The sequence below is a fragment of the Phodopus roborovskii genome, unplaced genomic scaffold (assembly GCF_943737965.1).
Source record: "Phodopus roborovskii unplaced genomic scaffold, PHOROB, whole genome shotgun sequence".
Classification (NCBI taxonomy): domain Eukaryota; kingdom Metazoa; phylum Chordata; class Mammalia; order Rodentia; family Cricetidae; genus Phodopus; species Phodopus roborovskii.
Window position 1 is genome coordinate 2,829,511 of NW_026126459.1, and position 71,017 is coordinate 2,900,527.

Below are 71,017 nucleotides of genomic sequence, written 5' to 3' on the forward strand. Positions count from 1 at the left end.
AGGACACCCCTGGTTAGTGCTGTAGGTGTGACACTCTCCCAAAATATACAGGTGACAAAGCCCATGGGCCAGGGAGGGTCACTGAGGAGGCAGGGGCCTCCAGGGAAGAGTGACAGTCGGGGGAAGAAAAGGGTGAAGTGGTGTTTCAGAAGGATTGGTCTGATGGCAGTGGCAGCATGGAAAGTGGTCCAGCTCAACGCAAAGGGAGACACAGCTGCCCAGCTTCTGAGTGGAGAGGCGGCCATTACAGGAAGTGGCTATCTCTCAGCTGTCTGTGCATTCAGGATTCCCAGCAGCATGGCTGGGAGGGGCTGGCTGAATACCAAGCTGAGCAGTGAGCATGGGCAGGGGTCACAGTTTTCCTTGGAACAGTAGTTCCCTCGAGGAAGAGAGGTACCTGGAGATCCTCCAGTCAGGGGTACTTCTATGTGCTGGTGCTGTGCAGCTCACAGGTACTTCCAAACCAGCCTGGGGTTTGCTGGATCTACAAAAGGCCTACAGGGGACCTGCAGAGCAGGCAGGCCCTATACACGGAGGGTGGAAACGGGGCCAGATGTACCCTGTGACTGGCCAGTGCAGCAGTGGTTAAAGGCAGAGGCACAGCCCCAGCTAGGAACGGAGGCAGCGCTATTCATTTCCTCATTTTATTGAAAGCTGTAGTGATATCTGACAAGTACCAGGCAATTCCATCTTCTGTCTTCTGGAGAGATGAAGGTCTGCTGGACTCCCAGCAGCCCAGAAACAGCCTGCGGACAGACCACCATACCCTCACACCAGAGTATGGAACATGTCCACCTTTTCCCGGTACAGCTGGTGGAACTGTTTGGCCAGACAGTGGAACGGGGCCTCGTAATTGTCCATCTCCTTCTGTAAGAAGTGAGAAAGGTGTGAGAGTTTATAGTTTGTGGAAGCTGGCCTCTACTAGAGGCGTCTCTCCCTTCTGGCCCCTGACACTTGGTGTCGGGGCATCTTCATGCTGTTTGGGCAGCTGCTGCCACAGAGGAGATTTTAGAAGGAAACAGCGATACAAAGAACACACTGACGGTTGCATGGCATGAGAATACTGGAGCCAGGGTCTGGGCTGAGGTCCATCTCTAAAGCCATCCTTGTGACCTCTAGGGTTCTGTGTGGAGGACATGAAGATGAATCCCCTTACTTAGCTTTGACAGAGGTCCAAAGGTCATAGCTGGCCTCCAGGTAGGAAGAGGAGGAGGACTACAAAGGCAGCCGGGTACAGCCCAGCCAGGAGATGCACAGCACATACAATCCCCTTCCCCCTATCCAAGATGCCAGGGTGCAGCAGGGACCTTCTACTTCAGGGACCAGTAGGGCCATGGGGAGGGGGGACACAATGGGGACACAGGACCAAGTAGTAACAGGCTTATCTTTGAAGAATACATTGGGACTTCAGGGATGGCTTCTCCCTGGGGATGCAGAGGGCATCTCTGGCACCACAGGTGCAGGGATGGCTTTTGGTTGGAGGGTTAACAGTCTTCCTTATCCCTGCTCCCTGGGTTAGCGCCGACTGAGCTGGAATTAATGCTCGCTTTTCATGACTAAAGGTGTCCAGATGTTTCTATTTTCCAGAGGATTGATCTAAGAGTGGCCAATGGTGGGCCTTCCAGTGTGAGGCACACACACAGCATCCCCCTGATACCACAGCCACCATTCACCTGCAGCATAGGTGCCTGTTTTGTTTTTATCTGGGTTCCTGTCTCTCAAGTTTTTTGTTTTTGTTTTAAATTGGGGCTAATGTTGCAACACCAGGGGACCCAAAATAAGAACCTGTCTCTCAGACAACTATAACCAAGGCTGACCTTGGATTTCTGATCTCCTTGCCTCTACCTCTGGAGTTCTGGAATTACAGGTATGTTTCACGGTGCTGGTGATCAAATTCAGAAAGCCCTGCACTAGACAAGCACTTTCCTACCTGAGTTATACCCCTAGCCGCCATCATTACCACCACCATCACCAACACCATCACCTCCACCATCATCACCACCATCACCAACACAGCAATCATCAATTTAAGACAGGGACTTGCCCTGAATTCTTTATCTTCCCACTTCAGTCTTCCTACTGGTAGATCACAGGTACACACCACCACGCCATCTGGGCATTTTTAAAACAAAGTGGCACAGAGAACCTGCCACACTGCAGATGGGAGGTACAGCTAAGAGTATACAAGGGCCTGTCTGAAAGCTTTTCAGTGGCTGGCAAAAGTGCAGCAGAAGTCGACATGAGACACTGAAGTGTCGCTGATGAAATGGTAGGAATATCACAGAAGTCAGTGTGTCTGCACTTTACAGAGGAGTGGATGAAGCCCAGAGAGCTGGACACTATATCCCGATCCCAGACTAGACAGAAGTACACCAGGCCCAGGGAGAAAGCAGCCTGGACCCCACAGCAAGGGAAAAGCAAGCGTGATCAGGAGGAGCTGTTGGCCAAGAAAACATAGGGCTCAATGCCAAGAGTGTGCTGGGAAAGGAGGGCAGTGTGCAGCCCAGAGAGCACCTACTAAGGTCTCCATAGGCATGAGTGCCTAGCCAGCCTCACTTCAGCCTGTGTGGCCATCATGTTCCAGGCAGTCAATATCACTGAATAAGCTCCCACCATCCCCCACCACCACCACAACCAAAGTGTCCTTAAGTGCCGAGTGGAGGGAAGGAGGCCTATGAAGTCTTATGGGAGGGTTTCTAGACAAAGTCAAAAGCTCTCCAGAGTACTAGCTGGGAGAACCCATGTTAAAATGAAAAGAATTCAATGCCTAGGATCCCCAACAGACACCATGGAGTACTTGGAAATAGATGGGAATTGAACCACTTTGCAAACACATTAAGGGCAACAGAAGCCCTTTTAGCTGATGACTAATCATCTTGTGCAGTTTGGACACTGACAGAGCAGGCTGTTGAGAGGTGGCATTTGGAGTGGGCTCAGACTAGCCCTTGGTTTGACTTAGAATTCTGTCACCAAGAGCCCCCAAGCAGATCTCATGGGGAGGTCAAGGGTGTGTACTCCTGGAAGACCTGAAGCGTTCAGGTCTTTCTGGGCAGGGCTGTGTCCTTCCTTAGCTGTGCAACAGGGAGAAATATACAACCTCTCTGGTTCTATCTGAACAACAGAGATAGGAGCAGCTGCCTTGCCAGGCTGTGCTGAGCTCAAAAGGTAATTTACACAATCAAACGGCAGGCCTCAGCTGCTTTGGAGAGTGGCCCTCCCCACGGAGGCGTGAACTTAGCTTCACTGGCATTCTATACTTAATTTCGCCTTAGTGGTAAACAATGGGTTTGGGTTTAGAAAATTCTTTAAACTTTGTTCAAAGAAATCCTTTTTGACATTTTGGGGGCCCAGAAATGTCAGCCACGGAAGGGTGTTTAAGAGCCAAAGAACCATGGAGGTCTCTCCCGGAGGCTGCTGAACTTTGGAAGAAGTGAAGAGGAGCTCGGCAGCATCACAAACCACATTGGGTTATGTTCTCTTTTTAATTACAGCTTTCTTAACTGAGCCGCCAGTGGCACTCCTGTTAACAGCAACTCAGGGGGGACTAGTTAACTCGCACAGTTAATACGGAGTGCTCAACCGCAGCCTCTTCAAGCAGGATTTATGTGCACCTGGCCTGACACCTAAATGGAGCTGACCAGTACTTGGGTGACTCATGTGTGGGGCCAGGTTTTAATTTCTGGGAGATATGGGGTGTTGGGGAAGGGGATGGAGTGGCAGCCAAATGTAGAGGAGGAGGAAATGGGGAGCTATGGGTATACAGCTCACTGTTTACTCAAAGGTGGCTAGCACGGCACAGCCAGGGAGCCCAGTGCAGAGCAAGTTCTCTCATCTGAACTTCATTAATATAGCTTTGTGATAATTGGGCCTCAAGACAGGGGTGATACCCATCTCTGTATCAGCCATAGGTTCTGGGGTTTAGTAAGCAGTAATGGTAAAAACACCACACCACATTAAGGGATCATGTTGAGTGTTTACTCTGCTAGACTAGACATTGTGCTAAATGTTTTACATTCCCGGGTGTGACGTGATAATCAGCAGAGGGAAGTTTCCTATCCTTGTATTTATAGGCAAGGAGCCTGAGGCCCCATGGTATACATCCCATTCCCAGGGTTCCAGAGCCAGTTCAGCTCCTTGCTGTTGGAAGGCATAGCCTTGTTGCCCTGAAGGCTATGCCTTATCTGTGGAAGTGTGCCAGTGGGGGACATGAGAGATGTCTACATCTACACAGCAACAGGCTATTCTATGGGTGTGATAGGACTTGTAGCTGGAGGAAGTGACACCCAGGGTATGCACTACCCTTGTTGACTCTTTTTGGAAAGCCAAAGAATTGGGCCTACAGAACTTAAAGCTAGACCTCATACAACATAGCCACTGCAGGCCTAACAGGCAATGCTCCTGAGTGAGGGCTGTGGCTTCTTATGAGACACAGCATCTGGGACATCTGCATGCCTGTGGTAGTAGGCTCAGAACAGGTATGTGGCATGGTCAGAATCATGTGCCTGGAAGCCACAAGTAAGAAGGCGTGTCACTGTGCTGGCCAGCCCTGATGATGACAGTGACCCATCACTCGGAGTCTCTCACTACAGGAGAGCTCTCATATCAAAGATGACACTAGATGCTCCAATGGGATGAGAAGCTGGGGGGGGGTCTTAGGGCTGGGTGCACTCTGATCATGTGGGCCTGGGCTAGTCAGTTTTTCACTTTGATGCTGAATTGTGGACAGGACACACTGTGTCCTGTCTATCTGGGAGGCTCCACTGAAATCAAGAGCCAATAGTATTGTGTTCTTTAGCAACTCTCACAGAATTCAAGGGTCAGGGAAATGGACCACCTTCCACTTCAAAGTCTTCCTGAGATTCATACAGCTTTGCCTAGACAGGCCGTTTGCCCTGCTTGTCAGTGCCACACAGAATTCTCATGACACACACTGAGCATTCTGGGTAGAATGTCAACATCGGTTCTAATTTAGATTTTGCATCTGGGAGCATCTATTAGAGGCATCTGGGGTCATGAACAAACCTCCATTGCAGAGCTCCCCCAGCTCAGTGGCTCAGAGGGTGGGGGTACTCACCACAGATGTTTCAAAGAATTCCAGGCCTTGGCCCAGAGCCCATGCTTGGGCCTGCGTAGAATCCACGGTTCGTCTGCCAGAGAGGTCTGTCTTAGTTCCCACTAAAACACCTACTCAAAAGAAATAACCACAATATTGTGTTTTGAGGTGGCATGATGGGAGGTCAGCAGAGAGAGGGCCTGGGATGTATCAGGTGACAGAAGCTGCCCATTTGAGGTGATATGTCAGCAGGGAAGGTCCCCAAGGGCCACAGAGGACAAGCTAGCTTTGCTGTGCTCATGCAGCTCAGTTCAGTTCCTGGCTTCAAATGTATCTATGTTTCTTGTCTCTTTAGGGCTAGAAGCGCCAGGCAGGCCTGGACCAAGTTTAGAAGAGCATTTGTAATAATTCCCAGCACATGGAACCAGCATCAGACATGGTCATTAATGCTAATCTTGGGCCTGGGCTCAGAGTCAGGGACTCAGGTAATTGAGCTCCGTTCCCAGCTGCCTCGGCTGCGTTAATTTCTCAGCCCGTCTCTGGAGGCTGCTTTCCCTGGCCTCTAATGAGAATTTGTTGATCTCACACAGGGATGAGAGAGAAACTGATTTAAAGCATTCAGAAGTGACAACAGGGCTGGAATGTGACTTGTGCCCTGTGTACTGAGGAAAATGAGGAGTTCCTCCCTGGAGCGAGCTTTCTTGAAACATCAATTCAGAATGCAGCATCTTACTATCCAAACTCTCACAACACTTCCTGGTGGGTGGCACTGTCTTCCCACCTCAGGCTTGGGGAGGTTTCCAAGATCATTAAGGGGCAGAGCAAGGGCCCAGTATGGGATGCTGAAGTCAAAGAGTCAGGGATTCAGGGCCCTGCTCTACTCCCACAGAGGCATGTGCAGTGACCTGAGGCCCTGGAGCTGAAGGACAGAGGCACTATTGGGCAAAGGGTTATTCATAGTTCCTACCTGGGAGGGAGGTACCCGGAGTCTGGGCCCGGACCTTCTCCAGCCACTTGGTGCAGCTGATGAAAGACTGCTCATTGGTCACATCATAGACGAGACACAGGACGTTGGGACTCTCCCACTAAGCAGGGGACAGGAGAACATTTCAGGGATGTAACAGGGACTCTTGGATGGGAGAAGCCCAGCTGTTAGGGAGGTGGGTGAGGGAAGGATGTGAGCTGGGAAACTGTTACACTCACAGATAACCATCATTCTCCACAGAATGAATGGAGGCCAGGCTCAGTGGCACTCACATGGAACAGGCATTACCATCTGGGAAAGGTGACCCTGAACCTGGGTGGGGGGAATTGCTATCCAGAAGGGAGCAGTGGCCGCCAGGCACCTCTCATCAGGGGCTGCCTGTGCGTCACTTCGGTGCCCCACTTGGTAGGGTTGGCTGGGGAGAGTCTCACTTTGTAGCTGAAGAAAACAGCTTAGAGGATGTTGACTGGCCTTGGCTGACAGGCTCCAGAGGCACCCACCTCCCTATACAATTAGGCCCTGATCTGACCTTGTGGGGCATGCAGAGTCCTATGTTCTAGTATCCTCGGAAGGCCATCTCAGGATGGGCTCTGGAGAAGTTGGCAAAACAAGGCCAATGCAATGACCCTTCTTGGTGTGGGAGAGAAGGCAGAGCCTCACTTCTCGCTGTAGGCCTTCCAAGAGGAGAAGGGATCAGTGGTCCTGTCCTGAGAGGTGGGGCTTCGAGGACAGATCAGTTTCAGGCTTCCTTGTACATTCCAGAGTTGGGGGTAGCCATAATGGGCAAGTGGGAACACATACTTGCCAAGGCCCCAAGGCTCCAGCTGGGAGGGACAGCCCTGAAAGGCTACTTCTGATGGCCTCAGTGTATGCCTTTGGGGAGTGCCACTGGAGAAGGGGTTGGGCAGAAGTGGGTGTAAAGGTGGGTAGGATAAAAACAACATACTACTTGCCAATTTATCCAGCATTTCGGAGAACAGCTCTTTGCCTGCTGAGTCAAAAATGAAGAGTTCCTGGAACCAGAAAAGTGCATCTCAGAAGTGAGCACTCAGAAGTTTCCCATTCAGCTCTCTGTGGACATGGCTTGAGGGTAGATAGAGTATACATGCACATGTGCATGGGTGCTTTCACACATGCTCTACCTTCTCTGAGGCCCCAGAGAGATGGCGAGGACAGTTCAGAGGCACAGGTACAGCGTCCATCCACCTGACATCATGACCTGGCTCACCTTTCCCAAATTCAAGCACAAAAGTCGAGGGAACAAGCTGACTGCCCACCTGGCGGGTCAGAACGCTAAGCAGGCTGACAAGTGTTCTTGTGTCCAAAAAGCCACTCTGCTTTGTTAACCAAATGGATTCTCAGATCTTAAAGGATTTTTGGTAAAGGAGGTCACTGAGGAGGTCTGGGGATGGTGTTTAAAGTAGGACAGCCTGTCACGACTCTGAATGGTGGCAGTGTACTCTGTACACAAGGCCTCCAGCCTTCCCAGCCCCGGAGGAAACCTGCAATGCTCCTTCTTTCTCAGGGTTCCCCGAGACCCTTGAGGCCCCTCCTAGTGCAGTATCCCCTGCCTGGCTCTGAACCCTGGCAGGCAACACTGTCTATCCCATGTCCTGCCCTGTACTGTGGCTCCTGTCTTAGACTTTCTTGCAGTATCACGGGACATCTATGTCTTTTGTTTTGCTTATGGGTCAGTCTCCTTAAGGACCTGGTGAATGCTACAGACCCTCTTGCTGGGAGCAGCCACACAAACATGACATTGTGCCATTTACCCTCAAGATTTGTGGGGCCTCTGGGGAGATCCTGTTAAAAACTCAGATAAAAGATACTAAGTTCTTTTGGTAAGACCTGCCTCCCAATCCTCCCCTCCTTTCTCAGGCCCTCTCTGAAAGACTTCCTGTGTCATTGTTCTATGTCCCTTTCAGGGAGGGCACCCCAGCCCAAGGGAGCAGCCCCGAGTGCCTAGGCTTCAGGGCATCACTCACCACACTGTCATTTGTGTCAAGAACTGGCACTGTCTTCACCACCAAATCCACACCTGTAGTCTGCAGGGGACACCAAGATGATGGGCATTAGAGAACCCCACAGTGGGGTGCAGTCCAGAACAAGGCAAGACTCCACCTCCCTGCAGAGGTATCCCAGCCAAGTAGAAGTCAGAGTCCCCAATGGCCTCCCAACTCCCTGCCCTCCACTATTCCTCGCATGGTGGTGTTCTGGCCAGTCCCCAGTAAAGGACTCAGGAAACAGCCCTTTACTGGTGGCCAGTGGAAACTGGATCTCCATGTGGCCATTTCCCCATCTTTTCTCAGGCTTCTTAGGACATTATCTGGGGATTGTGCTAAGTCACTCTTGCGGTTAATGGTCATGTTTCTTTACAATGTGACCAGGCAGAAACTCTACAGCCCCACTTACCAGAGTATAGTTCTTCTGAAAATGGGTCCCGTCACTTCGGAACATCTGTACCAAGGCTGTCTTGCCTACGGCTGGGTCTCCTGAAGCCAGAGCAGAGGCAAAGGTCTCATTAGGCATGAAAACCTCCTCCTGCTCAGCAGGGCTTGACTCAAAACCAGAAACTTCACTGAGTTTTCAGAGAAAATGTCTGCTGCTCTTGTGGGAAGCAGTGAGGTTGCCAGCTGGGTAACCGATCCAGGAGACCCAACACTTACCAGGGACAGAACACATCTCTATACACCTCACAGAATGACCTAGAAGGTAACAGGTTAAGGAGGGCTCCAGAGCCCTGGCAACAGAAGTGACACTCTTACACCAAAGCACATCCTGTGGGGAGAGCTGTCACTTTCAAACTCCAATTTGCTGTAGAGTCTAGCCAGCAAAAAGGAGTGAGCAGCCAACTCATGACCCCACCTGGCTAAGCCACTGCCTGCATTTTCATCTGTACTGAGAGGCTGCATTCACTGTGCAAAAACTCATTGCCAAGAGACATGCTCCATTTCCACAGGCCAGGTGAACGCTGAGCTTCAGACTTAGGAGCGAGAACCCCCCCCACACACACCCCACACCTGCTGTCATATGCTACAGTCACCTGGCCCAGCTGGGCTGAGTCCTTCCCTCTCTTTGTTCAATGAAAAGCTACAGGAACCCACATATCAGAGAGCCTGTCAGTTTTCAGGCCCAGACCTCTGAGTCTTTTGCAAGGTAAGAGGGAGTGGTTTCATATCGAGTTCTTCTGGGGCTGTTGTGGGGACAGCTCAGGGTGCCTTGCCCTCTCCACTGTCCCACCTGTAGCCTTGACCCCTGCTGACCTGGTTGTTCTACATATGCAGTGTATCTTTCCTACCTTGAGAGAATACCAATTCTTATTCCACCACCCTGGGTACCCTCAGGGACATCACCACCACCCATCCCAGCATTTGGGACAATCTCCATCTTCATTCTGTTTCACAGTGATTCCCTTTGCCTGACTTCTCCAATCTGCTGCTCCAGACTCTGCTCAGTTTTGACTTTTCCAACCTTTTTTTCTTTCTTTCTTTCTTTCTTTCTTTCTTTCTTTCTTTCTTTCTTTCTTTCTTTTTTTTTCTGTGAGACAATTACATGACAACTATGGTATCTTGATGTAGGAACCTCTGCTAGGGCCAAGTGAGCCATTCAGGACTCAATTTCCTGTCAGTGCTTCTTAGAAGGGAACGGCCATGGGCAGCACTCTCCTTACAAGTCCTTCTGTCCCATGCTGCACCCCCCCCCCCGCCAATCCCATTGAAGTCACTGGTAAAGACAGCTCATAGAATCCAGGTAACTATCTAGGATTTTTATATTGCTTTGCTTTACTAAGCTGATCTGGCTGATCATCCCAAATGCCACCTTGAGGTTCTTTGCACTATGGCCTCTCAGGGTCTGTGGGCCCCACTGACTCTAGGGCAGACAACCCAGCAATTCCTCATGTCTCCTTGATGACCCAGATGGCAGTCAGTCACTATGCCAACTCCCATTCTGTTCTTAAACCTGGGAGGAAATTGGCTCTTTTTCCCTGGGAAATTCCCCCTGCAGATTAGTTTTGGTTAATGTCAAGAAACTTTCTGCTGACTGCCAGTCACCAGGGCTGGCAGTGAAGCTCCTGTGTGGGCTACGAGGAGGGATCTGAGTACAGGGAGGTGGGGGAGCTGGCAGACACATTCTCAGAGCAACAGGATGACAAGTGAAAAGACAGACAGCACAGCTGAGAAGCAGAGCATCTGAGGGAACATGAGAAACCTCGAGAGCCCATGAGCCCATTGGTTGCTAGGTGCAGGGCTCCCTGGAGCCATGGCCAGGGCTGGAAGAATGGATTTCCTTGGAAGGTACCATCTGAGGCTACCTATGACCTCATAACTGCCAAGTCCCAAGACCTCTCCTGGGTTTTAACTAGTGAACTCTCTAGATGGGGAGGTGGCCTGAAACAATTGCCCCACCCTGATCATGTGGTTGTGGTGACCCTTCAGGGCTCTGTTCTGTCACCATTACCTGCTCCTTTGCCCCCTACACGCCTTCATGCAATGGGCACTGCTGGGTCATCTTCAATGCTCTGATCCTGGCTCCTCTGCCTCAGCTCCCCACATCCTCATCTTAGCTTGGGATTAAGTCCAGGGCCTCATGCATGTGAGGCAAGGGACCTACTGCTGAGCCACAGCCACAACCCTGGCTTCTCATTCCTTGACTCTTGCTGGCTCTTCCCAAAGCTGGCTATGCATCCAGCCATTATAGGGGCTTCCGCAGTCTTCTGCAGTCTGTTGTCCACAGCCAAGCCCATGTCTCACCAAAGACCTGAGTGAGTTCTCCATCTCTGTCTTTCTGCTCATCACACTACCATGTATCCAGCATCCTTGTTGTCCCAGGATATGACCACCACCACCTCCTGCATCCCACTGTCTTCTTCCTGGTTCTTCTGTTACAGGCTGTCTCCCATGCCTACACTCTGGGCATTTCTCCCACCACCTACAGGTGCCCCAGGAGCACATACATCATAGCAGGACTGGGAGCCCCCTTTTTGAGCTTCCCTCTGCCCATCCCTGAGGGTAGCGATCCCTGCACCTGACTACCCCAGTGTCCTTGCCTCTGATGTTGATTTTTTTTTTCTTTTTGCCACTTACATGACAGTCACTGCTGTAAAGTGTAGCCATCACCAGGACACAGGCCCCACATTTTCTCGAACTTATTTCAAGGTCTTAAAATACAGAACTTAGCTGGGTACACCTGGCTCTGAAGTTGATCTGGGTCCCCTGTCAGGGAGAACAGGTCCTGGTGGCAATGTGGCACATGATGACATCGCCCTAGGGTTGATGGAACTAAGTGCTGTACTAGCCAGGCAGTGCCCCTCCCCAGAGGCCTGCACTAGCTCCGTGGGGTCCTTCTGCCTCTGCACCACTGCTGTGTGTCTCAGGACTTCTGCTGACTGACTCTGGCCTGTCACAACTTAGGAGCTGATTCTGTCATTATCTTTCCCTGACTCCCCATGCCACCAACCACATCTCAGCCTCATCAGAGTGTTGCAGAACAAGACGGCCCTGAGTCCCCTCATTCACCCACAGCTCTCTTGGTCATCCTCTAGCTGACAGTCCAACCATCTCCAATGGTCCATTACAGAAAATCTAGAGGCGCCATGCATGTCCTTTTGTTCCCTGGACTATCCAACCCAAGTCCAGACTTATTCTTTCTCTCCAGGCAAGGCTCAAATGGCTTCTTGTGTGCCTCTGAGGTCATCTGTCCCTCTGTTGTCTTTACCAGGGTGGCTATCATATCAGCTTCATATACTCAGAAGGGATGCCAGGGCTACACTCCAGCAAGTGTAACTATTGTCTCCATATCCCTATACAGATGGTTCATCATCAAAAGGGCAAAGACATGGGGCCAGACTCCAGCTCCATGCTAATCATGTGACATTAGGTCAGTTACTTAAGCCCTCTGTGTCCCCTTTTCTATATCTGTAAAAAGGGCGAACTATAGTGCCCACTTCATAGATTTGCTAGCGAGTTAATGAGTCAGTATGTTCCCTGCCTGGCACACAGTGTTGTTTGTTAAACACATGAAATACAGAGGAATGTCAACTGTGCCTTTTTATACCCCTCCATCTCAAGCCAAAGAAGCGGCAGCTGTGTCTAAGGCACTCCTCAGAGCCTGCCACACAATTCACACATGCACATCTGGGTTCTTCCCAGTAAGGGAGTTGGGCTGACTGCATCTTGCATGGTGACCCAACACAGCAGATGCTCAGCAAACATCTGCTGAGTGACTACACATGTGGACTGGTGACCTATATGTGGCCTAGGAGGGATGCAAAGAAAAAGCTAGGTAAGGGCGTGTGTGTGGCAAGAGAGGTATGGAGACTAAGAATCTGAATGTGGTTCCACTGGGGTCTGTTGGTACCTGGAGGCTCCCAAGGGGAGACACCCTGAAGGCCTTAACCAGAAGCTGTAGACTGAGGACCAGGTTTTGGAGTGGAGGCCAGAAACCACTACTGACTCTGGCTGGGGCAAGAATCATGTGGCAGGTACAATGCCTGGGTCTGGACCTAGGACAAGTATCTTCATTGGTCTGGGCCTTGCTTGCCTCATCTTACACAAGGATGACATAGGTGGCTGTGAGGGCTAGGTAGAAGACTTGCTCTGAGGGTGTGACATGGGACCAGCACATAGCAATTCTCAGGAGAATGACTCATGACAAAGAGCTTCTTGCTTCTTGAGAGCTCATCAGCTAATGAGGAACGAGCAGAGAACAGCAGGCAGGCAGAGACGCCCACTTAGAGAGAAACTTAACTTTAGAAAAATGAAGATGTCCTCAACTTCCCCATGCAGAAGTTGAACACTGTCCAAGGCAGCAGAGCTGGGGAGAGGACTGACCAGCATCCTTTTGTTACACAATACCGCCTCCCCTGGCGCTCTAGGAACTAGAGGTACTCTGGAGAGAGAGCCAGGATTCCTTCTGCTGCAATAGGGTCTGAGTCACCACTGTCATTCATCTTTCTGCATTAGAAAAGTCATTAGGGGAACTATCCCCCATCCTCAGTTTATAGGATAAAGATCCAAAGACCACCCCCCTTCCTTGCTTACTAATTTCTTGATTGCAAAGAAGAATCATGGGCTGGGCATAGCTGAAAAATTATCTAGATTAGGTTAATTAAGGGGAGAGGCACACCTCCAAAGGTGGTGGCACCATTTTAAGCGCTGGAGCCCCCTACTGGATAAAAAGGGGACAGTGAGCTGAGCAGCAGTGATCATGGCTCCACTTCCTGTGAATGCAATGTGATCAACCAGCAGCTGGGCTCCTGCCACTATGCCTTCCCCACCATGACCGACTGTCCCCTGGAACTGCGAGCCACAACAAGCGCTTCCTCCTTTAAGTTGCTTCCTGTCAAGTATGTTGTCATAACAACAAGAAAAGTAGCCAACACTTCATCTAGGAATCCCGTGTACGACATTCTCTAGGAGTTCACCTTATGCAACACCACTAGGTGCCCCAGTTATAACAGGACCACCCTGTTGTGCTGTGGTAAAGGGGTTAAATGAAATACAAGTGACTGGCATGCAATGTCCATAAAGTTGCTGTTGACCAGTCTACTAAGCAAATGGTCTTCAGCAAAGGGGTTAAATGAAATTGAGGCAACTGGCATGCAGTGTCTATGCAGTTGCTGTTAACCAGTCTGTCTATGAGCTAAGCAAACAATCTTCACACTGGCTCAAGGCAAGCCCACAGGTATGAGCACAACAACTCACTCACTCTGCATGTATCTATTTAATGCTCATCCATGCTCTAGGCATTGTACAAGCCATTTTCCAGATTAGTCAACAATAACGAGATTCTTACTTCCAGGGAAACTCCAAGTCCAGGCTCTCAGACAGGCATCACAGTAACCCACCCCCCACCCATCTTCCTGATATCAGAGCGTGTGGGGCCAGTGTAATAATTCGAACTTTGTGGGGCCAATGTCACTGATGCCTAACTTTGGGATACAGTCTATATTTGTACTGTAAGTCTACCTGGTAAGGTGGTCTCAAAATATGGGAGACAGGGGACACAGCTGCAGTTACAAATGTGTCCGAGAGGGAGAGGGAATAATTGTTCCCCGCTTTCTGGAATCTGCTCTATTGGTCGTTATTCCTATGGGAGACAGACAGTGGTCGCAATCGTCTACCAAAACTGCCCGAGTTAGGATGACTCAGGCTCGAAAGACCATGCGTTCAAGCGCATTTTACCACTCACCTGCCAGGATGCATTTGGCTGCTAGCTTCACCATGGTAACCAGCCACTAGCAGGGATTGGGGAGGGAGAGGGTGGCTGAAAAAGGTTAGGATTCGGGGACAGCGGATCCCAGGGCTTGTGGCCTCGATGGAGAGATGGATGAAGGCCCGGGAGCTAGGGTTGGGTGGACATTGGGCTCCAAGGCCCCAGGCAGTAGGCACAGTTGCCCGCGGAATGGAGCGAAGCGGAACCTCTCCCTGCCCAGCCTTCTGGTCCAGGGCCTTTTCTGTAGCGTTGGGACACAAACGACTAGTCCTACTAGTCCCAAGAGTCGCGCCAAACGCCAAACAGCTCCTGGAAACCATCGCCAACCCGCCTCCTCCCTCCGTGTTGTCCTCCGATTGGTTTCTATCAAACGCTGGATGTTCCAGAGACCCAATAGAAGAAGGAGGCGGGAAAAACTGTCTTCCTTCGCCCGACGATGCGGAGAGGTTCCTGTCTTTAACTGCACTCAGTTTGGCCAATGGCTTCAGACGATGTCAATCACCGCTGTGCGCCTCCCAGCGTCTTTGGAGCAGCAGCCCAGTCAGAATGCAACTGGAGGCAGGAAATAGTGGGGCTTTCGGATTGGCCAGAGTGTGGCTTGAACCATCGCGAAGTGCACCCCCTAACTTCCTGGGAGTGGATTCGCCCACATGGGGCGGGGCGACACCGTCAGAGCGGCGCCTGCGCACTAGAAGAAGTTGCAATCTCCTGATCCCGGTGCTGTTGACTACTTCCTTAGACCCCAGGTTCAGCGGAGACCAACAACCCCTGCCTCATGTTCAGAAACAAAATGTCATTTTTAAAGCCCTGTCGTGTTATGCGCCTTAAAAGCTGAAATAGCAGGGAGGGAAGGATGAGGAAAGTTGAGGAAGAAGTTAACAGTGTAGATGCAGGAAGGCCCGGTATGATTTGAACAGTGGGAGACTGAGGGCTGCGGAACAGGAAGGAGAAATGTTCACAAAGAAACGATAAATATTTGGGTAGAGAGCTTTGACCTGATGGAAACTCATACACTGTATACATATGTAAATGCGTACAGATTTGTTATAATGTATCAGTTAAATTGAATTAAAATATAAATTCTAAGTTAGACGCAATTTGAAAGTGATACCTGAGCGGATGGGAGGCCATGGTAACATGGTTGAGCGGATTTGTGCTTCTCAGTTGGCTTCCTCTGCTGTAAATAAAAGGATGTCATCTCCATGTCGCCCATGAGGGGAGGGTGGATAAATGCCATCTGACTTTCCTAGGAGCCTCTCTTGCTTTGTCACCAAGTGATGGGATATAGCTGGGCAAGTTACCACACTTCTAGACCTCTGAAAAAGGTAGAACCCATTTATCTCATGGGAGAAAGGAAATAACAAGTGTCTTGTGTGTTGGGTTTTTGCTGCTATGACAAAACAGCTGAGAGAAACAATTTAAAACAGGAAAGGTTTAGTCTGGTCATTTGGTTTGTCATCATAGCAGTGATAGCCTATAAGCATATAGCCACCACCTATAGGAGAGGGGAGGAAGAGCTTCAACCATATGCCCTCAAAGACACACTCTTATAACCAGATTACATTTCTCACATGAGGTGACTATCGATGGGTCAGTCCACTGATGAAATCAGAGTTCCAGTTATCACTTCACTCCAAACACTTCCCCTACAAGCCTTAGTTCTGATAACTCCTACTGTAGGAGCCAGGCTGTCAATACACAAGCCATTGCGGGTAGGGTGAGTGTGTGTCTACCATCACAGTCCAGTATTGCTGCTACAGGTTGGCCAGAGCTCTCCACTCCACTGCTTTCTCACTTTTACCAGGTCCCAGGATGATGGCTAACACTCAGAGAGGGAATATCTGTCTCTCTGAAGAGGTGCCAGTGTCATGAGGAGTTTTTGGAACTATCACTGCCTAAGAGTTACCCAGGCTCTCATAAGAAACCCCCATAAACTAGTTGGTTTGTCATACTGGATGTGGATGGTGTTGGAAACCAGAAAGTCCCCCTTTTAAAGCAAGCATGCCAAGTGTGCCCTCTCTTGCTCTCTCTTTCCCTCTCTCCTCTTGCTCTCTCTTACCTTCTCTTGCTCTTCTCTCTTTTTCTCCTCCCTCCTGCTTTCAGTTGGCCACCAGCTACACCCCCTTTCTCTCCCCTCTACCAATAAACTCCACGTGGGCGTTGAGTCTCATGTTTGTGTTTCATAGGCGACAATTGAAACAACAGAACAAAAGATGGGGTTGTTTCCTGGTCTGTCTGTCCTGTCTGGGTGAAAAGGCGTGTCTCTTGGGAAAGTCATATGACATCTTCTTTAAGGAATTCATCCTATAGATATTTAGAGAATGCTCTACTAAGCTCAGAGTAGAGAGTGGGGCTTGAGCCACTTATCCCAGTTGGGAGACAGGAAACTGAGAACATGCTCCATACCTATTTGGAGTCAGTGTTGGGTAAGGACCAACAGGTGCCCCCCCATGCTGTGACCCATGTGACCCCAGGGCAATTTCAGTGTACACATCTATCTGAGCACACACTCTTAGGCAGTGCCAGGGTTGTTTTATTTTTGCCTGGGCATTATACTGTTCCTCCAACTCCTCGAGAGCATTTTCACCTTGGGGCCTTTGTACATAATATTTTTAGCATGGCTGCAGGATGCTGTCCCTTATGACCTTCAGATCACTGTCCCACTGGCATGTCCCTAGGGGTTCATCCCTAGGCATCCACTTGAAAGAATCTTCTTGCATTTGGCAGCCTGTCACCTTCCTTACCGTATTGTCTTCCTGGCACTGGCTACTGGTGGCAAGAATGTGCCATGGTGCTTTCCAGAATTCTACACTTGAAGATGAGCTTCATGAGAAGAAACACAATAGTTTTTGGACATTTGCCTCTTGGTCAGTCTCCAGCATAACGAGACATTTAGTGGGTGTTTTTAAGGGGACACATCTCATAGGATTTACCCATCTGGTAATTTGACAATCACTGGTTGCTTATTTTATTTAGTCCTTATTGTTTATGGTATTAGGAGTTGAATCCAGGTCAAGGCCTTCATCACTGAGCCATCCCCCTACCTCCGCCCAACAAGCACCTATTCTTGAGCACCAGTCCTCACACAGGTAATGTTGCCCCTAGGAAGGGCAGCAATCATTCCAAGGGGGGCAGTTTGGTCCTGGCTCCTCTCTCTCCCCTGATTGCACGCTAAGCTGGAGCTAAGTCTCTACTGGACAGGAAGGGTTAACAGTGCTCCTCCCAAAGTTGGAGGCATGGCTGTGGGGGCTAGTGATGAAATGGGGGCTTTGCACAGAGGGCTTTTCTTGAGAGTGGATCATAGAGGCAGCCACTGACACATTGTTCCCAGGGACCTTTGGATCATTCTGGGGTCACTGAGCTCTTGACAGCCTGGACAGCAGCATGTATGAGCTGCGGAATAAAGACATTCAGTGACAGCTGTCACAGTCTGTGCAAGAGGCATGGGCTTCTCAGGCCAGCTGCATAGCCCAGGTCCCTCCATTAACACACTGAGAACAGCGTGGGATCCTCCCTCTGTCTGGGTGACATTGGAAACCCATTAATTACATAATGTAGCAGGAAAGTTGTTAGGAACAAAATAGACCATTGTGTGTGTGTGGGGGGGGGATAAATAGGGAGGGTACCTCGATAGTTTAGACTGAGCCTCAGAAAGAATGACTTCTGGGAACTAACACTCTTTCACTCTGATGTATGTGTGTCTGGGGCAGTGCTGAGTAGAGAGGGCCAGGACTTTGTGGTGTCTTGTAGGTTTAGATCAGGGTTTCTTTTGGGCACAGCTGATATTTTAATATGGGGAACTTTTTTGTTTGGTGTGGGGAGCTACCACGAACTTTGCGAGATTTCTTTTTTCTTTCCCCAGCATCTCTGACCCACTAGCTATCCAAATAATCACCCTTGGCAGACAACAACAAAAAGTACCCATCATTGTCCAATGTCCCCTTGGGGTCAAACACTTCCGCAGACAGGAGCTGCTGATTTAGAAAAAGCTATTGACTTAAAATGAAAACCCTAAGGTCTTGAGATCAGACTGTCCAGCTTTGATCTCTCTCTGCTTGCCCCTCAAGTCTCAGCAACTCAGTTGTTGTTCTGCCTGTTCCCATGGCAGTACATGGATGTGCAGCAGGGAAATGGTTCTGATACACAGCCTGGACATGATGGGAGATTGCATGAGGCAGTGGCCGTAAGGCAAGGCACCACAATTGGTGTGAAGCTTCCTGTGGCAATGACCTTTGAGGTTTGTGTGCCCACCACTGGAGCGGGACTACTTGTCTGTGTCCCTGCTGGTCTCAATAAAGGGCAGAAGCTGACTCACTCCCCCTGTGTTCAGAATGCAAAGTGGAAGAGCCCAGAGCTGTGTGCTGTGTCTGCCAGGCAGGCTGCCATGGGCTGATTTGGTCAGCAGGGGGCAGCAGTCACTGGGGAAAATGCCAGCCACAGGCAGGTGCCAGGCGCTCTTGGTTTTTCATGGATTTCAGATATTCTTTTATTTAAAGTGAGGGAATCACTTCTCCAGAGTCACTTGAGGCCTTCTTTAATGGTCCTTTGACAGCGCATCTGTGATCAGCAAAAGCTGCTCTTCCAAAACTGTCTATGGTCAGTGTGTCTTGTCCTTTCCAGGTTAGATGAGGCACTAGGAGGCTAGTGGTGGATGGATAACTCAATCGGCTCTCCCTGGAGGTTCATGGCTTAGATACACACCCCAGAGCCTGCTCTCTTTCTGTGTTCTGTGCATGAAGATTGTGTTGCTGTGTTCACAGGGTTCAGTAGCACAAATGACTTGCTTTGATAGAGGCCAAACTCCACAAGAATAACGTAAGCGGTTCTTTACTGTTTCCCCTGTCTTCCTTTTGTGGTATCCTCACCTCCCATAATGCCCCAGAGCTGGAGGACCTACCACCCTGGCTAGACCGGCCATTGCCCATTGCCTACTACTACTTGGACACCATCTTAGCCTGTCCTTCAGTGCCCCCCAAACAGCACAAACCTCTGCTCTCTCATTCTCTCTTAAGATCTGCTGTTAACTTCATCTGTCCCATTTCTACTCAGCATCCAGTTTCATCCTTAAACCTTTTTTAAGGCCATTGAGATAGTTGGGAGGGTCAAGGCACTATCAGCCAAGCCTGGTGACATTGATTTTGATTCCTGGGACCCACAAGGTGGAAGGAGAGAACCAACTTCCTCCACAAGCTGTCCTCTGACCTCTCTACATATGCCTTGCAGCATCTGCCTCAGCGCTTCATTCACTCTGTCTGGGACCATCAGCTTCCAGCTTCCTGGGACCACCCTCTGTCCTGCTTTCCTTGACCTAGACACTTCATTCCCCACTGGCTCCTCCTGCAGCTGGCACACTAACCGGTGATTCGCTAATGTGTCGGGGCTCCCTGCTTCAGAAATGGTAGTCTTCTAGGGCTCTGTCTCCACCCTCCTCCCTGAAAGCCTCACTGCTGAGCATAGCCTTCTGTGATTGTCAGACAGGAGGACACTTCCATGGCTAAATGGGGGGGGGACACACACAAGAGTCCCTTGCTCTCTCCAACAGCTACCATGAAGATGCAGTCCGACAGCTCACACTGCCTAAGATGTGCTTTGCCAACAACAAAGTGCTGATCAAAGCCCCAGAGATCTCCCTGGTACCAGGATGAATTCCATTCAGAGGTCAGTTTCCTGGCACCTCCTCCATGTAGCTGTAGGGCATCACCAACACCCAAGGAGCCTTTCTGACTGGCACACAGTGTTGTTACAAAGACAAATGTCAGTGGCCCACAGGACAGAGCTAAGGGACCTTTCTGGATGGAACTGGCCAAGCACATTAGTTAGTGTCGGGTGAGGTAGGGATGACTGGAGCCTCCAGAACATTCCAGAGCTCTTCATCTGTGAAATCCCACACAAACATCTGTCACATCCTATAAAGGGATCTAGTGAGACCGGCGGTCTTTCAAACCTCCCAGCTTACACCTTCTGAGGCTAAGTGCCCCAAAGGCAAAAGGGATGTTCCTGGCTCTCTCAGGTGGCAGAGGGGCAGGCAGGTGGACCGTTAAGTCAGTAGATTCCATTTGGAGGCTGAACATTTGAAGGCTGAGTGTAAACAAAATGCATACCAGAGATCCAGGAACCCAGAGCTTGCCTTAGAAACACAGGGGATGACTCTGTTGGTAGATGACAAGCACAAGGATCCAAGTTCCATCCTCAGAGCCCACATAAAGAAAATGGGTGTGATATCAAGGGCTTGCAACCACAGTGTTGGGGAGGCAGACACAGGAAATTTCTTGGAGCTTAATGCTGATCCATCAGGCTCCAGGCTGGGGACAGACCATGTCTCTATAGAATAAGGTGAAAGGTGCCTGATGAATGACACCAGAGGTCACATCTGGTCTCCACATGCAACTAGACACATATGGATGTCTCCAAACACACACACACACACACACACACACACACACACACACGCACGCACGCACGCACGCACGCACGCTCGCACGCACGCACGCACGCACGCACGCACACACACACACACACTGGAGTTGGGTGCAGTGGTGTATACCTATGGTCACAGTTGCTCAAGGGGCCAGTGCAAGAGGATGGTTCAAGTACAAGAGTTCAAACTCAGCCTGAGTATCATAGATATAGTCTCAAAAAATTAAACCATGTGCTGGAGTCACCTGCACATTGCCAACTTCCTTGCTAGAGTTTTAAAGACCCTCCCCCTCAAGATCTGATCTAGTGGAAACAAACACTTGGGCTCTTGCAAAGCTAAAGGGCAGATGCCAAATGATGTGATGTCTTGGCCTCATTCAAACTCCTGCTATGGGCACAGCCATTTGCCAAAGGACACGAAGGTTCTGAGAAGCTCCTCAACTGACATAAACCACAGGACAGAAGTTAGTGTTCAGATCTGCCCCAAGCCTGACTCTCCCAGCTGCAGGCTGGGCAGCCCTGGGAAAACTCAGGAACTTAGCTGAGCCTCTACCTCCCTCTATGTAAGACAGAACTGATCATAGGACCTTCCCTGAGGAGGTGCATGGACTAACTATGCACAGAAAGCACTTGCCATGGTGACACAATAAACTCCAGACAGGTGTGATCTGTGGCCATGACTCTAGAGCACCCTGTTTTTAAAATAATGAATGAGTGGATGGGTAAATTAATAACATGAATGCTCTCTCCTCTCCAAAACCAGAAATCTTCCTTTGCAAGAATTGTGAGACTCACAGGTAATTTCTTTTAAGTAGAAATAAAGTACCAAAGGAAGTCATTTAGCAGAACTGGGTATCTTTGCAGCATCTACATCTAAGGCTGGCCCCACACCATGACAATGATCTCTCTAGCCTGGTTGACAAAGTGGAAGCTTGTGATGCAACTGGGCAACAGTCCTCCTGCAGCTGACCCCTGCTCCAGTGTGGGATTTTGCAAAGCTGCAGGGCCATAGCCATTTCTCATCTGGCAGCAGCTTTCCAGACAACTTTTACCAGAGCAATCTGCCAAGCTGATTGCCCTCAGCTCATTCCTTGAGAGTTCACAAATGTGAACTTAGCAGAGAGAGTGACAAGTGGCCTGAGACCTGGAGAAGCCAGAGTAATAAGAGAGGGGATCTGGCTTCTTGCTGGAGAGCTGCCAAGTCAGCACAACGGGTGTTGCACTGAATACAGAATGTGATAGAATATTCTCTATTTCCCAGCATGACTGTCAAGAGCCTACAGAATTGGAACTGATGCCATGCTGGTCTGTGCCGCTGAGTCTTTCCTGTCTTGTAGCAGCTGCAGAGAGCTAGCTGCTTTCCTGTGAGGATCCTGGATCCCAGTGCACTTCTGGGTTGAGATGCACCCAGCCTCAAGGACCAGACCCCTTTAGCCTGGATAAGGGAGTGGGTTCTGAGATCATCATCATCTCGCTTGGCCTTCCCAAGTTCACCCTCAGCAAGGACTTGAGCAGAAGAGGTTCCTTGTAAGGGGTTCCCATAGGAAATGGGTCAGTAAACTAGAGAGAAGAAGGAGGCAGAAGAGGGGGTCCTTCAGCCCATCACCATGCTGGGGGCATTTGCCCAGGAACAGTCAATGGAAACTGGAGTGAGCTGGAAATCTGGCTTGGAGAGGAAGCTGCCAAGTTCTGACCCACCTTCCTGCCCAGTACCTGCTGCAGGCTCTCCTCCAGGCCAAGCCCTGGATCTTTGCTGGGCTGAGATCAAGGGCCTTTGGAAAGCAGGCTGGAGTCTTCAGGATGGGAGGTGTGGGAGGCAACATCTCTGCATTTATTGTGTCACCTCTTCCTCCCCCCAGGATTGTGGCAGAGAGGACAGAAAGTCCTCCACTAAGAAGCACAGGAAATATGGTCTGTCTGGAAGGGTTCTCTTTGTAGCCGAAGAGCTCTTCATCCTTCCTTGTCGAGTGAAGATTCTGTGGCTTGCATGGCACCTTTCCCCTCAGCTGTTAGTTTCTCAGAGCTGCTCTGACAGACAAATGTGGTCCCTTAAATGACAGAATTTGAAGCTCTGAGATCAAGGTATTGGGGCCATGTTCCTCTGCCAGCTTCTGGTGACTCTTGGCCATCCTTGGCTCGTTGCTGGGCCCCTTTGACTCTGTGACTCTGTATACACATAGACTTCTCCCATGTGGCTTTCATTTTTGACTCTTTGTAAGGTCATTGGATTCAGGGCACACTCTGATTCAGATGTCCTCACACCAAAGTCCTTACCAGAATACCATCTGCAATTTACCTATTCTTATTCCTGCTATGGTCACAGTCTGAGCTTCTGGGGGACATGCCTTCTTTGGGAAACATTGTTCAGCCCATTACATGGTACATGGTGTGTGTGTGTGTGTGTGTTTGTGTGTGTGTGTGTATGTGTGTAGGTAGGTAGGTAGGTAGGTAGGTAGGTATGCACAAATGTTGACATCATATATTTTCTTCAATCATTATCCACCTTAGTAAAGATTTAAAATTTTTATTTTACATTGTATGGGCTGCATTTTTTTGCCTGAATGTACATAAGTGTATCATGTGATTGTAGTGCCCATGAAGGCCAGAAGAGCTCATTGGATCCTCTGAGACTGGACTTACAGATGCTTGTGAGCTCCATGTGTGTGCTGGGACTGAACCCAGTGCTCTGCAAGAACAGCCAGTGCTCTTAACCACAGAGCTATCCCTCCACCCACTTTGTCTTAGTCAGGGCTCTGATTGCTGTGACAAATACCACAACTAAAAGCAAGTAGTGAATGAAAGGGTTTATTTTGTCTAATAGCTTATAGTCTAACATGCAGGGAAGTCAAGGCAGAAACTTAGGTAGGAACCTGGAGTCAGGAACTGAAGCAGAGATCAGGAGGAATCTTGCTCACATGGCTTGCTCAGCATGTATCCTTATAGAACCTAGGACCACCTGCCCAGGGATGGCACCACTCACAATGGGCTGGGTCCTCCCACATCAATCACTAGTTAAGAAAATGTTCACAAGCTTGCCCATACGTCAGTCTTAGGGAAGCATTTCCTTAACCGCATTTTTGGTTTCTTCTCAGGTAATTAGCTTGTGTCAAGTTGACACAAAACTTATTTTCTTTTTGAGAAAGAGTATTTCTTGACACTAGATCAGCTACTAGTTTATCTCTCCAGATTTTCTTGCCTCTGCCTCTCCCAGCATTAGGATTGCAGAAGTTAGATACTGCACTTGGCTTTTTACGTGCCTGAACTCAGAGCATCATGCTTGTATGGCAAACATTTTACCATCCCAGCCTGTGTACATGTCCTTTAATTGTTGTGGTATTGGATAGACTTAAGTTTGTTTCCTGTGTTAACCACGACCACTTAACTCAATCAGAGTCTGCTCCTTCTGTCAAACTAACCACCAAGGTCAGCAGCTTCCAGAAGCCACTAAGGAACTAAAATCTTTCTAGCATAACTATGGTGGCTATACCTTCAGCCTCTCACAGTGAGAAGGGCAGCCTCACCTCTGGGTTCTGAGGCTGCATCCTTGCAATGGGGGTGGGATGGGGTGGGGCTAGAGGAAGAACAAGTCCAAAAGGCCCTTCTGCACTCCACTCAGGGGCTTGATTGCTCTCGTGGATTAAACTGTTGTCTACTCAAGAGTGCAGTCCTCCCCTACCCCAGGGCACATCACGGCCACATATCCAAGCAGAGTTCTTATAGAAAGACAGGAAGGAGCAGGGTGTGTGTTGGGGACCTGCATCTGGGGCACATGCCCATGACCCAGCAGTTGGGAGCAGTTGTATCAGGTTCTCAAGTTCCAGGTCAGCTTGAACTATGTCGCTAGATTTTGTCTTTAACAAAACAAAAATAAATAAATGAAAATTAGAAAGTATGAATGAGCTGGCAGCTATAATAGATAGTAGACAGTAATATAATATTGCCACCTATAAAATGTCTTTGATTCTCATAACTGCAGGGGGAGAAAAGATGAGAATCACAGGTGTACACTTGCCGTTAAAGAACCGGCAACCTTCTGAAGGTCACCCACGACTTCCCCTCCCAGGTCGCAGCAGTCTCCTTTCATTGCCTGAGCCTGGCCCTGTGGGGTCCCCTCACCGGGGAAGCTAACAGGTACCATTGGGAGCTCTGGCTGGCAGTGAGACAACCATCGGGGTAAAGGAGAGAGGACAAGCACACATGGAACCAGCTGTCCAGACAGAGACACCCAAGGAAGGACACCACACAAAGACCCTGTCCTCTCACCTTGGTGACTTCAGCACACCAGAGCCTTTCCTGGCTGGGGTTGTCCACACCATGTCAAGCCGAGAAGGAGAAAGTCCAAAGGAGGGACTGGGCACTGTCTCCTTAGTGTGAGTGAGGTGCCTCCTTTGAGTTCCTCCATGTGATGCCTGGGTTAGGTGATAAGAACCTGATGGATTAATGGAGCTGACAGTCAGCAGGAGCTGAACTGGATTTTTAAGGTCTCTAAGCCTGCTCAGACACAGCTGTGGGTCCAGGAGGAATGTGCTCCTGACAGCTCATCTGGGGCTGTATTTCAACAAGTTCTCTCATCCCCACTTGCACACGCCTGTCTTGACAGGATGCTCAGTACCTTGAGGAGGCCTGTATTCCGGGTACCTTGAGGAGGCCTGTATTCCGGGTACTTTGAGGAGGCCTGTATTCCGGGTCAGCAGCCCCAGGGATGCTCAAGAGCTACAGCCTGGAAACTCTATCACCAGTCCTCATACAGTTCTTGTGGAACCACACAAAACCCAGCTTGCAGGCCACACCCATAGCCAAGGTTATGAGAAAGGCTTAACATGCGTTCTGCTGGTCTGTGAGTGACATCTTTGCCTTAAAAGTTGCTTTGCTCAAAAAAAGAGCAACTAGATACTGCCGTAGCTTTACATTGCTTGGCAGTGGTGACTGTATTTGGTGTTTGGGTTCCAGTGCCCAGTGAGTCTTACTCTCTGGGGACCTAACTACCAAACATAAGAGGTAGATGCTGATGGCAGAGGTGAAGTCATGTGACAGTCAGATAACCACATGGAAGTGGCATCTAGTGTATTCATACTTACATGTGACCCAAGCTTTTCTCTAGTTTCCAAACCTTTCATGCCCCTTAAACACTCTGCACCCACTAAGTAGCCACCCTCCCTCATTAACCTGTACTCTGTCCATTGTAATTTGACATTTCATAGAAAATGAAAGGGTAGTGTGGTGGTTTGGATATAAACCATCTTCTAAGGCTCCTGTGACCAGGAGGACTTGTTCTCCAGATGGTGGCACTATTGAGACGTGATTGCAGTGTGAGGGTAGGAACTTCCTCCTTGATGGGCTCCTGGCTAGCTTCTTGCTGGACAGACCATTAAGGATGGGGCCTAGTTGGAGGAAGTGTGCTATTGGTGTCCCTGAAGGTATACCTCTTTAACATCCACTGCCTTCCTGGGTGAGCAGCCTCCTCATGCACACCTCCCTTGCCAGTCACCTGGGGCCCAAAGCAACAAAGTAAGCAAACACCACTAACTCATCTAAAACCATGGGTCAAAACAAGTCTTTTTAAAGATATAGGTGCCCAGGAATCAAACTTAGACCCTCAAGCTTGCACACTGAGTATTTTACCAACAGCCTCTGTTCTTTGAGCCTATGTATAAGGCAAGGCTCCCAGGGCCCCATCTCTTAGGCTACTGAGCTGCTGATTAGATTTCCACAGAAATTCTGGAGGCATGTGGCATGAAGCCACTTTTCCTCAGGTACTCTGTTAAGCAATGTAAAGCCAACAAACACACTATATATATAGTTTATAATATATTATACATTCTGGTACCATTCATGGTCAAGCGGATTCCCAGGCTGGCCTCTGCAGGACAGTGCAAAGACATGCAAGTGGGCAGAGCACCAGGCTTTTCTCCAAAGAGCCTGCCACAGCCATAGCCCTGCCCAGTGAAGCGCTTTCTTGTGAAGGGCTGTAGTGGCAATCACTATCAGCTGGCATGATGGCTCATCAGGTACAGGGAACTTCTGCTCTGCTAGATGACCTGTTCAATTCCCAGAACCACATTGTGGCAAGAGAATTAAAAGCATGAAGTTGTCCTCTGACCTTTAAAAGGACATCTGCTATATCTGTCTTCACCCTCAACCTGACATTGACCCCATTTGTAATCACAGTGTCCAATAGTGTGATTCTCCTCTCTTTGAACTTTAAAAATGGCCCCTAGTCTCACTCTGTTGAGTATACACCCACCCCACTGTGGCTGTATGCTCCCAGGGCAGGGCTGTCCTCAAGCAAAATGTCATCTCCATCTGCCATCTGGGTCGTTCTTTGCTGTGTTTTTATGTTCAATGGTTGAATAAGAAAAAAAAAAAGCTATTTTCAGTTGTATTAGCTGTGTGGTTTGGGGGAAGTTACCCAACTTCCCAGAACCTTCCTTTTCTTATGTGAAAAATTGCCCTTGGGCGCCTGTGGCATGGGTTGAGAGGTGATGTTTTGGTCCATCTCAGCTGCTTTAGCAAACACTTTATGTTTGGCAGCTTGTGCATGGCAGAGATGGGCTATTCACTGTCCTCAAGACTGGAGATCCAAGGTCAGGACTCTGGCAGACTTGGAATTGGCTAAGGTCTCTGCTTCATGCACAAGGCCTCTTCCACATGGAGAAGAGACAAACAGGCTCTTGGCCATCTCTTAAGTTTGGTTTTGCATTTATCTATGTATCTACTTATATGTGATGTATCTACTTATATGTGGGGATTCGGTTCTCTGCTTTCATCATATGGGTCCTGGGGATCAAACTCAGGTTGTCTGCCTTGACAGCAAGCACCTTTACCCACTGGTCCACCTTGCCAACTCTGTTTTGTTATGTTGTGTATTTGGGCTCCCATGTACATGTGTGTGCCCAGATACATGTGTATGTGTGTGAATGTGTGATGAGGTGGCCAGAAATCAACTCCCCATGTCTACTTATTGCTTTTTACCTTATTATTTCCATTTTATGTGTTTTACCTACATGCATATATGCACTACTTGCCTGCCTGGTGCCCTCGGTGGCAGTGGCCAGAAGTCATCAGATCCCCTGGATCTGGAGTTATAGGTGATTGTGTACCACAGTGTGTCTGCTGAGAATCCAACCCTGTCCTCTGGAAGAGGAACCAGTGCTTTTAACCTCTGAGCCATCTCTCCAGCCCTTCTCTTTCTTATTTTCTTGGGATAGTCTCTCACTGAACTTGGGGCTCATTTAGCTTCTGAATAGCCAATGAACCAGTCCCTTAGGTCCTCCTGTGTCGGCATCTACAGTGCTAGGATTATAGGTGTGGCACCATGCCTGACATTTATGTATAGCTACCAAGAACCAAAATCAGGCCCTCAAGCTTGCACACTGAGTATTTTGCCAACAACCACCTCCCCAACCTCAGTCCTTCAAGCCTATTTATAAGGCAAGGCTCCCCGGGCTCCATCTCTTAGTCTCCCGAGCTGCTGATTAGATTTCTGCAGAAACTCTTGAGGGATATGGCATTCAGATCATGATGGATGGTCACACAGAGCCTCTTGAGACATGGTGGGTGTGTGAAGGAGAGGCAGGTTTGGAAGTCCATCCCCAGCAGTGCAGCTACAGTCGCATCTCCAAGCCTATGGTGCTAGAGAGCCCCGGCCGACTCTGCCAGGGCTACCTCTGCTCTTCCTGAATACCCGCACTCCTTTGTTCCCACTAACTGCCTCCTGCCCTGGGACACTGTGGGCCGGGGTATTTGAGTCATTCCTTATTATCCATGTGTGGTGCGATACTGCAAAAGACATTAGCTCAGTGGTTCCTCCCAGTCCACCTCCTTCCTTCCTGCTCCCAGCTCAGTCTTGATGGAAGTGGGTGGAGGGGACCCTGAGTTTAAGGAAAGGAAATAAGGTTCTGTCTATGGGGTGGGGGAGTAATACAGAGAGAGTGCAAATGGGGGTGATAGAGGTAGCCTAGCTGGGTGACTGGGGGACCTCAGGATCTGGGGGTACCTTGGGGCTTGGGGTCCTGGTTCTATTACTTATGTGCTGTGTGACCTTTAAAAACACTGACCTTCCCTGAGTCTCACTCTCCTCGGTTATTCAGGGGTGTTATGACTGGGACAGCTTGCAGGACTGCTGCAAATGGCATCCTGCAAGGGTCCCTGCAAACACATTCTCCTTAAAAATTTAGTGAGACTACCCAAGCATCTGAGTCTGGTCCTTTGAGTGGGTGACAGGCAAGGAGGAGCCCATTTCTGCTGGTCTTGCTAGCGTATGATTTGAGATGCTGGGGAGTTCTGCCTACACCGGAGGAGGGTCTGAATTGGCCACTATTTCAGTAGGGAGGAAGGCACTTCTTAGAGATAAGCAGTGAAAGGGTTGCTTTTGTGGGTATTTGTGATGGTTTAGCTTGTCAAGTTGGTGGGACCTAAAGTCATCTAGGACAGCAGTTCTCAACCTGTGGGTCACTATACTTTTGGGGGTTGAAGGACCCTTTTACAGGGGTCACCTAAGACCATTGGAAAACACAGATATTTATATGATGATTCATTACAGTAGCAAAATTACAGTTACAAAGTAGCAATGAAGATTTTATGGTTTATGTCAGCACAACATGAGGAACTGTATTAAAGAGACACAACATTAGGAAGGTTGAGAACTACTGGTCTAGTAAATAAATCTATGGGTGTGCACATAAGGAAGTTTGTAGATTAGCCTGAAGTAAGAAGACCCAATGTGGATCACGTCACCCAATGGGCTGGACTCCCAGGAAGCCAGCTGGGTACCAGCATTCAGTTCTCCCTGATTCCTGACTTGTGGATTTGATGTCATTCAGTGTGACCTGATACATATCCCTGCCTCCTTGACTTCCCTGTGACAGACTGCTTCGATGGAGTGAGCCAAAATAAACTGTCATCTCCTAAAGTTATTCTTGCCAGGTTTTCGCCACAGCAGAGTCAAAAGCAATTAATAGAGTACCATTGGAGTCCTTTGATCCAGCAATTCCTGAAGGTGACTGTCCAGGTACATAGAGTAATCATGTGTGGGCTCAAACACTTTATTTCCCCTCTTTAAAATGGTTCCTGTGTCTTCAACATGGAAGTTCCATTACCTCCCTTGTGGGATAGGAGCAAGGATTGAACGAGGTGGTCCACTCAAGCACTCAGTATCCAACATGGAGGAAATGTCAGGGTACAGCCCTTCCATCAACCACACCTTTCCTAGCCTACCCCACTGCCCTCAAAAAATGTGCCAAACCAATACCCTACCAGGCCTGGGTCCTCCCTACAGTCCGTGTCCAATTGGTACAGCCTTTATTGTTTCTCCATCATTTTCCAGAAGAATGGTGTCATTCAGGAGCCATAGAGGATGGGGGGGGGGGAGTAAAAAATAACATAAACAAACTGAACAGAAACTCAGGAGAGCCACAAGAAGGGCTGAGATGGGGAATTGGGGGTGGAGAGGTGGGAGACCCAGGCAGTCAGCGCCATTTAGCTTTCAGCCACCAGAGTGGAGAACTCTGTAAAAGAAAAGCAATGCTGTTACCACCTGTGATTGTTCATGTCTGCTGTGCTCTAGCTATTTCCAACACTTTCTGTACAGTATCTTCTTTGGCTCTGACAGCCGCCTTATTGTTTATCATGATGCCTAATCTGCAGGTGAGGAAATGGAGGCTCCCAGCCCAGCAGTTTCTTTGCACAATTCTGCTGTTTGACACAAGAAATCAGAATAGTCATGGAATTTGTCATTCATTGTCTCTGAGAACCCTGTGGGATTCTGGTCTGCCAATTCCTATCACCCCTAGAAAATGCAGCATTGCAACATGAGAAAAGATGGAGAGGTTTAAGCCCTTTCTGGAAAAAGTCTTAGTATGCTTCTGTCCCTTCTGCAGCCATGGAGGTAGGCAGTGCCAATTCCCTTGGTGGGGGGAATAAGTGATGGATGAAAAATCAGTGTGAAGCAGCTTCCAAAGGCCACCAGAGAATCCCAAGAGCCCCCTGAAGTCTGCTCTGTCTGCCCTGTCTGTACAGAACATCTGTGTATATCACTCCTAACTTGCCATCCTATACTGAGGTTACATAAGTGTTAACCCCAGAGAAGTTGGCAGAAGGGCAAAGGGACTCTTCCTGCTACTGTCATATTCTGCAAATATAAATAACATTTTAAAAATGCAAACTGACGACAGCTACATCAGCAATCTCATGCAGCTGCCCTGGATCAGGCACTGTGAGGGGACAAAGCCTGGGCTTCTCACTTTCCTGAGGTTTGACCTGAGAAATAGACACTGTACCCTTTTGTCCCTGGATGTGACAATCTGCACTGTGACTCAAGGTATGCAGGTGAAGTTCTTGAAGCCTTGAAAGATTCTTGGGTTGAGTGATGAGAGGCACTGATGGGAACACAAGTAAATAAACATTGAACACTCAAAGAAGTTCTCCCAGGCCAGGTGTCAATCACCTCTTTTCTCAGCCAAGAGCCTAGTGAGACTGAAGGATGGGATGGAGGGGTGGTTTGTAAGCTGTCTTTGTATTACTGTGAGAACTCTCATTAATACTGTGTGGTGTTCACACTGAGTATCTGAGAGAATCTGTGAAGCATTCTTCAAATGTCTACAGGGGCAAGTATTACCTCAGGGAATTCTTAGAACTACCACAGATAGACACTTTCTTGCCTGCAGTGGGGAAACTGAGGCCTTAGGGTTTAGCTCTAACATGGTCACAGCCTCAGATGGATCCCGGTCACAGTCACTCTCAGATTCTGTCTTTACTGGAGATTTGTGACCTCCTTTAACCTAAGTATAGAGTGACACATATCCCAGCTCGAATATCGACACTGCTGATTCTGTCACATTAGCCCATGCATCTTAGCACACTAGGAGATTTGTCTATCACCCACACTGTCTCCCTGGTTCACCCCTTTCCCTGTGGCTAGTCTGGCCTAGCATCCTGCAGGTGAGAATAACTGAATGTTGAATGAATGGATGAGGGGTGAAGGGTGATATTGCTTCTGAGTCCTCTTTAGGGTACATCAAGGTCTGTGAGGTACACAGGTGATTCCCATTTTACAAATGGGAAAATGGAGGCTAAAGCAGTCAGGGTCAGAAAGAAAAGAAATGGCAGGACTATAATTTGTTCCTCTAGCCGCATAAAGTTCCTGTGTGGGCCCTACTGACCAAACCAGTGACCTGTATCCTGTAATGACAAAATCCCCCATATATCTCACACAGGGCTATCAGAGAGAAGGGGGGTTTATAAACACACTAGGGTTTATGGGCTCCTGACTGCTTCTCAGCAAGACAACTCTCACCTCCTGCCACAAGCTGGGATCAGATTCGATCTACACAAGGCTGGGTGCAGTCTAGACAGAACAGGGTGTGGCAGACCAGGGAATTAGCGCTGGCTCCCCAGACTGGGAGCATGTTTTGGACCCAAGAGGTTTCCGAAAGCCCGATGCATCAAACCCCAGGGTCTTCTGTGAATTAGTTAGGCTATCCTTAGGGCCACTGAGCCTGGCTTTTTGCAGGGAACACAGGATTCTAATTTTATCTCCCCCCAGAACCCTGACCAGGGCACTGTAGACAAATAAAGCAGGGCCACTGAACCTCTTTAGGATTCTCGTGTCTTCCTCGGGGCAGTGTTCTTAGGAACTGCCAATTAACTAACAGCTTTCCTGGCAAAGGTCTCCTCTAAAACATCTCCTCTCACCCCAAAGAGAAGCAAATGACAAACACACAGACTTTGGGACATCTAGGTCGACAGATTTGGCAGTAGGGTCTCAGATGTGAACTGGGTGTGAGGAGGTGGGGCAGGGACCCTGTGCTCCATCGTTCTCTGGGTTCCCTGGACCAGATGTCTGACCCCTCCAATCCCAGCTGGAAAATGTCCTTTTTGTTCAGAGACATTTTCAGAACATTTAGAAAGACATTCTAACTTGGCATTTGGGGCAGGCAGGGGCAGGGGGAGCAATAGTTCCTTTCCTTGTTGGTTTGGCTAGATACTCCGGCCTCAGTTTCCTTATCTTCAAAGTGGGGCCCATGAGCCTACTGCTTCTTGGGGCTGCCAGCCCAGCCAGCATCACAGCCCTCGTTCAGAGGCTGGCTCCCAAGAAAGCACTCAGCTCTTGGCAGCTGCCCTCATCATCACACTTCTATACGGTGAACTGCACTGATCAATCCACAAATGCTTGATTGCTGCCTGGTGCAGCGAAAGGGGCCTGTCATCTCCATCTGTCACTGTCACTCCCATTGTTAGGGTGGGTCTTCATCATCTGTCTCTATCAAGGCATCTGCCTATGACCTTGTAGCCACCCTAGCCCTGAGCCTGTGTCTTGTTCCATTGTTACTGGCTAGGTGGCTGTGAGCCACCATGCTGCCTCTCTGAACCTCAGTGTTCTGCTTTGTGAAGTGGGAATAAGGCCAGTTCACACAACTTTCCTGAAGAGCAACAAGGAAGGGCATGAGCACACTGGGCACATAAGGTCACATTACACCCTCTACAGCAATTCCCCAAACCAAGGTCAAGTATGATAAAATCAGGGCACCCAGGAAACCCAAGCAGCTCCTGACATGCTCTAAGTTAGAACCCCACCTCAATCTCCTCATATGTAAAATGGGGACATCCCTCAGGCCATGAGATGCATGAAATGCAGGTGAGAGGCACTTGGCACACAGAATGAGTACAACTAAATCAGTACCTGATGAAGTACAAGGGACAGGTCCCCCCCCCTCCTTCTCTCTCTTATAAGATATACAGGAACAGTGCTACTCTATGGTCTGAAGCCCACCCCCAGCCCCTCTGAGGATACTTCCTGATGTCTTCCTTGTCCAATCAGAAAGAGAGGGAGACACAAGGGAATGTGGCAGGAGAGAGGCAGCAGGCAGAGGGTTAGCCATTCTGCTCTTTCCCTTAGGAAACTGAAATTAGCCTAATTAGGGCCACCCCAGTCCTGGGTGCTGTGGGGGATCGGACAAATTTAGAAGCTCTTGACAGGTGAATCTAGCAAAGGCTGACAGCCCCGAGTGAAATTGAGACTCACAGAGTCAGCGTCTGGAAGGCCTGCCTTCCTTCTGCTCTGATGACCATAGTAAAGGCCGGCTCCTGATTCATCACCTCACCTCCCCTCGAAATAGCTCCAGGGCTCGGTTTCTTACAGATAGGTGCCGTGCAGCAAACAGGATCACTTTCCCCTGATGCAGCTGCAGAACAGGAGGCGGTGTCACTCGGGGTCAAGCCAGGCAGCCACAAGGAGGAGGCATCAACAGTCCTGGGGACTCACTCTTTGCCAGGCACTGCCAGCTATCTTATCCCATTTTGGCCTCCCTGGCTCTGATCCTCATGTTATTTATGGGGAAACTGAGGCTGGGCCCCAGCTGTGAGGATGCTAACTGAGCCTGGCTGTGTCTCTTCTCAAAGACGATGGGAAGGGACCTGCATCTGACTCTGACTGCAGAATCAGCAGTGCAAGGAGAGAGGTGAGCGAAGAGAGGACGTCTTGTTCCGCCCTGACCGCTGCTCCATTTTTCAAGAGGCCGGTTACATAAATAGCACTGCATCTTCTCCTTGCTTCATCTTATCTAGCACAGCATAAGGCCAGAGCTAGCGGAAGTCCACCGGGGGAATAGAGCAGCAGATTGCTAAGCATGGAAACATTTATAACTCCGAAGGCCCAGCTTGGCTTTGAGGAGGAAGCCTGTGGAAAAGAAACCTAGGTCACATCCCGCCAAGGGCATGCATGCTCTCAGTGTTCATGAGGCCTCAGTTTCCACAGCTCTTAGTGAGGATGTGGCCCTTGCCTCCTAGACCTCCTGGGGCTGCTGTGAGTTGCAGTGGATTAGAACCAGACACTGTTCACCTAAGGTCTGGGGGCTGGCCCTCACTGGCACCCCCATATCAAGTCCCACAGGAGCAGATGGATGGGAATCACAGTGAGGCAGGGGTCTCCTGTCCTCCTTGCCCTCTGGTCTCACACACAGTTCCATTTCTGTGTGGATTAGGGTTTGGAGCAGGGTGACTTTAAAGCCAAAGCAAGAAGGCCAAGAGGTGTGTATTTTATACCAACTTCATGGGTGAGGGGGCGGTTGCCCAGATGGTGGGAAAGCCAGGATGTTCTCAGGATGGGTGTCTATGCACAGGAAGGCTCTGGTTCTTGCCACCTGTGACACCTGACCATCACTCCCCCGAACCCCAAATAGTCTATAAGGATTTTTCCAGAAGGAAGCAGAAAGGCTCCGTTTCTGTGATAACAGCTATGTTTTCAACAGAAGGAGCAAAACACAAAACATAGGTAGTTGCTTGAGTTGCAATTGCCACACAGAACAGACAAGCAGGGCCATCACTAGGTCCAGGTCACAAGGGGGAAGGATGCCCAACAGAGCACACACACATACAAGCATGTTGTGTGCAGATCAATCTAAGACAGCGGGCAAGAGAAGTGTGCTTGCCTCCACAGCCAAGCAAGCCTCCATGTGTGCTGAGGCTCAGGTCTGTGTGGAGAACAAAGCTAGTCTGCGCTGGGAGGCTCTGTGAGGGCTGAGTAAGCTGGACTGGGGAGACCTGGCTGTAGTGCCCTGCCACACAGGATGTGGGGTGTCTGCTGACCTCAGTCTGTTTTCTCTGTGTTTCTTGTGCATTGAATGTGGAAAGCTAAGCTGGGGACAAGCACTGTAGTGAGGTAGGTAGGATTTCCAAGCTCAGCCCTTGTGAGGGACCCTGTACTATATCACCTCTTAAGCTTCAGGGTTTCACTTGTAAAAGGACAACAGAATTACTGAAAAGCCCTAGTTCTTTGTGATTCCCTGGACCATCGACATCACTATATAACTTGTTAGAACTGTGGGTACTTGGGTCCCACTCAGGATGCAAACATTTCTGGGTGGGAGCCAGAGAGATCAGCTTCAGCCACAGATTCATGCCTGGGAAATAGAGGAGATCCTGCCACAAGTGTCTCTCTGTCTGGCCTTCATGGCCACAGCTAGACTGTGGGGCCCTCCCCCCTTCTTTTCAGCCTCTCTCTCCTTTTCTCCTGCCCTTCTTTCCTGCTGGGTCCCAGCCTTTTAGGGTGGCCATTAGCAATCGATCCCATCCATAAATGCCTTTAAACTTCCTGGAAGTAGCTGCCCCAGATACTAGAATCTGAAGGAGTAATGCTATAGCTGTGTCTTCCTTCTCCTTTCCTGCAATTGAGTACTTAAAGAGCCATTGGAAAACATCACTCTCCTCAGAGAGACAAGCAGAGCCTGGGACAGAGGCCAGTTTTGGCTCTGCATTCCCAGAGTACCTGTGGCTACAAGCCACAAGCCTGTGTGCATGCACAGCCCCTCTCTGTATGCTGGTGTTAGCCCTCTCTTTCCTGCAGCCTTGCAGGGTTTGTATTCACCTGCTCTCTCATTTCCTCACTGACTGACTGGTTCATTCCTTCACTCATTTATCCCTCACTCAGTCCTTTCTTCCTTCTCTTATCCATTCACTAGACTTCTCTTGTTCTCTCCCGCTGTGCACCAGACCCTATTTTTGGTACTGGGGGTGAGAACAGAAGAAGGCAAAGACCCTACTTCAGGGACACCCAAGCGTGGTGCAGAGAAGCAAGCCGTGAAGTCAGCATCTATCACTATCTCATGCTGGGTGTTTACACTGCCGAGCCCAGCTCCAGCCTCAGACATGCTATATGCCTAGGGAGTAGTTCCTGATCACTCCTGGAAAACCAGTGCCTGGCTTCTTTCTAAATCTGCCCTAACCATTCCTGCCTCAGTGACTTTGCTGATGCCAATACCAGGACTGGACTTGCCCCTACTTTCTGATTCCTGACCTGTAGCATTCCACCCTCTTGGCCTCCAAGTCTCAGCTGCCTGCACCTCCACTCTGCCTGTCCCTAACCCTGAATCTAAAAATCTGAAACCTTTCAGGGTCATGGCCACTCTATCCGAGTACTCCAAAATCCAAACATGTCTGGAAACCAATATAACTCTGCCCCTGTGTTTTTCAATTAAGACAAGCTCAGCCTACCTGACCGTGTGTGTGTGTGTGTGTGTGTGTGTGTGTGTGTGTATACAAGGCCATACTCAGAATGTAGCTAACATGGACAGTTTATGGCTGATGTTCATTGGGTACTTACTAAGTGTTGGTGATGCCTTCAATATGTCCATGCTTTCATGGGTAAAGCTTTATCCCTGGGGCTAGGGATTACAGGGCTTCTGCTCAAAGGCTCCTCATCAGGACCTTTGTCCTAATTATCTTTATTTCACCTGATACTAGGCATCACATTGCTCCTTGGGAGTCTATGGGTCTTTTGGAGCAGTTTAGTTGGCTTTTTAAGGCCAAGTATAGCAGACAGCAGAGGTGGGAAGAGGGAACCAGGTCAAGGGCTGCCCTGGTTTTCTTCCTCATTTAGATTGGCTGGGAGCAGCCAGATTGAAGACCCTGCCTCTGGCTCTGGGCTTTCATCAAAAAAAGAAAAAAAAAAAAAAAAAAAAAAAAAAAAAAAAAGGAGGGCAAGTTGAGTTGCAGTAGAAGCCAGAAGAGTTGATGGGAAGGAGGTGTGAAAGCAGCCTTTGTCAGAATTACTAAGAGCTGTCAAGCCACTCTCCCGTACTCTCTGCTCAGCCCCTCCTTCCTGCCATCTCAAAACAAAACAAAACAAAACAAACATTGGTATCCTATGGCCAGGGCACCCCTTGCACTCAAACTCAGTAGGGATTATTCATTCTTGCTTTCACTAAAAATTCCTTAATACTTTCCCATGTACTTGCAGAATCTTGTACTTTCCCCAAAGCAGTTTTTGCCCACACCACTTATAGATCCTAGGACAAGCTCATGCACCCCAAATGACAGACAAAAGAATCTTGTATAGGCAGGAGATGTGCCCAAGGTCACAGCAGTGACAAGCAGAAGGGAAGTGGAGTGTGGGGGTCTGGGCAGTCCCCTCAGGCAACAGATATTTACTAGGTCCCTGATTCATTTCTGGAATAGACACTGGGGGCTTAAAGTGCACACGCAATCTAGCCCCCATCTCCCTTTTCTTTAGTTAGCAGCACACAAAAGGCACCTGCTCTGTGCTCCATACCTGCTCTTGGCCTGAGCACTTTACACACTAGCACACCAAGTCCTCATGGGTTTCCCATGAGAGAAGAACTATCACTCCCTCAAGATGAAAACTCTGAGGCCTGGAGTAGTTATGTGACTTCCCTAGAGAGGCTAGGATCTGAACCCCAGGGGCACCTAAACGCAGCTTTCTTTGATGTCTGCCTAAAAGGCTGCCACACCAGCTTGTGGTGGCAGAACATGTTACTCAGCCACATTCAGGCTAGATCTGAAATCTCTGCCACACCCCACATCCAAGCTCTCTGAACCAGGCTAAGACTGTGAGCATCCTTTTGGCCACTTACAACGTATCATACAAGAGCTGACAGTTCTGGGGTGTGCCTTATAGATGCCAGGCAAGTTGACCAAATAAAGATGTGGGATAGTGAGCCACCTGGGCTGTGCCTGGGCTCTGAACAAAGCTGCTGAAGCCTCGAGGGCATGGTAACTCCTAGCTGGGTCCCTGGTGACTGTACTTCCCTGGCTCTCCTACCATGATGGGATGATGTATCTGAATGAAGCAAAAAACTTGTCTGAGGTTACTGGACACCGGGACAAGATGCTGAGAGGGCAGTAGATAAGGAATTTCCATCCTTGGAATTGGATACTACAAGAGCCTGAGGGTCCTTGGGGGATCAGTGGGCCTGTCTCCTCTGGTTACAGACATGAGCCTCAGGTTCAGAGAAGGAAAGACACTATACAAGGTCACACAGCCACTGTAGGCAGATTCTGGATCAGAACCTAGGCCCAAAAAAGCAGGGAAAATCTCCAATTCTCCTTCCCACACAGCAGGAAAGGGGGGAGGAAAGCCATTTGTCATGGGTTGCTCATATATGTATACACATACAGACACACACACACACCCCACACACAGTTTCTGTGCCTGACGGTGGAGATCTCTGACCTGGGTTTTTTGTTTTTGTTTTCCTCATCTCATTTTCCTTTCAACAGACCAAAACTTTAGCTGCCACACACCCCAGAGTCCCAGTGTTTCCAGAGTCATGGTCATGGCTACCCACCTTCAACCCCAATCTTGCCATCCCCATCCTTGTCTCCAGCAGCCATCAGTGTCTTTGTTTCTTTAGCAGACAGGTCTCTGGCATCTGAGGAGAAGCCCTTCAGAATGGAACTGGAGGAGAAAAGGGAGAAAATGGGAGGGGCTCAGGCCAAGGTCACCTTGCAGCACCTCACGGATAGTGGCCTGGCATCTTCACAGGGCAGGGGAAGCTGGGATAGGCAGGGGTGTGTGTGCACAGCTAGGCTGACCAGCTGGCTTGGTCTGACCCTTGGTGGGTCAGGGTGGGTTGGATGACTGCTCTCTATGTAGGGTTGACCCAAATTTAGGGGATACTTGCCTTCATTTATTCAATAAATATATAAAAGTTGGGGTCACCATACTGATCGTAATAAGCCACCTGCATAAATGGGGAAGAGGGCAAGTCCTCATGTGCGATAGGGTAATGGACACCGTGATGGAAGAGGCAGAGGGGTGCACATGCCTCCTACCCAGGTGAGGAAGGAATTGGGAGTCTCTCTAGAGATGGTGATACCTTAAGATTAGGGAGGACTTAGCATATACCTATACATGCATGTACGTGCACTTTTCAGACATAGGCAGGTGGGAGAAGGTTCTAGAAGGTGCCCTTGAGGTAAAATTTGGAGGAGATACAGGACAGATTGAAGAAGTTCCTACTTAAAATGCATGTCTAAACACATTCCTCCTCCTGTTTCTAACAAAATTCAAGGCAGTCTTGGTCTGAATTTAACAGAAGGCACAGCTGGGTCATCAAATACAGGCCAGGTGGCTGAGGCAGATGAGGGCAGAGGGTTCTTTGCTAATGTGGGTTTGTCTTCTCCTCTGTGCTTTGCTCCAAGGACCCTGAAGCCTCAGAGCTGGCTCAGCTTCCCTGACTTGCCCAGAAGTTGCTTAGCTGCAGTTCTGGTCCAGAGGCATGGGGTCTGCAGACCAGACCAGGGAAGACGCCTTTCAGACACATGGAAATCAATGACATTCTAAGAAGAATGCTTCCTGCCTTGCCTGTGGTGGGAGGCAGCCAAAATAAGTTCCTCTTCATTGGTATTAAATTATTAAGTAACTCCATTCCATTAGTGATATTAAGTGGCTATATAATTTAGCCTAGTTAGCTGTGCTCTGAGCTGAGGGTTTGACCCTCCTGGAAGCAGGAGGTATCTTTCCCTGGTGTCTGGGACATTGCCCTGGTGGGGGGCAAAGTTAAGCCTGCTTGCTATGTGGGTACAGAGTGATTTGAGGATATAGTACCAGGTCCCTCCCCCCAGGCCTCAGTTTACCCAAGCTCTTCCTCCTCAATGAAGCCACTTTTGTCTTTGTCCAGAATATGGAACACCTTCTTCACATCTTCCGGGCTCTTTTTCTTCAGACCCACCATCTGGAAGAACCTTTTGTGGTCGAAGGAGTCTGCAGCTGTTGGGGGGGTGGGGAAGAGGAGGTTAAGGAAGGATGGTTAAAGGACACTTGCCAAGTTGTGGGAACAGGAGGGCAGAGGGAGCCCAGCTAGGAAATGAGGCTCTGCCCAAGGTAGTACCTTCTTGGCTCTCCCATATATACACTGAGGAGCCACTCAGTCAGTCTCTAGAGGACTGTAATTCTATGAAGCCTTTTTGGGTGGTGCCTAGATGGGCTGTACCTGGGCATGCAAGGGATGCTAACCGGGGCAGAAGGGCAGCTTTCTCTCTTGGCTATATAATGTTGACAGAAATGTGTTTATTTCTGCCAAGGTCACATCATGGGAGCGGGAGGGGAGGACCCAGAAGTTCTGCCCAGACTCAGAGACCCATCCTAGTGCCTGGGGGTGGGAGAATGAAGGACTTCCAAAGGCTCAGTTAAATTTCTTTCTCAAGGTGACAAGGTGACTCAAGGCACAGCGAATGGGTTGTCATAGTGCTCTGGGAAGGGAAGGGAAGGGAAGGGAAAGGATGGGAAGGGGAAGGAAGGGAAGGGGGCTTCCTGGAGCTTCCTGTGTGTGCCTGGAGGAAAGGCAGCTAAAAAAGCAGATAGGTGTCCCCCTCAGTCAAGAGACTCTTAGGAACCATGGTCTCCCCTCAGCCCAGAGTTGGAGGGGAGGAAAGTTGTTCTGTCCACCTCTGACACATCAAAGTGGGGCATTAAGCTCTGAAGCCACCTCAGTTCTCATCCTTTGTGTGCTGGACTGGGTGACCTTCTACATCTTTCATCCTACTCCAGCCTCAGTTTCCCTACATGGGTAAGAGCAACAGCATCTAAGCTAGAGTTCCTTCAGAGTAAAGAATTTACACATTTGAGTGGGCCACCTCTCCCGGACTACCTGAAAGGATTGGAAGCTGGGGGTAGTAAGGGGGTTCTGAGCCAGGCTGAGCAGGAATGGATGCCTGCTGCAGAAAGGTCACTGTGCACTGAGGTCTGTCCTGGGCTATCTTCCAGGAAAAGTCTTGTTGGGAATGGAGGTGGAGGAAAGGGGTCTCTTGGAGAGAAAGCCTGTGTTTGCAGCCCCTTTTACACTTCCCAAAGGAGAAGTCTGGTTCCTGCCCCAGAATCCTAGCGCTTCCTTCTTCCCACCCTGGTCTTGCTTGGTTCTGGGTCCCGGAATCCTCCCAGAGAGGCCACCCTTCTGCGTCCTCAACTTTGTGTGACCCAGGCAGGGCGCACAGCCAGTGCAGCTCTTGGAAGGCAGTGGACCAGGGAGCCAACCCCGAGGATGGGGACCGATGTGTGGGCAGGAGAAACTGGGGAGGCTTCGCAGAGGGATGCTGGATGCCCCAGGAGCGGGAAGAGGGCAAGGGGACAGGGACAGGCAGGGGAGTACACCGCTCACCAGCAAAGGCTCCTATCGCCTTCTTGATGTCCTCAGCGCTGAGCAAGTCTGTCATCGACATCCTGCAACTGTTTGAGCGGGCAGAGCAAGTGCGAAAAGATTAAAAAGTGTTCTTCTCATCCTTTCTGCTCATATGACCAGCGCTGCAGTGTCGCGCGCCAGGCGCACGCCCGCCCTGCCTGGCTCCGCGCCAGGGGGCGCCTGGCTCAGTACACAGCTCAGCTGCTCAGTCCGGTCAGCCGCTAAACCGAGCAGCCGCACGCCCCGGGTCCTCTGCATCCAGGCCTCGGACCAGGACCCCGTCGCCAAGGGCCACCTCCTTATCTCAGGAGCCATCAGCAGGGACTGGAAAATTATCTCGCAGTCAAGGGCATATGGCAGGCAGCAAGGCCCAGATCTGGGCTTCTCGGATAATGTCCTCTAGCTGGGGAAAAAATGAGGCTGGCCAGTCTCCACCCTAGGGGCCCTCCTGACCTTATACTTATTCTCTTCCCTATGCTTCCAGCAGCCTCCTCTCCTCTGTCCTGGATGCAAATTTATGCCGGAAAAAATCTGAATGCTGAGGTCTTGAAACCTGAGCTACAGGACCCAGGGAGGAGGTGGCCTGGACTGGGACAGACCTGGGTGCAGAGGCTCTGTCTGGGCTCTGTCCATCACCTGACCAGAGCAGCACATTCTGAAACTTGTTTGGTTTCTGAGGCAAGGTGCCAGCACAGAAGACCCCTTTCTCAGACTTCCTGGTTTCCAGGGCCACCCACACTTGGACCATCTCCCCTCTAACTCCTGAAGACCCCTCTAAGGTGGCTAAGCTGGGAGAAGCTTCGTGGAATTACTACCCACCTTTCTAGCTGGCCGTATGATTGGGGTAAGGGGTGGCACCATCAGACCACGCTTTCTCAACTATTCAGGGCCCATCTGGGAACTAGGACACCTTCCATCTCATGGGACCAGAGTTCAGTGCCATCTTCCCTCAGGTCTCCAAAGATTCAGACTGTGACTAGCAGCCTTTGAAGTATGTAAGAAATGGACTGAGAGTCCAGAGGTCTTGGTTCTGCTTGTGAGCTATACCGAATCGCTGCATGACCTTGAGTTATTATCTCTGGGCTTTGGTCTGCTTGAGTTGTGTTGGAGGTAGGTGTACCCTGTGTGGGACCTGAGGTAGGTGTCCAAAATGGTGATGATATTGGGGACCAAGGGACAGCTGCCCAGCTGCCCAGTAGCTCAAGTTGCCTGACACTCACTGTCAACACTGTCTCCCCTGGCTGAGCCCTGGAAGGCTGCCCTTCCTGGAAACCTTAGGAGTGGCTGGCTCCAGCTGCCCCCTCCTGGTGAGTCAGCATCTTTGGGCTAGAGCCTACCAGCTGGCTTCAGGCCCTGATTTCAAAGCTCTGGGCATGAGGCCTGCCCAAGACCCCTCAGCTGTCCCAGACCCTTGAGCTGTCTTAGCTCCTATGGCTCCTGACTCAGTTGACTCGGTGGCCTCAAATTCTAACCCTTGTTCCCAGCTGAACTGCCTGCTCCAACATGCCAGGGTTCTGTGTTGTCATGTCAGCATCAAGCTCTGCTTATGCTGTGGCCTAGTTACAGCATCTGTTTCCCCAGATGGAAACCCTTGTGCTATACTGATCCCAGAGTCTCCAAGTGTCTAGAGACCCCTATAAAGGCAGTGGCAGAGCAGGGTCAGTTCTGCCCCATTGACTTGTTGTACTATTCACCTCTTATATATCCTTTCTCATGCCCCAGGCTCAGACCTACCAAACCCAGTGCATCTGAGACCCATGCTGGCTCCAACAGTAAAAGCTAATACCACTCCCCCATCTGCTGTTGCTGAGTCCTCAGCAGTGGGACCACCCTCCCTGGACCTGAGACCTCCTCAGTGAAGCAATGGGTGTTGTCAACTCAACCAATCAACTTCCCACCCATGTGCTTGCCTCCCACCCCTCTGCCCTTCCTCCTCTTTGATGGAGCCACTAGAGTAGGCAGACATAAGGCTCTACCTTCTGGGTCTGGCAGATGGAGAGCTGAGGTCTAGCCTTGGGAGAAGGATTTGCCCAGACCACCCAAGAGACAGGTAGAGACTCCAGGAGTCCCACCTTCAACAATGGTCACTTTGAATCTAGAGAAATGGCAACATGACCGTCCCTCCCATTAGCCTGAGTCGGCTTTCTCCATTCTCCAACCTCAGAGGCTATCACTTACCTTGGATAGGCAGAGGCCAGAGCCTGTACAGAAAAACTGGGCTGGTGGGGGATCCTGTTGGGAAATGGGACTGGTGGTGGGACAGCCATTTAAATAGTCTTCAGTCCTGGCTATTTTGGGATATGGCTCCCCCTGCCCAGTTCCTGGCCCCCTCCCCTTCTGGTGTCAGGTCCTCCCTAGCCACGGTGCTGGGTGTCTGTATCACATTCACCCCCATCCAGCCCTATTGAGCCAAGCCTATTAATAACCCTTGGCCCCTACCTCCCTACAGCACCCAGGACCGAGGTTCAAGCAGGGCACACCTCTTGCATGAAGCCTTCCATGATCACCTCCGATGGTAGCACACTTTGTTCCAAGCTTGCAAGGAAAGGAAAAGGGGAAGAAGGGAACAATGGTTGCTTGCACATACTATGTCCTTACTACACCCTGAAGCATTGGGGTAATACCTGTGGCAGTGATGTGGGGTGCTAAGGGCCTGCAACTCATGGTTCTTGACCTGCAACTGGGACCAGAGCTGGTACTTCCATGTAGTGGGCCAATGTCTGTCAGAAAGAGACACATTGCCCACTTTTGGACAAGCATCTTCCTCTGTGCATCAGTTTCCCATCTGTGAAGCATAGCTATGCTTGAGTTTGAGAGAAGCTTGGAAGTCCTGGCAACATGTGCCCAATGTCACTGGCAAGGGCACCCTGAGGGAGAAAGGCCCATCACTTCCCTGGTTTTCAAAGGGTCTCTGATCTAGTGTCTTGGGTTGCAGATACTGTTCAAGGCCTGAGTTTGGAGACCTGTGACTGGATGCAGGAGTACAACAAGGATTTATTGAGTGTCTAATATGAACATCACGAAACACTCCTCTCCTTTCCCCTACCCTGAAAGCAAACCTCCAGGCACTGACATGGTCAGTCATGAAGTCTCATTCTTGGCAGTGGCCTCGGAGTTCCAGCGTTCCATGGAAGATAAGTAAGAGGCAGAGAGGTGACACTCCCCACTCGCCACCATTGGCTTTGAGTGGAGGGTGGACTGTGGTGGGGAAGCCCAGCTTGAGCTCAAACAGGCGGTGAAGAAAAAAACAAAAACAAAAACATCTCTGGTTCACCAGGTGGACACACCCTGGTGTGTTCACCTTTCCCCCCGACCTGCAACTAAGACCAGAGCTGGTACTTCCATGTAGTGGGCCAATGTCTGTCAGAAAGAGACACATTGCCCACTTTTGGACAAGCATCTTCCTCTGTGCATCAGTTTCCCATCTGGGAAAATCATCTTTAAGAGGAGGACATCAGTCTCAGTTAGTTAGTCACTCCATTGTTCCCGGCCTGTAGCAGGCAGAGCTTGGTGGAAAGGCTGGTCTCTAGTGTGGCACCTCTTTCCCCAGTCTACCACTTCCCCATGCTTGGGTTAAGGCAGGAGTCAGGCCAGAGCCTCGAGAGTTACTCTCTGGAAGTGGGCTTCTTTAAATGCTGGGGGCTCTAAACTTGGTCAGGCTGACAATCAAGACCAACATCTCACAAGGTTTCTGGGTTTTCCAAGCCTGATTAGTGGGGCAATGCAGTACTGTCTTAAGAAGTTTCTGCATTCAGGAGATGGCTCCAGGGTCCAGGGAGAAGACCCTAGAGCTGAACGTTCCAGGCTCTTGATTGTAACTTCCATCATGATCAGATGCTATGACCAAGAGATGGAGGTCAGGGTAGCAGACCAATCCCAACCAAGAAGACATGGCAGCCCAGCCAGGACTTAGGGACACCCAGAAGGTTCTCAGTACATCTGGAGAGGGGTCAGGGCTAGACACAGGGCTTCAATGTCATCAGGGAGGACTAGAAGTTGGAGTCATGGAGTCATGGGTGAGCCTGAGCCCAGAGGGCCTGGGCTCCAGCCAAGTCTTGCAGAGCACTCCTTGAGAAGGCCTAGAAGACCCTTGAAGAGGCTGGTAAGTAATTACATGGGAACAATGCTCATGCTTGTCCTTGTGTCTTCTCAGACACAAACAAGTGCCCGGTGCCTTTCCCATTAAACTGATAGAAGAAGAAAAAGGCTCAGAGAGGTTGACCAATTTGCTTAAGGTCACCGAGCAGAAATATGTTTTAAATCCAGGTTCCTTTGGCTTCAAAATACTGTTCCTTTTCTTTCTTGTATGAACACAATAGACCAGGGTTGGGGGGGCAGGCTTCACCAGGAGGGAAGCCCTGGCAACTAACAGTCCTGTTCCGTCAGCTTTGTTAGGTGAACTGCATTGGTGGGGTACATTTACTGAGCATCTACTGTGTGCCTCATGCTTTAAGTACATCACCTTACTGACATAGATCGCAAGAATGTGAAGATACAGCATCTCAGAGAGGTTTAGAGACTTGTCTGAGGCCATACAGCTAGAACGCACATCCTAAATCCCAAGGAGATGATCCTAAAACTCACCCAGCCCTTCTGCTTTGAGTCTGCGTTAATCCTGGCCACCTTGGTTTTACTTTAAAAACCTAGTTAGTTTTACAAGGGTGTTAACCAGAAATTTAAGTTTATCAGTGAAGACATTCTGATTGGACAAAGTGACAAGACAATACAATCCACCCTGCCTTAAGATGAGGGGAGATGGACTAAATCCATGAAGATTCAGGTTCAGCTTAATACAGGACCCCCAAGGATGCTCTTCCTCTGCCTGTCTTCTCAGACTATCATCCCTGGAGGGTTACAAAAAGGTAGTCCCTTGCTGTGCTGGAAACACTCCTGTCCAGGTCCTGTTGGAAAGAGGGAGTTGGTGCCAGGCTGAGTAGGGTTGGTCTTATGGGGAAGGTTAGGATTGGGTTTCACCGACCATGAGGAGCTGGCCTCGATTCTCCATTACTGTGCAAACAGGGGAGGCCTGGGCCTGGGCCCCGAGGGACACTCCAAGAGGGATGCTTAGAGGATGACGTGTGTCAACACTGAGACTGGCATGGTAAGGGACTGGCTGTGGGCAGATGGGTATGAAATTCTGGCATCTGGAGCCCAGGAAGCACTCATTGAGGTGGGTTCTGGAGTGGCCAGCTCCGCAGGATGAGGGAGGTCATCTGAGGGACCAGTGTGCTTGAGACCCAAGGTGGCTCTTCTGGACTTGAGACACCCCACCCCAGCCCTCCACCTCAAACAGGTGTCTCAAAGGCAACAACTGTCTGCAGTGGAACCACCTCCTAGCTTGTGTGTGTGTGTGTGTGTGTGTGTGTGTGTGTATTACATATACATGCATATCTGTGTGCACAGGTGTGTATTACACACACACACATACACACACACACACACGCACACACACACACACATATATATATATGCATATCCGGGTGTGTACAGGTGTGTGTATTACATACACATGCATATCTGAGTGTGTAATGTGTATTACATATACATGTATATTTGTGTGTGTACAGGTGTGTGCAGACGCATATGGCTGTGCTATATGTATGGAAGTTGACATCAGGTGTCTTTCTCAATAGCACTCTACCTCATTTTTGAGACATTGAACCTGAGGGTTACTGACTCAGCCAGAATGGCTGGCCTGCATCTGCCTGTCCCGGTTCCTTTCCCTAAATGCTGAGGCCACTGGCTTTTTATGTGGGTACTGGAGAGCTGAACTCAGGTTCTTTTATTTGCATGCCACTTTACTGACTGAGCCATCTCCCCAGAACTGTTTTTAGTTAGTTTAGTTTGGTTTTGTTTTCTGTGACAGAGAACCTGGTACAGAGGCTAATGATATAACCTGACACTGCCCCATCCCTTCTATCCCCCAGATTTAAATTTTTCTCACAGTTTTCAGCTAAAGAGGTCCATGCATGTTGCACTTTATATGTATCATTCCAAAATGACTTGTCTATTCTCTTTTCACAGATGAACATAAAACTGAGGTTCAGAGAGCTTAAATCACTCATTCAAGGTCACACAACCTGGTCTAGCATGTGCACTCATGCCCAGAGCCAGCTCTGCCTTCCAGCCTGTGGAATGGGACAGATGCTGGTGTGTGTGGGTCAGCATTCTCTTAGGCATGGCCTGCCAGGAGACAAGTATTCAGCTGTTATCTTTGCTGGTGAGATTTCCTTAGTTCACGCTATTTCCACCTGCTGTGGCAGGGAACAAGATACAGAGCTGCTGCAGTCCAGGACGCTGGCCACAGGTGGACCTGCAGATCCAGTGATATTTGTGAGGTCAGTGGTGTGGGGTGACGTATATTGACTCAAGGAATCTCTGCTCCATTTCTGACAGGCAGATTCTGAGCTGGGTGGCTCCCCTTCACCATAGAGGCTAAAGCCCAGGAGAGAAAGATGACAGCCTAGCTCTGTTACTGTCCCTATGTGACCTTGGGCCAGTCTTCATGTATAAAATGGATCTGGTTGGGGAAGCTGTGAGAGGCAGTGAGTCAGAGGAGAAAGGGTTATAGAGGTCACAACATAGGACTCATGAGGCTGAGGCAGGAGGTCCAGAAGTTCAAGACCATCCTGAGATACACAGGAAGTTCAAAACAAGCTTGATCTATTTTGCAAGACCCTATCTCAAAATTAAAAGCTTAAGAAAAGGGGACAGGGATATGGTTCAGTGGTAGAATACTTGCCTAGCATGTGTGAGGTCTAGGGTTCAAACCCCAATATGGCAAACAAATGAACTAACAGACACCATCCCTGCTGGAAAGTGAGGACCCACACAAGACAGGAAAACCAGAAGATGGGGACAATAGACAGGGCTAGGTGGGCCTCAGAGTCACTGGAGTTTGGAAGAAATGTGGCTTGGGCCAGAGGTACCAGCTAAGGGCTATGAGAGCCAAGGAGACAGTGACTCTTGGCCACCTGGGTTCTGTGACCTTTTTCTGAAAGACCACCTGTCTTAATGGTGCTCAGAGGAGATGGAGAGGGATTTAAACCATGACATGTGCGGCCTGGAACTGTGAAGTGGACAGGGAAGGGAGGCCTGCTACAACTTGAAAGCATGAGGTGTCTGGACTTCTGCCTGCATCAGGGTGTCCTCATTGTAAGGCCATGTCTTCTCCTGAAAACATCTTCCTCACTCCCCAGCTCAGTCTCTGGTTCATTCATCACCCCAATAAACCAAGTCATGTAGCAAGATGGAAGATCACAGACAGCATGGTTTCTCATGTATTCACAGGTTTTCCTGCATCTGTGTGGGCGATGGGGCAGTTAAGCTAATTTCCATTCATTATTGCTGACTCAGGGCTGGTACTCCTTCCTCACCAGTAGCAGAGCCCCATCCCCACTGAGGGCATGTGTGTTCTCTCTAGGGTCAGCACCCTTGTGAATCAGCATCAGAATGCCCAGGTGTCCCCACAGCAAAGGGGACAAAAATTCACCTCTCACCACCATTGTGTCCAGAGTTATAAGCCAGATTGTGTCCTGTCCCCATGTGCTGAAGTTCCAACACATAGGCTTCCAATTGTGACCATGTCACATGACAAGGTCTTTACGGAAGTTGTCAGGTTAGTGGGCTCTGGTCCAGAGTGACTTAAGTTCTAATAAGAGAGGAATGACACCCATGGAGGTCATGGGAGGACACCAGAGAAGCACATATCTGTGGCCATCTCATAAGAAACAACCTGCCATACTCTGACAATGGACTTTTGCCTCCAGAATATGAAAGGCGCACTTCTACTGGCCATAACTTCCACAGGAGCACCCCCAGCTTCTCCACACAAACCACGCCCACAGCAAATCATACCCACTCAGCAATGTTGAAAGGCAACCTAGGCTTCTGAAAGGGCAAGGTCTCAGGACCATGCTCTCATGGAAACACTATCTGGAGGCACTTTCATTGTAAGAGTGTGTGTTTGTTAGGTGGTGGTGGTGCACACCTTTAATCCCAGCACTCAGGAGGCAGAGGCAGGTCTCTGTGAATTTGAGGCCAGCCTGGTCTATAAAGTGAGTTCCAGGACAGGCAGAGAAACTCTGTCTTAAAAAAGGAAAAAAAAAAAAAAAAAAAAAAAAGATGACAGACACATTCTCTTTAAATAAACAATGAGAAATGGAGGGTCAGGGCAGATGTCACCACCAAACATCTTTAGCCCAGCCCCAGAGCATTGGGAGCCCCACAGTTTGTGGGACTGAGTATCTCTGGAAAGAGACATAGGAAGTTAGGAAGCTGGGAGCACTGAATACTTGTGGAGGGGGAACCAGCTGCTGGGGCAAAGAGGAAGCGACTTTACAGTTTAACTTTCAGCCCTGTTGAGTGTTAAACTGTGGAAGATATTGCTATTCCAAACATGTTAACCATACAAAAGTTCCAACATTTGATGGTGAACATTTTCTTTTTTTTTAATAGCATTTTTATCTAAATTTGAAACAAGCTTGTTTTGCGTGTCGATCCCAGTTCCCTCACCCTCCCCTCCTCCTCTGTTCCCTCCAACCCCCATTCCATCTCCTTTTTGCTCCCCAAGGAGGGTGATCTTCAAAGTCTGTAATTTGGAGCAGGGCCTAGGCCCTCCCTGATGTGTCTAGGCTGAGAGGGTATCCCTCTGTATGGAATGGGCTCTGGAAGTCTATTTGTATAGTAGGGATAAATACTGATTCACTATCAGAGACCCCATAGACTGCCCAGTCTTCTTAACTAACACCCACATTCAAGGAGTCTAGGTAGGTCCTATGCTGGTTTCCCAGCTATCAGTCTGGGGTCCACAAGCTCCCCCTTGTTCAGGTCGTGTCTGCTTCTGCTTCCATCAGCTGGATGAAGGCTCTAGGATGGCATATAAGGTAGTCATAAGTCTCATGATCAGGAAAGGGCATTTAGGGTAGCCTCTCCACTATTGTGCAGATTCTTAGTTGGGGTCATCTTTGTGGATCCCTGGACATTTCCCTAGTGCCAGATCTCTCTCTAAACCTATAATGGCTCTCTTTCTCTCTATTACGGTATCTCTTTTCTTGTTCTCCTCTATTCTTCCCCTGACTCAATCTTCCTGCTCCCTCATGTCCTCCTCTCCTCTTCTCCCCTTCTCTTTCTGCTAACTCCCTCTCCTCTTCCCCCATGCTCCCAATTTGCTAGGAAGATCTTGTCCCTTTCCCCTTTTCAGGGGGATTATGTATGTTTCTCTTAGGGTCCATCTTGTTTCCTAGCTTTTCTGGTGGTGTGGATTGTAGGCTGGTGATCCTTTGCTCTATGTCTAAAATCCATATTTGAGTGAGTACATATCATGTTTGTCTTTTTGTGATTGGATTACCTCAGTCAGGATGTTTTCTTCTAATTCCATCCACTTGCCTGCAAATTTCAAGATTCCATTGTTTTTTTTTTTTTCTGCAGATTTGTATTCCATTGTATAAATGTGCCACATCTTCTTTATCCATTCTTCAGTTGAGGGGCATCTAGGTTGCTTCTAGGTTCTGGCTATTACAAATAGTGCTGCTATGTACATAGTTGAACAAATGTCCTTGTTGTATGAATGTGCATCTTTTGGGTATATGCTTGACAGTGAAATTGCTGGATCTTGTGGTAGACTGAGTACCATTTTTCAGAGAAATTGCCATATTGATTTCCAAAGTGGTTGTATGAGTTCGCACTCCCAACAGCAGTGGAGGAATGTACCCCTTTCTCCACATCCTCAGCAGCATAAACTGTCTTTGGTGTTTTTTATTTTAGCCATTCTGACAGGAGTAAGATGGTATCTCAGAGTTGTTTTGATTTGCATTTCCCTGATAGCTAAGGATGTTGAACACTTTAAGAGTCTTTCAGCCATTTTAGATTTCTCTATTGAGAATTCTCTATTTAATTCTGTACCACATGTTTTAATTGGATTATTTGGTATTTTGTTAGCTAGATTCTTGAAGTCTTTGTGTATTTTGGAAATCAGCCCTCTGTCAGATATGGGGTTGGTGAGTATCTTTTCCCATTCTGTGGGCTGCCATTTTTGTCTTGCTGACTGTGTCCTTTGCCTTACAGAAGCTTCTCAGTTTCAGGAGGTCCCATTTATTAATTTGTCAATCTCAGTGTCTGTGTTACTGGTGTTATGTTCAGGAGGCGGTCTCCTGTACTAATTTGTTCAAGGTATCTCCCACTTTCTCTTCTAAGAGGTTCAGTGTGGCTGAATTTATGTTGCAGTCTTTGATCCATTTGGACTTGAGTTTTGCGCATGGCGATAGATATGGACCTATCTGCATCCAGTTATGCCAGCACCATTTGTTGAAGATGCTTCCTTTTTTTCATTGTACAATTTTAACCTCTTTATCAAAAATCAGGTGCTCATAGATGTGTGGGTTAATATCAGGGTTTTCAATTTGATTCCATTGGTCTACCTGTCTATTTTTGCACCAATACCAAGCTGTTTTCAAGACTATAGTTCTATAATAGAGCTTAAAGTCAGGGATGGTGATGCCTCCTGAAGTTACTTTATTGTACAGGGTTGTTTTGGCTATCTTGGGTCTTTTGTTTTTCCATATAAACTTGAGGATTGTTCTTCCAAGGTCTGTGAAGAATTGTTCTGGGATTTTGGTGGGGATTACATTGAATCTGTAGATTGTTTTTGGCAAGACTGCCACTTTTACTATGTTTATCCTACCTATCCAAGAGCATGGGAGATCTATCCATTTTCTGGTATCTTCTTTAATTCTTTTCTTTAAAGACACAAAGTTCTTGCTATATAGGTCTTTCACTTGTTTGGTTAGTTATCCCAAGATATTTTATGTTGTTTGTGGCTATTGTAAAGGGTGATGTTTCTCTGATTTCTTTCTCAACCCCTTTATCCTCTGTATATAGTAGGGCTACTGATTTTTTTTTTTTAGTTCATCTTGTATCCTGCTAATTTAATGAAAATGTTTATCAGCTGTAGGAGTTCCCTGGTAGAGTCTTTTAGGTCACCTATATAAACTATCATATCATCTGCAAATAGTGAAAGTTTGAACCTCTTCCTTTCCAATTTGTATCCCCTTGATCTCCTTTTGTTGTCTTATTGCTCTGGCTAAAACTTCAAGTACAATATTGAAGAGATATGAAGAGAGTGGAGAGCCTTGTCTTGTTCCTGATTTTAGAGGAATTGCATTGAGTTTCTCTCCATTTTGTTTCATGTTGGCTGTTGGTTTCCTGTATATTGCTTTTATTGTGTTTAAGTATGATTCTGTTATCCCTGACTTCTTCAAGAGCTGTATCATGAAGGGGTGTTGGATTTTGTCAAAGGCATTTTCAGCATCTAGTGGGATGATCATGTGGTTTTTCTTTTTCAGTTTGTTTATGTGGTAGATCACATTGATGGATGTTCATATGTTGAACCATCCCTGCATCCCTGGAATGAAGCCTACTGGGTCATGGTGGATGATTTCTCTGATGTGTTCTTGGACTCAATTTGCCAGTGTTTTATTGAGTATTTTTGCATCAGTGTTCATGAGGGATATTGGTCTGTAGTTCTCTTTCTTAGTTGTGTCTTTGTGTGGCTTGGTACCAAGGTAATTGTAGCCTCATAAAAAGAGTTTGTCAATGACCCTTCTGCTTCTATTGTGTGCAACAATTTGAAGAGTATTGATATTAGCTCTTCTTTGAATTTCTGGTGGAATTGTGCTCTGAAATTATTTGGCCCTGGGCCTTTTTTGGTTGGGATACTTTTGATGACTGCTTCTATTTTATTAGGGGTTATATGTTTATTTAAATTGCTTATTTGCTCTTGATTTAATTTTGGTAAGTGATATCTATCTAGAAAATTGTCCATTTCCTTTAAATTTTAAAATTTTGTGGAGTACGGGTTTTCAAAGTATGACCTGAAGACCCTCTGGATTTCCTCAGTGTCCATTGTTATGTCTCCCTTTTCATTCCTGATTTTGTTAATTTGTATGTTCTCTCTCTGCCTTTTGGTTAGTTTGGATAAAGGTTTTTCTATCTTGTTGATTTTCTCAAAGAGCCAACTATTTATTACATTGATTCTTTGTATTGTTTTCCTAGTTTCTACGTTATTGATTTCAGCCCTCAATTTGATTATTTCCTGGCATCTACTCCTCCAGAGTGAGTTTGCTTCTTTCTGTTCTAGAACTTTCAGTTGTGCTATTAATTCTCTAGTGTGACTATTCTCCAGTTTCTTCATTTGGACACTTAGTGCTATGAACTTTCCATTTAGTATTGCTTTCAAAGCATCCCATAAGTTTGGGTATGTTGTGTCTTTGTTCCCATTGAGTTCTAGAAAGTCTTTAATTTCTTTCTTTATTTCTTCCTTGACCCAGGAATGGTGCAATTGCACATTGTTCAATTTCCATGAGTTTGTCGTGTTTCTGTAATTTTGCTTTATGATATTGTTAAAGGTTTATGGGTCCCAGGGAGTAAAATGTGATAAGTTTGAATGTGGTTGTTCTGGTTGTGGTGTCTCTTCATAGCAATAAAAACACAAAGTAAGACAGTGCCACATCATGCCCACCTCCTTCCACTGTTTAAAACAAGTTGCCCACAGTCACACAAAGGTATGAGTACTGAAAAACATGCTCCCTGAGAGCCATTGAAATAAGATACTAGCATAGTCAAGAGTCTTTTCTTTCTGTTTTTGCTGTTTTTAAAGTGAGGTGATGGATTTGTTGGTTGGTGTCACTGGAAGCACAGGTGTGTATCTGTCTTTAGGAATGGCTAGATCAAGCAACCCATTGGTGCCACCAATCTATATCTCAGGCAGATTCTCTGACTGTTGGTTAGATGGCTGCTTACACTATGAGACCCATATCCTAAAGCTCAGTGACTCTGTGGCCAGGCTGTCTTGGACTATTGTCTCATAGCAAGACCCAGTGAGCAGCAGGTGGAGCTTTCTTATCAGCCAGGTCAGCACTGCAGCTCCAGCAAATTGAGTGGGATGAATTCCTTCTTTAAAACAGAAAGAGAGGAAAGAAAACATGGAAAGAAAAGTCAGGTGGACAGAGACAGAGAGGAAGAGAGGAAAGGAAGGAAGAAGTAAAAGAGGGAAGGAGGAAAGAAAGAGGAAAGGGAAGGGAGAGGAGGAGGGAGGGAAGGAAAAGTGGGTTCAACTACCAACCAAGGTTAAGATAGCTAGCAGACAGGTGGCACTGTCATGGTCATTCCAGATGAGTATAATCAGTCCCTCGGCAATAGGCAGGCAATACCTGGTCCACATGAGATGCAACAGGGTGACAAGGGCTCTGGTCTCCCAGATGGCAACCAGGCTCCTCTTTCAAATGTCTGGATTACACAATGACATTGGAAACAGTGACACACAGAGTGGTTGAATGATGATAGAAACCCTGCTGTGGTCTTGTGGTGATGGGCAGGGCCACATGCTAGGCAATGGAGAATGATGAGTCAGGGGACTTCCCCAGGAGGCTGGCCAGGCCTGAAAGAGGATCATTCTAGGACAGCGGAGCAACATGTTCAAACGTGCTCTGGGAGCTGATGATTCTGACAGACTGAGGGAAGAGAGCAGCTTCCAAGTTGGGCACTGATGGTCTCTGGTCCAGGTTGTATTACAATGATCCCTGGAATCAAACTCTGTATCCAGCCTGTGCTATAGGCTGAGAAAACCCTGTGTGGCTCCCCAGCTAGTCTAAGAAGTGTGGCTGTACCCATGGTGGATTTTTGTTCAAAAATGTTTTCATAATCCGTGAATAATGAAAAATGATTACTATACTTAGTTGGGGGTATCTTTTTTAGTTTTAATTAGCACATATTAATTATACATTATTGCGGTAAATAAGGATCAGGATAAACAAATAGGCCAAATAGATGTTTATTCAGGGAGAAATAACTTACAACCTAGACAGATGAACACCAGGAAATTCAACCCGATCCTCTCCTGTCCGAGTCACGCCAGAAAGAGAGCGCGCCTTCCTGGCCCCCTCCGACCTCCTTCCTCAGGTCACCTCCGCCCATCGCTCCACCCCCCAATGGGCGTGGTCAGTGCTATAGAAGGACTACCTCACTACAATACATAATGAGTTTCATTTTGACATTCTCAAACACTCATCTAATATGTTTTGATCGTATTCATCCCATCTTACTTTAGTTTCTATTACACCTTGTAAGACCCTCAGAATGAGGAGTCTTCCAGTTTCTGTAGGTACCCCAAGAACTCAATGTCCAGTTCAGTTGCTGCAAAACGCAAGAGGCTTTAATGAACAGGAAACATTTGCTCAAATGGGCTCCTCCAGCACACAGGCTAAAGAGAAGCCCCCTCCTCTGGGCCCAGGTGTTTTTAAAGGCAAACCCACAAGCTTAGGGAGGGGGTGGGACCCTCTGTCCATTGAGTATGTGACCCTTGGAGGCCGGATAGTCTGCTATGAGGGTCAACAGACCTTAGGGCCTCAGGGTGTGCTAATTAATTTTGTTTGGGCATACCAGAGTTACAGCTATCTCTTTGTTTCCTAAGAGATAGGACCACCTGTTGACTCACAGGAAAGGAGGGGCAGAAAGGAGGGCAGTGTGAATTTTTGTTATCTCAGGGTCTTGTGAGAGGAAGTTAGCAAATTCCAAGGAACAGATATTGGTTTCCAGGTCAGTCCTTCATTAACTTTCCTCTTTTGTCCTTCATTCCCCCCCCCCCTTTTCTTTCTGCAAGATTTTAATCTTAAAGTCTTAAGAGACCTCGGTGTTCGGTATAGCCTGATACTGTTGAGTAAGGACAAAGGCTTGAGTAATGGATAATCTTTCTCGTATAAACCTTAAAAGCCTGTTGAGGAGACAGGGGCCAAATGTTAGGAGCAGAAGGAATATGAACAGAGGTCCTATCAGAGTTGAAACTAGGGTGGTCAGCCATGGGGTCCTGTAAGGAGTATGGTTTTTTCTGCCTGCTGCTGGTCTTGTCCCTCCGCCTTGCCTGCCCCAATTAATGCACAGAGACCCTGTATTTGATATTATGCTGTTGGCCAAGTGCTAGTTTCTTATCGGCTAGCTCTGTCTTAATTATTAACCCATTTCTATGTATTTCCACGTGGTCTTACCGAGAGCGGAGGAATGACGGTTCTGTTCTCTCCAGGCTCTCCATCCTGACTCCTCCTTACTACTTCCTCTTCCTCCTTGTCTCCTAGTCCCTCTTTTTTCCTTTCCTATTGGCCAAAAGTGCTTTATTTATTTACCAGTATGAGAAACATATACAGAATGACATCTCCCATCATCTTCTCTTTTCTGTCTAAATAAAAAGAAGGGTTTTAACCTTAACATAGCAAAATATATCACATAACAGTTATCAAATAAGAATCACAGTTAACACTATTTATTCCATTAACATTTAGCAAGATTTGAAGAAAATATTCCATCATCTATTTTATCTTTGTGAGTCTAAAGTCCTATATGTAATTTATCTTTAAGCTTAACTAAGGAAAACTAAAACCATAACTATTTGTCTTCAACTCCATCAAAGACCACAGAAGGATAGTATATAAACTCTAGAAATGACAGAGACAACTCACTGCCTGGTCACCCGAAGTTCTTTTGTAATCTTCCATCTTCAGCCCATAGGCCATAGTGTGTCTGGCAGACTCTTCAGCAAAGCAGGAGACTTTAAACTGTCTTCTTGTATTGGCAGTTTGCCCGTCACTTTTTTTTGTGTCCTGCAGACTGTCTGGCAGACTCTTCCATGAAGCAGGAACTCTGTAGCAATGTCTATCTTGAATCAGCAGTCACTTTTCTGTGGATCCTGCATGTCCAGTTTATACATCACAAAGTCAAACAGTCCAGACAAGAGCAGTATCTTGTCCACATGGCTAGTCTTGCCATATTGAAAGCAAACTTCATAATGCATTTCTTCAATGTCCATCTTCCTTTCTGGTGCAGGTGGTATTGCCAAGAGCAATTATGTCTCACTGTCACGAAAACCCTAAACCACTTTAAATGCCATATTCTGTAGGTCTTTGAAAGGTTTGAAGAATGCCTATCTATCTCAAATACATCTCTGTGTATCTTGAAAACCTAGCTAACTTAACTCTAAGCTTTGACTATCATAGGTAATTACCTATAATCTGTACTACATTATACATTTCTGAATGAACTATATAAACACAATACCTAAACAAAAGGAGAAATATACACATCACAAAATTGACCTTAAATTGTATCAATAAATGAAAATCCATTCCAAAACAAACTATGTATATCTATACAATAATTCCCTTTTTACCTTTAAAAAGATATTGGTTGTGATCATTAGCCATTTATAACCAAGTCCATTTAAAAGAAAACAAACATTTATAAACAAAATTTGGGAATTTGGGCGTCGTTCTTTCCAAACTATTTCCTGCAGATAGGGGGCGCTGTCATGGGGATCCTAAGAAGACGTAGATATCTTGGCTGTAGTCTGCAAGGCTGCCTTGTTCAAGCTGTTTTGAATGTTGGATCACCAGAAACTCTGTTTCAGGGGGTCTGGCTTGATCAAACCACATTAGTCTGGAAGGAATCCACAGCTTTTTATTTTCTGTGGAAACAAAAATAGAAATCCTTTTCCCCAGTAACTTGTCCTTGAACTTAAATCTTGGAGTCAAAGCATTTTTAAAATATATAAATTGGATTAATCCAGCAGCATTTCCTTCAACAGTTGTTGTTTCCTCAGCAGTCAAACAATACAAAGACAATATAATATACAGGAACCAGATTCTCTCTGAGCTTTTCATCTTTACGTGGCTTTATTACTTCATTTCTTTTACTTTTTATTTTTTGAGACAGGGTTTCTCTGTGTAACTCTTATCTGTCCTGGAATTCACTCTGCATACCAGGTTTACTTTGAAATGACAAGAGATTTGCTTGCCTCTGTCTCCTGAGTGCTGGGATTAAAGGTGAGTGCCACCACACCCAGTTCCTCTCTGTCTTTTTAAAACCATTTTTTTTTTCCATGTCTACGTATATTTTAAAACACCCTGTAAACCTTTAGAGGTTTTTCTTAATATGAATCTGTCTTTACTGTAAATCTTTATCTTCGTCTGGCCACAAGTCTTTTATCTGGTAAACAACAACATTGCTAAAATGAAAGTCTTTGTTGTTTCTGCGGCAGTTTATAAAAGATGGCGGCAGCTATTTTACCGCCAGCACTGAAAGGTGTGCTCACTGCCTTTGTCTGTGCTGCCGTCTAGCAAGCATGCTGCCGGCTTGGAGATGTGGTCACTGCCATTGCCAACTCTGATACACACCAATAAATAGTTAGCAGTGCTTTTTAAAAGCCATGCGGTTTTTTGCCCCTATGCTGAGTCAGGAACCTTCCCTTAAAGGAAAGCAAAGCAGATCTCGCAAAGCAGATTCCAACCGAGAAAAAATGCTGCTACCAAGAAACCTTACTTGTCTCTGTTCTTTTGTTTTTAAAACCCTTTTTTAAGCTTTTGTTAAATTTTAAGTGGAAGTTCTCATTAGCCACATGGGCGCCATTTGTAAGGCGTACAGTTTTTCTGCCTTCCGCCGCTGGTCTTGTCCCGCTGCCGCTGGGTCCTGTTGAACCATCCTTCAAACCATCCCTGTTGGGCTTCGACCTCCCTCTGTCTTTGGGCTAGTTTAGCCATGGAATTTCTAATTACTCCTGAGTGATTAATGTAAGACCCTCAGAATGAGGAGTCTTCCAGGTTCGGTCGATACCCCAAGAACTCAATGTCCAGTCCAGTTGCTGCAAAACGCAAGAGGCTTTAATGAACAGGAAACGTTTGCACAAACGGGCTCCTCCAGCACGCAGGCTAGAGAGAAGCTCCCTCCCCTGGGCCCAGGTGTTTTTAAAGGCAAACCCACAAGCTTAGGGAGGGGGTGGGACCCTCTGTCCATTGAGGGTCCAAGGGTGGGACCCTTGGAGGCCCCGATGGTCTGCTATTAGGGTCAGCAGACCTTAGGGCCTCAGAGTGTGCTAATTAATCTTGTCTGGGCAAACCAGAGTTACAGCTATCTTTGTTTCCTAAGGACCCTATTTACCACCTGTTGACTCACAGGAAAGGAGGGGCAGTGTGAAATCTTCTTATCTCAGGGCCTTGTGAGAGGAAGTTAGCAAATTCCAAGGAACAGATATTGGTTTCCAGGTCAGTCCATCATTAACATTACTTTTTGGTCATTATTTCTGTGAAAAGACACCATGACCAGGGCAACTCATATAAAAGAAAACATTTAATTAGGACTGGCTTCCAGTTCAGAGGTTTTAGTTCATTATCATCGTGGTGGGAAGCAGGGTGGCTTGGAGGCAGACATGGTGCTAGAGAGGTAGCTGAGAATTCTGCATCTGGATCTACAGGCAGCAAGAAGGGACAGTGAACCACTAGGCCTGGATTGAGCTTCTGAAACCCAAAAGCCCACTACCCAGAGACAGATTTCCTCCAACAAGGCCACACCTCCCAATAGTGCCACTCCTTATGAGTCTATGGGGCCATTTTCATTCAGACTTCCACAGTAACTAAAACAGGAAGACTTGCATACAAATGGTGGAGAGGTGTTGACCCTTCCCAACCTTTGTGCAAGCAGGCATAGCTGATCTGGTTTAAAAAAAAAAAAAAAAAAAAAAAAAAAAAAGATGGCTGTTGCACTTGGAGAACCACATTCAACAACAGTGGTTGAGTGACATTCTGGCAAGTAGAAGGGAGGAACTAATAAGCACACCCCCCAAGCATCTATAAGCTGTTAATTGTTGCTGGGGGGGCAGGGGAGTAATTTTCTCTGTCCATGCTTCTGTAAGTATCTCTTTACCCATCCATACTCCTATGAATGACCCTAATTAAACTTTGTCAGATTGTTTAGATATTATGAAGAAGGTTTGATAACACAAAATTCTGAGAAACATCTATCCCAAATGCAATGCAAAGGGGCCATTTTGAAACTGAGGTGGGTGATGGCGGAGTAGAAATAAAAAATGTAAGAACAGTTTTATTTTCTTATGTTCTACCTTAATGTTACTATCCAAATACCAATATATTCTTTTGTAGTCTATGGGACCTCACCCTTAAACTCAAGACTGTGATAATTAGAAGCAGCCATACACTGAGACTTGATGGCTGTTCATATTTTCACAAGAGAAACTAAAGAGATGGCTCTGCAGTTAAGAGCCTATACTGCTTTTTGAGAGGACTGTACTTCAGTTCCCAGTACCCACAACAGGCAGTTTACAACCATCTGTATGTAACTCCAGCTCAGAGTCAACATTTTCTGGCCTCCACAGGAAACTGCCTTTCTTTTTCATATACACATGTATATACAAAATGCAAAATAAATCTTTGTAAAAAATATTCTCACAAAAGGAAGTTATGGAACAATTAAAGCAATGCTATGTGTATAGCAGACAACTAAAACAATATGTTCTCATCTTCTGAGATTTGCACACAAATTAAATCTCTACCAGATTCTGCCTTAAGTTTATTGATTTATTAACATGGTGTTTGTTGGACCCCATGTGATAAAGATTCTCTACTGTTTTGGGTGCTTATCATGGTCATAATAGTCTACTGCATGCTTTACTGTGTGTATGGCTTGATGCCTCCAGGAATGACACTGTCTCTCCCGGATTCTTCTTTGAGAAACCCAGGATGAGGAATGTTCTTCTGTAAATATGTTTCTGTTACTGGTTAATGATTAGTTTTTCTGTTTGGCCAGACAGAAAGTGCTATAGCTGACACCAGCAAATTGCAGCAGGAATTTCCGCATAAACCTAACAGGCTTAAAAAGGGATTTTAGAAACAATAGAACAGAGACAAGCACTGCTTCTTGGTAGCAGCAGTTTCTCCGGTGGGCTCTGTTTTGCTAGAGAAAAGCAGAGACTGGAGTGGCTCCTTTAAGGGAGGTTTCCTGCTCATCATAAAACAAAACAAAAAACAAAGTTGCAGGGCTCTTTTAGGAGGCTGAGAAGCTGGCAGCAGCAATGACCAGCATGCTCCATAGCAGATTTAGCTTTTACTCATAAAGGTTTAAGGGCTGAGGCAGTGAGCACAACTCCCAGTAAACTTACACCAGCCATGATGGAAAGTCAGTGGCTAAAATAGCCGCCACTTTAATTTTAGCAATGTTGTTTAGCAGATAAAAGACTCATGACCAGAAAAAGATAAACATATACAGTAAAGACAGATTCAGGAAAAAGCACACAGAGAAACCCTGTCTCAGAAAATGAAAAAATAAAAGTAAAAGAAATAGAGTAATAAAAAAGCCACATAAAGACAAAAAGTACACGGAGAGTCTGGATACTGTATGTTATTATGTTGTCTTTGAATTGTTTGATTGCTGGGGAAGGAGCAACAACTGCTAAAAGACATTTGACTATCAATGCTGCTGAATTAATCCAACTTACATATTTAAAAATGCTTTGGCTCCAAAATTTAAGTCTAAGAACATGTTACTTTGGAAGAGATATTCTACTTTTGATTACATAGAAAAGGAAAAGCTGTGGATTCCTTCCAGACTAATATGGTTTGATCAAGCAACACCCCACTGAAGCAATGGCCCAGGTGATCCAACATCTAAAATAGCTGAGACAATGCAGCCTTGCAGACTACTACAGCCAAGATTTGGACAGGTTTCTGTTTTCTCATGATCCCATGGTACTGACAATGTCCCCATACAGGAGGAAGTAGTTTGGAGAGAACAACACCTACATTCCCAAATATTGTTTATACATGTTTGTTTTCATTTAAATGAGGTTGGTTATAAATGGTTAATGACCACAACCAATATCTTTTTAAAGGAAAAGGGGGATTATGATATAGAAATGAATGCTTTGTTTTAGAATGGATTTTCATTTATTGATACAAATTTAAGGTCAATTTTGTGATATGTATATTTCTCCTTTTGTTTAGGTATTATGTTTATACAGCTCACTTAAAAAATGTAACGTATAATTAAATACAGATTATATATAGTCACCTATAATAGTAAAAACATATAGCTATGTTAGTTAGGTTTTCTAGATATACAGAGATATATATTGAGATAGTCTTCAAACCTTTCAAAGACCTTTGGAATATGGCATTTAAAATGGTTTGGAGTTTTTCTAGACTGTGAGACATAACTGCTCCTGGCAATGCCAATTACCTCTGAGAGGAAGGTGGGCATTGAAGAAACTCATTATGGAGTTTGCCTTTGACATGGCAAGACTAACTAGCCATTTGGGCAAGAAACTGCTCTTGCCTGGATTATTCCTGGACTATTTGACTGTATGCTGTATAAAGTGGGCATGCAAGACCCTCAGAAAAGTGGCTGCTAAACTTGCAAAACAAGATGGGACTGTCCTGCAGGGTTCCTGCTTCATGGAAGAGTCTGCCAGACATTCTGCCAGACACACAGAAAAATGACTGACAAACTGCCAATACAGTTGGACAGTTTAAAATTCCCTGCTTCACTGAGAAGTCTGCCAGACACACTGTGGCCTATGGGCTAAAGATGGATGCTCTAACGTTACAGAAAAACTTTGGGTGACTGTCCAAGTAGCAAGATGTCTCTGTCAATTCTAGCATTTATATATTATCCTTCTGAGATCTTTGATGGAGTTGAAGACAGGCAGTTATGGTTATGGTTTTCATTAATTATGATAAAAGATAAGTTACATATAAGAGTTTAGACTCACAAAGATAGGATAGATGATAGAATATTTTCTTTAAATTTTGCTAAATGTTAATGGACTAAATATTATTAACTATGGTTCTTATTTGATAACTGTTTTGTTATATATAATTTTACTATGTTAAAGTTAAAACCCTTCTTTTTATTTAGACAGAAAAGAGGAGATAATAGGGAATGCTCTTCTGTATGTTTTTTCTCTTATTGATTAATGAATAAAACACTTATTGGCTGATTGACTTGACAGGAAGTGGCGTAGTTGGACAGAATCACGATATGAGCAGGGACAAACAGGAAATAGCACTCTTCTTTGCGGAGATGCTGAGCAGTCATTATGTAGCAGGCAAAGGAGTTGCAGGTCTGGCATACTGAGGTAAGATAAGACCATGTGGGAATACATGGATTAATAGAAATGGGTTAATAATTAAAACATAGCTAGCCAATAGAAAGTCTAAGCTATTGGCCAACAGCTTTATAATTAATATAGTGCCCCCATGTGTTCATTTGGGGCTGACTCTTCTGTGGGATCAAGTTCTCGGGAAAGAGTTATTGTAATGAACCCGCACCCACACTGTCAGGTGTGCATCTTTCCTCCTGAATGCTTCTCTTTACCTCAACCCTCACAATTAAATCTATATCAAAACATCTTTACTCAACCCTGATTCTACTTTGTAAGCTAGATAGTCCTAACATTAATTTCTGTATCAAAGCCCCAGATCCTTTGTTACCTAAAACTGAGGTCCCTAAAAGTCTAGGGGAATTCCTCAGGCTACAGATGGCAGTGGGGAGCTGTGCCTTCTGCTTGGCCCACAAAAAATGACATCCTGGGGGCTCGTCTGGGATCCCTCTGATACATGATTGCTGAGTTTCCTTCACTGATGTTTAGCATTTGTGCTCTACTTTTGCATGATACTCTTGATTTCTGTGCTTCTGTTTTTCTGGCCAGAAACCCATATAATGCTAATGAATGCTATTGGCATTAAAACCAGCAATCCCTTATGCCCATCCATGTTCTGTACCTGAGTTAAAAGTAACTACTGGAAGATGTGGGGTTGGTGAATATCTTTTCCCAGTCTGTGGGCTGCCACTTGGACTTGTGGCTCACTTTGATCTATAAGAATGGTAAAGGTGGACCATGCCTATCCAGAACCCAGAGCTTGGCACATGATGCATTTCCAAGAGCCACTAAGTGTAGGAGTGGAGATAGACTGCTAAGTGATGAGAGTCCATGGGTCCAGATTGCCACCCACTGTTCCAACCCTCATATCTGGACACAGACCCCATAAGTGACCCCTCACGACATCATGTAGAGGAGAACTGTCCACCTTAACTCAGTGTATCCACAGAACCATGAGTCAAGCTTGATATTTAAGCCATGAATAACCACAGTATAAAACTGAAAGAGAAACTAGTTCCAAATTTGGAAACTGTGACATCAACTTCCACAGACAGGTAGAGTTAGGTGTTTTAGGTACAGAGTGCCAGTTCAGGCTATAGAGTCAGGAGTCAGTGGGCAGCAGAAACTGCAGAAAGGGTTTCCTTTTGGGTAGACACTATACTTTAGAGGCTGAATTTTGATTTTACTCTTTTTCTTTTTTGGAGAGAGTCTCAAGCAACCCAAACTGGTCTTAAAATTTCTCTATGGCAAGAGAATGACTCTGAATGTCATATCCTCCCACCCCCGGAGAACTGGGATTACAGACAGGAATTATGATAGTTTTATACAGTGATAGAGATGGAACCCAGGTCTTTATACAGAAGAGCAATGGAGGTGGTAGCTGTTTGACTTCCAAGCAGAATCCAAGCAATAGGTTCTTTCACTGAGTAGGATTCAGTCAAAGTAAGAGATCAGTTCCAGACCAAGATAAAACCCTGAACTTGATCCCTAACATTGCAAAACAAACAAACAAATAAATCGAACAGGTGTATCATCATGAAAATTGGAAAATAAATAGAACAAGCTTAGCCAGCTTTTTCTGATCTGCATAGGTGGACACCTGGATCCCAGCAGATCACAGCTTTCACACTGTGGGCTCAGGGTGAAGCCTCACACACAGAGACCAAAATACTCATAAGTCCTCACACAGAGAGACTGAAGTGCTCTTGTCAGCCAACTTGACAGAAACTGGAGTTTCTTAGGAGACAGAAGCATACTTCTGGATGTGTCTAGAGTGCATTTCCAAAGGTGATTAACTTGGCAGGGGGACCCACTCCAAAGACAGGAAGTACCTTCCATGGCCTTGGTGGAGACACCAACCCTGGATATAGGCAGCACCCTCACATGAGCTAGGTGGAGAGACCAACCCAGGTTATAGGCAGCACTCTCTTGTGAGCTGAGGGGCACTGGAGGAACTATAAGGGGAGCAAGGAGGAAGATAGGTAGGCTTTAGGAGCCCTTCTCCTCTGCTTCCTAGTTGTCTGTAGAGGGGACAGTTTTCCTCACCTATACTCCTATTGCCATCATGGCCTACTCAAGTGCATGGATACCCTGACTGAAGTCTCTGAAACTGTGAGCCATGATTGATCTTTAAGATTGTTTCTATCAGCTGCTTAATCTCAGAGATAAGAAAATAACCAGGTTGCTTAACATGCTCAAAATAGTCTGTCCTGGAAAGAATTATGTGTGTATATTTTGGGATTCACAGGAATCCTGTATGTATCTTTGGTGGCGACACATGAAACCCAACAAGAGTCATGGAAAACCCACACTGTTTTAAGGCAAGTGACTGGTGAAAGGTATGGTGAAAGGCAAGGAAACAGAGCCTATTTTTTTTTTTTAAGAGGTCTCAGAGAGTGAGCAAGGTGGATTAGCTGGTGTAGGTGCTTGCTTCCAAGCCTAACAACCTGGATTTAATCCCCAGGACTTGCATAGTGGAAGGAGAGAACTGACTTTCACAAGTTGTTGTCTTAAGGTTTCTATTGCCATGAAGACATACCATGACCATGGCAACTCTTATAAAGGAAAATATTTAATTGGGGCTGGCTTACAGTTCAGAGGTTCAATCCACTATCATCATGGTAGGGAGTGTGGCAGCATTCTGGAAAACATGGTGCTAGAGAAATAGTTGAGAGTCCTATATCTTGAAGGCAACAGGAAGTAGACTGAAATACTGGGTATAGCGTGGTTATATATGAGATTTCAAAGCCTGACTCTACAGTGACATACTTCCTCCAACAAAGCCATACGTACTCCAGCCACACCTCCTAATAGTGACAGTCCTTATGAGTGTATGAGGACCAATTACATTCAAACTACCACATTCCACCCTTACACACACACACACACACACACACACACACAGAGAGAGAGAGAGAGAGAGAGAGAGAGAGAGAGAGAGAGCAATAGAAGGGAGGAAAGATGATAGATAGATAGATAGATAGATAGATAGACAGACAGACAATAGATAGACAAATAAAATATATAATAATTTTTTTTTGAAAAGAAGTCTTTGGGACCCCCAACTTTCTTTTTCTTTTCTTTTCTTTCTTTCTTTTTTTTTTTGAATCTATTTCTTTATTTTTAAATTTAATTTATTATTTTACATGTTGATCCCAGTTCCCTCTCCCTCCCTCTCTCCCTCCCTCTTACCCTCTCTGCCTCCTCACATGCACCCTGACCACCCTCCCCTCCCATCACCCCACCCCAATTCCACATGTAGGGCAATGCCATCCAGGTGAGGTCATGTAGATCTGACAGGTCATTTGAAGTAGGGACTAGGACTTCTCCTGTCCAACTTTCTATACCTAGGAAAAAAGTAGAGAAAGCTAATGGGCTGCCTATATAGATATTTGTCATGATAAAGGACAGGTGACTCAGAAGTTGGAGCCAGGAGACCAGATGGCGTAGTCAAGAGGTAGAGATAGCAATTTAAGATGAAGTAGTGTTTCTTACCCTGTGCCTCCAGCTAGATCTCCACATTTGTGAGGAATCAATGTCAACTGTGGACTTCGCTTCCAATTAGTTTTTAATGGGGGTGACTCTTGTGCTTACCTGTCACTATGTCACTATTATACATTTTGGAGTTTTACTGTTAAAATCTTATCTTTAATTCATGACATTTTGAGTCAAATGGAGCTATGTCTGTGGAGCCTTGAGACTTTTTCCTGATGTCTCATGGGATGAGAATTCAGGAGCCTTGGGACGAAAGGGAGATATCTTTTTATTTGTTCTCTGACAATTCCATACATGTAGACAATTCATTTGGATCATAGTGCCCCAAACTCCCCCTCCATCCCACTCCTCCATTGCCCTCATCCTCCTTTCCCATCCATGTCCCCCTTAATTTTCATGAGCCACAGAGTCCAATTAGTGCTTCCTGCTGGCATGTTGGCTGATCTTGTTGACTTGATCTTGTGTAGATGATCATAGGTCTTGTGAGTTCATGGGTGTAACGGTCACATCATGTCCAGAAGACAGCATTTCATAGCCTGCATGCCTGTCTTCTGGCTCTTACTTCTGTCTTCCCATTACATCTTCCTTGATGCTCCATGTGCCTTAGTAGTTGGAAGGTTGGGTTATATGTACTATTTAGGACAGAGTACCCACAGTCACATACAAGGCAAGATATCTTACCTTGGAATAGCTGAATAATTGTGCTGAAAGTAAAGATTATCATAGATTAACAAGTCACAAATTTTGGTGATCCTTTGCTCTATGTCTAGTATCCATATATAAGTGAGTACATGCCATGTTTGTCTTTCTGTATCTAAGTTACCTTACTCAGGATGGTTTCTTCTAGTTCCATTCATTTGCTTGCAAATTTCAAAATTTCATTGTGGTTTTCCCCCCTGCTGAGTAATACTCCATATTGTATGTACCACTCTTTCTTTATCCATTCTTCAGTTGAAGGGCATCTAGATTGCTTCCAGGTTCTGGCTATGACAAATAATGATGTTAGAAAATAAGGAGGACCCCTAGAGAAGGAGAAAGGGACAAGATCTCCTGAGCAAATTGGGAGCACTGCGGGGGGTGGGGTGGAGAATGGGGATAGAGGTAGAGCCTTCATCCAGTAGCTGAATGCCAATCACTGAGCTGAACTCCTGGAATCCAGTTGTAGAGAGGAAGGAGTGATGAGCAAAGAGGTCAAGACCAGGCTGGAGTAACCCACAGAAACAGCTGACCTGAGCAAGTGGGAGCTCATGAACCCCAGTCTGACAGCTGGGGAATCAGCACAGGACTGAACCAGCCCCCCTGAACCTGGGTGTCAGTTGGGAGGCCTAGGCAGTCTAAGGGGCCCCTGGCAGTGGAACCAGTATTTATCCCTACATATATGGGGAAGGGCCTAGGCCCTGCCCCAAATGATATGACACACTGTTAAGATGGAAAAATTTCAGGTGTCCTAGGTCCCAGAATAGCCTGAAAACATGCACTCCTGACCAGGAAGGACCCCTGGGGATGGGCTCAAAACATTTCCTATAAACACAGATGAAGGTGCCAGATAAGGAGCATGAGCCCGGACACCTGGGCCCAACCAATCAGGAGCTTGCTAGCCCCTAACCCCAGACCCCTTCCCCCACGGTCTTTGTCTTTATAAGATCATGTAAAATTGGGCTCTGGGCTCTCTTTCTCCTCCTTTGTGTGGTTGAGTTGAGCCCCAGCCGGCTGGAATAAAAAGCCTCTTGCTGTTTTGCATCAAGTGCCAATTTCGGTGGTTTGTGGAATGATTGTTGCATCCTGGGATTCTAGTTGGGGTCTCCCCAGTGCGGGGATCCGACACCCCCATGGGAAACCTCACCCAGCATCAAGGCCAAATAAACATGTAGTGCATCACAGGAAAATAAAAGGTAAGGAAGCTTCCCAAACAGCAAGATTCTCTTCAAGGGAAGAAGAGAGCTGGAATATTGAGTTTTGCTAATCTCCTAGATCTCTTTCTGGTGTGGCATCTTCTGTGACTCACCCTGCCACCTGACACCCTGCCACCAAATGACACAACTAGTGGCCCTGGAGGAGGACCCCACAGAGTAGTGGAGCAAAGCAAGCAGAGTTGTTCAGGGCCTGACAAGCAAGCAGGCATGCCTGTCTCTGCCTCCCTGTGCAGGGGTTACAAGTGCATGTGAACACAACGGGCTTGCCCCCCATCATGTGTGCAGTGCATGCATGTGGGTTTGCATTTGCGTAGCTACATGTGTGCACATCTATGTATAGGAGTTTTCCTCAATCATTCTCTACCTTGTTCAATGGAGCAAGGTATCTTAGCTGAGTTGGCTAGCTGGCTTGCTCCAGAGATCCCTGCCTCTTCTGAGTGCTGGGGGTCACAGACACACACCATCTTCCATAGTTTACTTTGCATTTTATTGATACATAACAAATGTGCAACTTTCTGGAGCATGGGTGACACTTTGGTATGTGTTGATCATCTGTAGCTGTCAGTAAGGGCATGTGGTATTTCCCTCTGTGTTGTGAATTAAAATCAAGCTCCCTAGGACCATATTTTTCAATGTTTGGTCCCCTGTTGGTGGAACCACTTGGGAAGGATTAAGAGGTTTGGCCTTATTGGGGGAGGTGTATCACAGGGGCTGGCCTTTAAGGTTTCAAAAGCCACTGGGCATTCAGTATACGCTCTGCCTCATGCTTGTGGTTCACGATGTGAGTTTTGGCTGTTCCTTCCACCATTCCAACACCCAACCGTCATGAATTTCTAACCCTCTGGAACTTAAGCCCAACTAAATGTTTTCTTACAGAAGTTGCCTTAGTCATGGTATTCCATCCGTGGGGGCTCCGCTCTATTTTGACTAAAGGTCAGAGAGTTCAAAACTGTCCTTATGTCTTTAAGTCTATAGCTTGGCAGCTGCAGGATGGTTTGGCCTTGGTAGCAGAGGTCTCTATCTAAAAACAACAGACCAGGGCTCAGGTGTGTTTACTCTCAACCCTAATGGCAGGTGTGGCTACCAAATACCTGGAGGATTAAGGGAAGTAAGTCTGTTTACCCCTTATACATGATAATAGAAGCCTTCTGCCTTGGGCTCTTAAGAGTGTTAAAAAAGAATAAACACGGGACAGGTGTCCTTTCAGTATGGATGAATGGCCTTTCTGTCACCTATCCTGTAGTTCAGTCTCTGTCTCTTAACTCCTTTAGCTGGCCCTTCTTTATCCACAGTCCCCCTCTCAGGTAAGAAACTGAGAGCTAGAAGGCTGGCTCTGACTGTAGCCCCCAAAAGACAGCTTCCCACATTCATCACAGCAGTAGAAAAGCAAGTAAATAGAAAAGTCAGTACTACATCTTCCTACACTCATCTCTTTGAGATGAAAATTAAAAATCATCTCTTCTAATTTGAAAGCTACATCACAGTGGTTTAGCCACAGCTAGCTTACTGTGAGATACATACCAGAGGAAGTTCCTTTGCCACCTTTCACCTAGTGACTACTCCCAGGCTGCTAGCCCACCCAACTCCCAGTAACCACTCTCCTTGCTACTTTCAATAGGCTGGCCCCCACTGTGTGTCTGGACCACGTGTCTTTCATCCATCCACAGACTCAGGTTGGTGCTGTATCCTGGCACTCATGGTTATGCAGCCATGAGTATGAGAATGCAAACATTCCCTCAACACACCGATTACTTCCTTTGCTATATACTCACTAGTGGGTGGTCTCCTCATATGGTAGTTTCAGGTTAAATTTTCGAGAGGCCTCAGTACTGTTTTCCATGCTATATTTCTCAACAGTGCGCAAGGGGGCCCCTTCTTCCCTTTGTCGTTACTTTTCTTCTCTTTCTTCCCTGGGTTTCTCTGGTCAAAAAGCCTAGTTCAGACTACAGTGTAAGAGACTCAAAGTTCTCAGAAAGAAATGGTGGGGGCAGTTAGCTTTCAAAGAACAAGAGGAAAGTGTATAGATGAACCCTGCAATGG

At 47.2% G+C, this 71,017-nt stretch overlaps 2 protein-coding genes across 3 annotated transcripts; both read right to left on the reverse strand.

The window, feature by feature from the left end:
• Positions 1-630: 630 nt before the first annotated feature.
• Positions 631-14,512, reverse strand: Ift27 (intraflagellar transport 27). 2 transcript variants are annotated; one of them, XM_051189306.1, is made up of 7 exons: positions 14,229-14,511; positions 8,451-8,530; positions 8,024-8,083; positions 6,992-7,051; positions 6,021-6,138; positions 5,075-5,184; positions 631-867 (listed from the first exon to the last, which is right to left on the reverse strand). In XM_051189306.1, the coding sequence occupies exons 1-7, from the start codon at positions 14,260-14,262 to the stop codon at positions 769-771; spliced, it is 561 nt and encodes a 186-aa protein (XP_051045263.1). In that variant the 5' UTR covers positions 14,263-14,511; the 3' UTR covers positions 631-768. The 2 variants fall into 2 exon arrangements, with proteins under 2 accessions (XP_051045263.1, XP_051045264.1); XM_051189307.1 differs by lacking the exon at positions 6,992-7,051 and having other exon boundaries at positions 14,229-14,512.
• A 15,437-nt stretch (positions 14,513-29,949) lies between these two features.
• Pvalb (parvalbumin) lies at positions 29,950-43,879 on the reverse strand. The gene is made up of 5 exons (XM_051189308.1): positions 43,760-43,879; positions 41,561-41,628; positions 40,041-40,173; positions 38,750-38,859; positions 29,950-30,175 (listed from the first exon to the last, which is right to left on the reverse strand). Exons 1-5 carry the CDS (start codon positions 43,846-43,848, stop codon positions 30,147-30,149), a joined length of 429 nt encoding a protein of 142 aa, XP_051045265.1. The 5' UTR covers positions 43,849-43,879; the 3' UTR covers positions 29,950-30,146.
• Between the last annotated feature and the right edge of the window lie 27,138 nt (positions 43,880-71,017).

Coding starts and splice junctions, on each gene's coding strand:
- Pvalb (XM_051189308.1), bottom strand. CDS start 43,848: ATGGCTGTCCCACCACCAGTCCCATTTCCCAACAGGATCCCCCACCAG. Junction 40,174..41,560: donor GGCGATAGGAGCCTTTGCTG/GTGAGCGGTGTA, acceptor CCCCCCCAACAG/CTGCAGACTCCTTCGACCAC. Junction 30,176..38,749: donor TGGCAAGATTGGGGTTGAAG/GTGGGTAGCCAT, acceptor TTTCTTTTACAG/AGTTCTCCACTCTGGTGGCT.
- Ift27 (XM_051189306.1), bottom strand. CDS start 14,262: ATGGTGAAGCTAGCAGCCAAATGCATCCTGGCAG. Junction 8,084..8,450: donor TTCAGAAGAACTATACTCTG/GTAAGTGGGGCT, acceptor TGTCCCCTGCAG/ACTACAGGTGTGGATTTGGT. Junction 5,185..6,020: donor TCCGGGTACCTCCCTCCCAG/GTAGGAACTATG, acceptor TCTTTTGAGTAG/GTGTTTTAGTGGGAACTAAG.